Source organism: Larimichthys crocea, chromosome XIII, assembly GCF_000972845.2.
Source record: "Larimichthys crocea isolate SSNF chromosome XIII, L_crocea_2.0, whole genome shotgun sequence".
Classification (NCBI taxonomy): Eukaryota; Metazoa; Chordata; class Actinopteri; family Sciaenidae; genus Larimichthys; species Larimichthys crocea.
The window spans coordinates 2978077-3049228 of NC_040023.1; the positions used below are offsets into that span (position 1 = coordinate 2978077).

Below are 71152 nucleotides of genomic sequence, written 5' to 3' on the forward strand. Positions count from 1 at the left end.
ACATACACAGAGCGTGTGTGTGTGTACACACACTCTCCCCTCCCTAGACGTTCCCCTGGGCTGTAATTGAGAGCAGGGAGGCCCCCAACAGATAAACAAGACCTATTGATTCAGTGTAATTTGACTCAGTGGGTGCAATAATGACATTATAGGACAAGACCGGTGTGTGTGTGTGTGTGTGTGTGTGTGAAAGAGAGAGAGAGTGCGTGTGCAGCCACTTGCAATAGTGAGTGATGGCACATTCAGCTGTGCCAGGGGAATTTAGCTGATTGGAAAGTGATACGGGGTGAGAAAGATAGGGAGACCGAAAGAAAAAGAAAGAGAGAGAGAGAGAGAGAGAGAGAGAGAGAGAGAGGGGTGATGTGTGTGTTATAGACGAGGAGGTAGCAGCGAAAGGAAAAGTAAATTGCGCCGCTCTCGTGTGTGTTTTTCCACAGGCACACAGCCATAAATACTGTCTATCTGTGTAAAAGTCCCCAGCGATCAATGAGCCATCAGAATAACGTTTCACTCGCTAATCAAAAGGAGGAAAGGCGAGAGAGAGAAAAAAGGGGGGGGGGGAAAGACTGTTCAATGTGAGCAGATAAAGCTGAATTCCAATCATTCCCCATTTCATTCCAGAGTTTGACTACAGATTTGGAAATGTAAATCAGCCATCTGTTGATCGCCGACAGCAGATCAGGGCCGTTGCTTCACTTCTGGTGAATGCGTGTTTTCAAAAATAGATATTCATTTGGAAGGCAGAAGCATTTGTTTGGTTTCTCTTTGGCGCTTTCTAAGCATTTGAAGGAAGGCTGCAAAGACCTTCTGGCACAGATCTGAGCGGGCTCACACACAAAACCAAAACGCTGCTGGTGTTGATGCTGATAATGATTTTTCATGACCGTCGCTGAAACTGCCAATAGCAGATGTTTTGCGCTGATACTAAAACACTTGAATGTTGTCGCATCATTTCATGTGACACAAGTTTAATGAGACACAATTATTTTCATAATTAATTTGGTTTTTATTCTTGGCAGGAGGGAAAAGCTTCTGCAGCGGCATTAAGATAAATGCCGCTCTAAAGTCCAGCTTAACAATAGTAATAAAACATATTTATGGACGCTTGTTTGGAAACCAATTAAAATATTGCACTGTGCTCAGTTCAGGTTAAGACCTTTCCATAAGCAATCTGTAACCAACAATATATAAAATACCCAAAACCTCCATCAATTTTATCATATTGGATTATGTCAGAAATATTTAATAAACAGCTAACAGTATATTCTAACAGAGGCAGATGGGAATACATTTAGTTTTGCTTTTGCTTAGAAGCCAAAGTAGAGAGAGCCGCTGACGTCACATCAGGGCTAGCCTCCGTTCCACTAGCTCGTGTTACTCTCATTTAACATTACTGCGTTCCTGCAGCCCTCTCTCCTAGAAATAATGTTTATATACGATGAATCTGCAACAGCAAGTATATTTTGTGGGCTTTACTGACAGAATATGGCAGAAATTGATTAGAATATGGATCACTACGTTTTCATTTGTGTATAATCACCTGAAAATAAGAATTGTGCTGTTTTGGTCACCTTAGAATGAGTCTTTCATATTTACAGATGCCACAAGTCCTCTTCCATTGAGTCCACCATGTTGAACTGACAAACTACTGGCTTTACAAGGGGACTTTGTATTATTTGTGCATTTCATGGCCACCATAGTTACTTCTTCATTGGAGGGTGAGGTGCCATTAAATCTTAGGCACAGGTCCTTTAATTAACAATTTACCAGGCAAGCAACACTGAACAATATATTTGCTTTACACCAAGATGGCAATCTTGCAATACTATTATCTACTCGTAGTCACTGCAGCATTATTAAAGTTTTATGGTTATGTTATGCACTTAGATTTGCTTTATTAATCCCCAGTGGAGAATCATCTTAGAAATGTGTTAGGGAAATATCGTGGTGCGTTTTAACAAAGAAAGTCAGAGGTGACTTGCTCTCTCCCTATCCCTTGGCGAACGCTAACCAGAGACCAAACTCACTGTCCTTCACTTTGTACTCCTACCATCTGCGCCAACAACTACCATGGGATTCACCTACGTTACATAAATAGTGTTGCAGTCACTTAGTCTCTAACCATAATCTAGGCAGTGATTTCGCTTGTCCCCACATTTCTATGAGAAAGGTGATTTACTCGGACAGCAGCTTTGGAACTTCCATCTGTCAATATCTCGAACGTTCACAGACACTTTACTCTAAACTCATTTTTCGTCTAAAAGATGAAAAGACTGCACCGTTTGCTCCTCGTGTTGTTGATGTTATCACAGATGTGTCTGAATTAGCAGCAGACATCCCACTCACCAATGGACGTAATGATTCAGGGCTTAAGGGAAATGCTGTTTGTTAAAGTCTGCTAAAAACAGAAATATTAAATAAACAATATTAGATTTATTAAATTAGTGGCCTTAGCTACAACATAATGTTGAATTAGGCTCTATCCCAAGGCTGGGTTTTTTTGTTATTTGGAACAAAACCTTTAGCACTGTGTTGGACAAATTAAATTTTTAACCTGATGATGGTACTTAAAAGTCTGGGGATCACTTCAGTTTTCACAATCCAACCTAAGGGGCGCATGGATGTCTGTGCAGTTTTTTTGCTATCCATTCAGTAGTTTTCGAGACATTTCATTCAAAACCGTAAATATCAACCTCATGGTGGCACTAGAGAAAAAGTCAGGGGATCACTAAAGTTCATCAGTCATTCATATAAGTCATGTTGAGATGACAGCCATTCCTGTAGAGCCACATCACCAGTGTGGCTAAAAAGTCAGTAATGTTCTGGTGTATTGTATTGGTTTAGTGTCACACACACACACACTGAGAAACTCACGCTTCAAACGAGAGATGTGGATTCCTTCTAGTGTGTGAGCCCGTAACCCCACAGCGGAGGGTAAGGAGATGCTCTGCTGTCATTTTGACTTCCTCTGGCTTTTGCTGTCCTCCAGTTGACAGGCTGAGACCGGGGTAATTGGTGCCACGTATGATTCTGTCAACTTGGAGGACAGGTAACAAGAGACAGAGGAAGAAAAAAAAAGAGAAAAGAATAGAACGACAGATATTTATTTTATGGGGGTTTCTAAGGTGGTTTGAGTGAAAAATTTGTGTGTATTTCCCTTCCACTGTGACCCAAATATTTGATTCTCTCCTGTTTTGCTAATGTACCACAACACCACAGTGTTGTACAGAAAAAGAATCCCATTTTAACATTTTCTGTTATTCCCTGCTCCCTCCTTCGGTCCAGATTTCTCAGTATATTTCATTCTGCTCCTGGAATTCAAAGACGGAAAAACCCAAAATGCCCAATTTGTTCAACTAAATGCATGAATTTGTTGCCAGTTTCTCTCCTCACTCTTGTATTTTTTGCAGCACTGTCTCTCCTCCCACAACAGCAACATACACTCTTTTTTTTTTTTTTTACAATGTATAGCACCAACAATTCTGTCTATCACACGAGCAGCCATTTGCACAGAATTAGGTCAACACTTCTCCGCACAACACCCCTCCTTCTCCTCTTTTTCTGTCTTTGCTGATTATCAACTTATTTGCCTCGTCTAGCTTCCTGGTTATCAATCCTCTTTAGTGCAGTTTATATAATTACTACACACAAATTGCAAATTGTGCCCGAGGTAAAGATTTAATTCTAGATGTCTTTTAGGTGCCATTTCAAAAAAAAGGTGCACAATCTGCGTCAAGACTTCAAAGCATTAACAGTAAAAATGATCCACGAGGAGTCATTTTGAGATTTGGCCAATATGTGATGTGTGTTTCTTTGATATGATATTTTCAAAAGCACGGTCCGTGATTGCTTATGGCAAAGCTGCAGATGATCTGATCTCAGCAGATGAATTATTCCAGACGGCGCATCTAACGTTTAACAGACTGGCTCGCGTACAGTCTTTAATTTAGCGGGAGTGCGAGAGGCAGGCTGAGCTGCCGCAGCCATCTTGCCATCCCTGGATTGCTCTCTCTCTCTCTCTCTCTCTCTCTCTCTCTCTCTCTCTCTTTTTCAGTCTCATCCTTGGGCATGCAGCCTCCCTCCCCCCACCGCTCCATGTGCCAGCCTAGAGGGTGTGCTGGGAGGGCAAAGTCAATGTGTGTGTATGTGTGTGTATGTGTGTGTGAATGTGTTGATGCCAAGCGCAGCCTTGCTACTGTAGATTTTCAGGCTGCCAGTATGTCAGTGCCACTGCCCTTTTCTTACAGGTCGACATTTTCCCTCCAATGTTGCCTTTCTCCATCACTCATATTTGACCTCATTACCGTCACGCAGACCACATGCTAAACGAAATCGGCTCATACTGAGAATAAAACAGATTCTCCACATTCCTTGGAAATGATGTGACCTGCCGGCGGTCTTGAGAGCCCCATGTTGGGTTACGCTGGGGACAGTTGTGGTTTGATGTCTCGGGGTTTACATAGTGGATCTTTATTCCCCATAACCAGCTGACTGCCTCATCGTACACATGCAGCACTCTAGGCTAAAGCCTCGCACGGCCGACAGAGGACCTGTCTCACCTTCCTCCCTCTGTTTATTCACACCAAATGAGACGATGAAATGTTTTATGGAGCTAACAACTACGAGTACAAACAAAGACCCTGCATTCACTGAGTCCTCAACACTCTGTCTGGCCTAATTTTTTTTTTTTTTCAGAAAGGAGATGGCATCCCACTGGTGTGTGTTTTCGTTGTGTTAGGGCTCTAATGGTGATATTAAAGGGGCAGTGTCAGGCCACCCTGAAAGAGCGCACATCAAGCCAGCCTTCTCGCACCGACCTGTCACTAGCTCTCAGTCACATCACATCCTGATACTGTGCACTGTGTGTGTGTGTGTGTGTGTGTGTGTGTGTGTGTGTGTGTACGTGTGATTCTTATCCCTGGGGATATGTGTCATCATGGCTTTTTGGTGTGTGTTTGAGTAAAACAACATAATTTCAGAGCTCTATCAATCACTGGCAGCACTGATGTCCTTGGAAGGTGTTAGATCTTTATCCCCTTAACATCCACTCTCTCAGACTTGACTTAATTACTTCAATACAGACGGTATTTCTCAACAGTAAGGTCAAACTCACTGCGTGTGAATGAAGGTTCTTTTATAGTAATATTGTCAATAAATGTAGCTATTACATAAAATGTACAGTAAGTGCTCCAAGGCTTTTTAACCCCAATGATATATATTACATATTACACAGAGTTTCTTCCAAATTCTTTCCAAACAAAGAACATTAGTATTGATGTTAGAAGCACATACTTACAGGCCACTCGAAACAGGCAACAAACAATATAAAAATAAAGAAATAAAAACAATATATAACATGTTACGTTCTGATCTGTAGATATGCAAAGTGACAGTCTCCTGGCTATAGGTACATATTTATTGTACAGACATGACAAAACAAATCTCCCAAAATGTTGTACTATTCTTTTAAGAAGACAAGCAGGTTGCAAAGCACTTGGAATTGGTCTAACAACCGAAATTGAGCCTCTCCAGCTCTGCACACTGCTACAACACTATGCAGTTGGTTGCTTTTGATTCTCTACAGAGTGGGACCCATGGCAGTCCCTTAAGTGGCTAAAGAGGATGGGGGGAGGTAGTGAGTCTTCAGCTCCAAAAGTAAATCAAAGGATGAAAACAAGGACACTCGTGCTGCTTTACTTAAAAAAGGACATAAAAGGAAGAACAAACACCTGGAGCCTGAGCCTGTCCAAATGGACATGGAGGGGAAACACACAGGAACAGTGAGAGGAAGAGGAAGATGGCTCCATGGTAGGTCTGCTGTACTGTTGGAGTTAGAGAATCTAACTCATTAACTTTCATTTCATGCGTAACACAAGCAGTTTAGTGGTTTTATTTTGCTCTAGGCGATGACACAAAAGTCCTTTTACTTTATTTTACTCCTCACATGTTGATCATCCTCAGAAGACCTGACATGTTTGACACTTGACCTGAAGTCACCCACGCTGCCCATAAAAAGACTACACTGGAAATGTATTAAGTGATCTAACCTCAGAAATTCATTTGACAGATTTAGAAACCCAGTGGGGGCAAAAGTTATGAAACCTGCGAATGTTTCCTGTGCAGGCACTGCTTCCTCAATTTCATGACCTTTAAGAACTGACAGTGGGAGATATTAGCAGAAGTGTGCCAGCGTGTGGTTTCCGTGTTTAATTACCAAAAGTGTAACACTGGAAGTGCACATGATTCACAAGTACCCCTTGTTTTAAAATGTCCCAAAAAAAAAAATGTCCCCTTTGTCTGGAGTTATAAGTCCACTCAGAATGGCTTATTAATTTCTATGTGCGTGTATCACACTGAGTATGTGTGTCTTTTACCAGGCCAGGCAGAGCCACTGGCAATGCAGCTGCATTAGTGGGTCAGTGTGCCATCAACCCATTCATCAGCACTTCTCTCTGCCTCTATCTCCCCTCTGACTCACCACGCGTCCATCCATCCCCCTCTACCTACCTCTCACTCCCTCTCCTGCTCACTTAAGTTTGCAAAGTGTCCACCGCAGAATTTTTTGGTTCTGGATGAATTCTCTCACACTGATGACGCCAAATTATGTGTGTAAATGAAGTCGGCCAACAAGGTGCATCCACTACAATCAGGGCAAATGTTTTTTTTGACAGGAAATGTGCAGCTGGTGGCAAAGCTCAGCATCTAAAAATGATCTTGTTACCTATGACGTGAAGTTATGGGGTCTGACTACCTATGAAGATACGAGTTGCAGCTCAAGAGGACAATGCAAGTAATCTCAACTTTCATTTAGATGCTACAGTGCTGTTTTATATCAGCAGCGTTCCAGTATCAGCTGGGATCTGGATGATTTCAACTTTTTCTTAAAAATCAATAAGGTCAATTGAAGAATAAGCGTAGGAAACTTATTATGTAATTCAACTGTATAAAGTGGAAGTAGGTAGATAGGAGAGTAGTAGGTTGCAAATGTTTTTATGGTGCTGGCCTCTAATATCTTCCTTTTAAAGGGGAACTCCAACGATTTTACACATTAAAATGTGTTCACGAGTTTTGGGAAGTACCACTGCGTATGTAAAAAACACACTGCGTATGTAAAAAACGAGTTGTGTAAAGCTTTTTTGTGGATCCAGAGGGAGCTTTGTGAAGCCTGTCACTTGAATCAGCGTTGGTTGGGTCGGAAAATGAAGAAAATCTGTTGGTGTGGAGTTAGAAAGAGGTGAGCTCACCAGACCCTTTGTAGTCCACTCCTCACATCTGCATGAGGCTAGAGGCTCAAGTGCAATGCTAAATTGAAGTAGCCTCATGAAGAGATGATCAAAGGATGATACCATCAGTTTCATAACAAACAATGTTACATATTGATTCAGTCTAGTGTGTCTGCGATGTCTACAGGAGTCTTCTTGTAAGAGGGGTACTCGAGCAAATCAGTCATTTGTAAAGTTGGGAGACTCAAAACTTAATTATTAAAACAAAAACAGATACAATTGAAGCAGCAGAGACCAAAATATCCTTAATTTCAGTCCAATGTATGGGTCAAGCCTACATTACCCACAATACAACCTGATAATGTAATCTCATATTATGATGACATTATACAACAGTTTTCAATGAGTGAGTGGCACTTCTCGTGATGATCAAACTGAACTTCATGATTAAAATGGATGGAGCGCCGCGTCATTTTAAAATGAACTGAGCTGAGCTCCTTTACCGAGCACACAGCGTGGCTTTTTCACAAGTGCACTTGCCCCTTTTTACTATTTTATTCTTCCTTTCCTCGAAGCTGCCTGCGCTCCACGCATTCCTGACATAAAAGCAAAAAGGCAAGCCGAGTCTAAGTCTTTCATATGTTCGGTTAAAATAGCATGCAAAACCCTGATTTTCGTCTCTTTCCCAGTCCTCCCATTCCCCTACTTTACTCTGACATCCTCACTGTCTCTCCCTCTCTCGGAGGATGGATGGAGGAAAGCGAAGGAAAGAGGAGGAGGAGGCAGAAGAGGAAAAGGGAGGGGGTGGATGTGTTGTTCAGTTCTGCTGAATGCGCTCGCATGTATGAAAGAAGAAGCATTTATTTTAGGACTTGTGCGTGGGTGTACACAGATTTGAAACACACACACGCACACACACACACACTAAGGAAGTGAGAGCTCACAAGCCCAGAGATAGGTCTGACCTACCTTTATATCAATCTTGCTTTGAAAGCTGCTGGAAGGATGCTTTCCTTCCTTGCTCAAAGACTTTTCCATATACCCGAATTCTCAAAATGCATTACACATTATAACACACACACACACACACACACACACACACACACAGAGTTGAAAATCAGGGCAAATAAAGACAATAAGACATGAACCACAGGAGGCGAGGGGAAGAGAGAGCAAGAAAAAAAAGGAAAATAAAAAGCGAGCGGTTCACCTCTCAGCAACACATCGCACAATACGTGTCCGTGTTGTTGTGTCATATTGTGTCAGCATTGCCACAACGTTATTATCCTGTAGAAACTGTTGTCATGGTAATAAGGTCACTGGCATGCTCATATGTCAAAAGGGATTTATACTGGGCTGACACCATTTCCAGTGCTGCATGTGCCAGGCGTGTGTGTGTGTGTGTGTGTGTGTGTGTGTGTGTGTGTGTGTGTGTATACAGTACGTTAGACAAAGACAGACCGGGAGGCTGAGTCTGTTAATTTCATCGTTGGTGATTAACTGTGAGGCTGAAAGTCCACATTTATGACAAACTGTGCTTTATTTCCTGAAAATGTCGACCGATTTCAAAATCGACTTTCTCTAAAAAAAAAAAAAATCCTGTGAATTTTCATATTTCTTAACAAATACGCCTTCCCTCTATTTCAGCATTTTACTGTCATACACATAAACCCTTTCTTTATGAAAATCCCCTCAGGGATTCCCCCCCCTTTGACCAGAAATGACTGGGAGAAAGAAGTGGACAGAAACTGAAAGTAAAATCTTCCGTGTGTGCTCAGAAGGGTGATCCGTCACTCTAAATGGGTCAACAGTAGTATTTGAGTTGTAAATGGGAAGTCCCCAACACTTCTCTGAAACTGTTTATTGACTCGTACACTTGTTACACTTGTTCTCTCAATACTGAAACCATGAGAAAAATAAACTGTCGTACTGTGAAGTCAAACTGCTTTGTTTGTCACTCCAGACATGTTAATGTGACCTACTTAGTCGATATTTAACAGGACTGGTGTACTACAACAAACCACCTCCCCACTTCCTTGCATCATTATTGTTTACCCACCAACTCTTGACCCTGCAGGCCACTCCGTCAGCTCAAAGCTCAAAATCATGATTATTTTGCTTCTGCTCTCTATTTGTCCAGCGTGGACATCTGTCAGCTCAAACGCTAAGCCATATGCTATCTATTGTCTCTCCATGAGGTCCGGGAATCAGTGCGTGCACGACTGAGCGAGCACTTAAGAGATATTGACCGCAGCTAGGCTTTGATTAAAATGGCTGATTAGAATCCAGGGCAGGCACTGTATGGCTCTCAAAAAGTTTTATCTTTATCGCCTAAACATTAAATTGCTTGTTTGTTTATGTTGGCAACGTCCAGAAATAGCACTTTCGGCACACTCTCTTCAGTGATCAACTCGGTTTCACTTGATTTAATACCCATAATCCTCTGTCCCCTCAGTCTCTCTCCTTCGCCGTCTCTACATGCCCTGTGCTACCTCTTCTCTACCCCTCCAGTCGCGCTTATAATGCTCATCCATAGGGTGACGAAGCTCAGAACAATGGAGCCTTTGGGAGACCGAGCTCACCCACAGCCCAACATCCAGGAATACATAGACAAAGCTTCATTGACTGCAGCCAGACAAAAAGAGGGTGAGGGGGTAGGGTTTTGGGATCATACATAGCTTAAAAGAAGTAGCTATGTGGTGAGCTGACATGAAAATAAATTGCGATTGTCAGAAGATAAAACACACGGGGCAGGTAACATTAACCCAGAGATGAAGTCAGACTTCCTACGCCAATCAGAGCAAAAGCTGTATAACGAACTCCAGACAGCCACCAGTCATGCGATCAAAGGAGGGTGGAAGGCCGGGTCAAAGGGCGGGATGTCAAACTGGAGTATCCCCTGAGGCTGAACAGTAAAGCATGGGGCGATAACAAGCAATGGAGAAAGTTACAGGCAGTTTTGAGCAATTCGAGGTGATGATGGTGGTCAATGAGAAACTAATCTGACATCTGCTTTGAAAAATGCTGTGTCCAACTGAAAGCTTGTTAGAAATGCTGAATGATCTGTTTCATATTGATAGGTGGACATGACGTCATACTTTCTGTTTCCCAACCTTCTCGTTTACCAAGGCACTACTGCCTGTTTGGAAAGCACCTGAAAAACACACAGAGCCGGGTGAGACAGGTGATTTCTTAAGAGGAAAGGTGGGTCTGTGATTCATGCAGTGTTTTATAACACTGCACACACTGTACATGAGTTGTATTGTTTATTGTATAATGACAATAAAGCTGAACAGTGAACCCTGATCAGAAGCCAACGAAATGAAGTGAGCACGATAAGATTATTATTCTTGACCAGCTGCCAGTTGCATTAGCTGTCCTTAATTTAGGTTCACTAAAAATGGACATTTACACATGAGTACATTTCTGGTCCGCACAAACTATCTAGCAAACTGAACCGATTGACAAAGTAAACGTTTGAACGCTTATATACCTGTTCGGAGTCGAGAGTGGGTGAGGTAATGGGATATCGTCAACATATCTAACATAACAAGAATACATTTCGTGAAAAAAATAGCTGAAATGTTAAAATGTTAAGCCGAAGGATCAAATAATGTCAGTTACGTTACCATGATCAGATATTCCCTACTCACTTTAAACTAGATGAATACTATGATTCCGTTTAACACACACATTTCTCCATGTATACATCTTAAACAGTCCTACATTTAATTAAGTTTAGCCGTTAAATCTAAGATATATTTAGTAAATCGCTACTTTTAAGAACTTAAGAGCTCCATCCGTCATAATTATGACTTTTTCAATCATTCTTGTCCTCCTCCGCCCAATCCCAGAATCCCTCCCCTTCATGGAGGCTGGTATGTATGGTGGGGGGTTTAGCGGTTGTTTGATGACATGTTATTACATCTCCCGGCCACACCTGGCTGTCACTCAGCTATCAGCTATCAGCACGTCATTGCATTGCCAGTGACAGCCTTTACCTCTGGCAGTCTTTTCTCTCCCCCACCGTCTTTTTCTTTTCCTTCTAAGGCCTCGGCTCTATCATACAGATCAGAACCCCCCCCCCATCTCTCTCTATTTGTCCTCGTCTCTGCATTCCAACCCTCGGCACATTTATATGAACTCTGTCACAGCTGATGCCCCCCCATCCCCTCCTCACTTTGTGTGTGTGTGTGTGTGTGTGAGGGTGCATAATGTGTTTCTATGTGTGAAGGATCGCTTCTCTGTGCCTTTCACCCCCTGACGCTCACTGGTCCCATGACAATGCTTCCCTTATATGCACATAAAACACACAGATGCACATGTGCAAACACACACACACACACACACGGACACACATTACACAGAGCACAAAGTGTCAAGTGCAGTGATGAGGAGATGACGAGCATGCACCTCCGTCACTGCTCTCAAAACTGTCATCATTGCTACCATCACACGGCCACTGGGTTTTCATGGAAGAAGGAGAAAGGAACACTTGATGTGTAGTTCCGTCTGAAAAAGTTAAGCATGATGCCGTCTCTCTCTCTCTCTCTCTCTTTCTCGCCGCCGCCTCTCCCCCCTGGGCTGAGTTACCTCAGGCAGGCTGAAGAAGCCCATTGACAGGGAAAGATGGCTTGAGGAGACGGGAGGGCCTGCGTGCCAGGCATTCCACAGTACACACTGGACACATTATTATGACATTTACAAGGCCAGCTAGATAGATACAGCGTGATATGTGTGTGAGAAAAGGTTGTCCTCACAGTGTGACTGCTATGAAGCGAGCACAGGGAGGGAAAACCACAGAGCGAAGGAAACTAGGAAAAGTCTCCGGTGCATTGTGATGCATTCAAGATTGAACAATAGCAATAGTTTATGCGCAATGCCTATAAAAAAAATCCAAACCACTTACAACTTCTCATAAAAATCCTGCTCATACTGAAAAATTACAGACATTTGTGAATAATGCTTCCTAATTCGCTTTCTGTCTGTTTACTTTAAGGTTTTAATCAGCTGTTATGATACCATGATCCCATTAATATGCCCACACTTTGGTTTTCTGACACTAATAAAATAAAAAAAACCTTACTTGTGTTGACTCCTGCTTCCATTTTATGCTCTACCTCTCTCTAACCACCACGTGAGAACAATGCACGCCTTCAACATAATTCAAGAAATGCGACCGATTTACAGAATTTGGACAAAGGTATGTGGACACCGCTGCCCACATAAGGTTGGGTTCTTTTTAGTCTAGAGTCTGTTTTTTTGCAGGTTAGGCTATCAGCCCACTTAGCCCCAATTTGAGGGAAATAGTAATCACAATTCTACTTTAGATATAATTGCTTTCGACTTTGTGGCTAGAGTTAAGAGTAGGCCTTTTTAACCTGACAATACTCTTACTAAAAACATCCCTAAACAAATGCTTTTCTAAGTCTGACTTCCAGGAAAGTGGACGCTGTTGAAGGAATAGTTAGATATTTTGTTGAGTAACTCTCTTGCCAAGAGTTAATCAAGAGGACTGATACCACTCCCATGTTGTTAAATCTGTTAAACTACAGCCAGGACATAGGTAACAAAATTTGTTTTCTGGCAACTAGTAATGACTTCGTCAACCTTTGCCTGTGTCTTGTTTTATCTTATCGAGTGTTATCGTCACAGTGAGACTGCCTGGCAACCAGAATACACAAGGTTACAGCCCCTGGACAAAAAATAGTGCCATACAAACCCTCCTATAAAACAATAACTTGTAATAAAAGAGTCATGATGTGTTAATTTATAAGCTTTAGAGGCGCTGTTAGGTTGATCTTTTTAACAACCGAGTCAGGTTGGCGGTCTCCTCCTGCTTCCAGTCTTTATGCTAAGCTAAGGTAACCAGCTGTTACTGGTTCTTCACATTTAGTGTACAAACACGTCTCCTTTAACTCTCAGTAATAAAGGTATTTACAATTTGGTCTTTGCAACATTAATAAAATGTTTTCCATGGGCTCTAAAATGCTTGCCTAAATACTTACAATACATAAAAGTCTTATTTGCATTCTAAACACATTTTTATAATTATATAATGTGGCTATGCAAGAGTAACTTCTGTTTAAGTGCGATGATTTAGATTTAGAGTGGAGGGTTTGTGGATTTAGCATCAAGACGGGCTGCTGACACGCATTCCAATGTTCCCAAGTCTTGCAAAATCAATTAGGCTGATTGGTCTCAGTAAAGACCATTTGTGCCATTGAACACTCGAGTCTTTTCCTCACATAACCGAGTTTGCGTAGCTTTAACAGCTGTTGCGAGGAATGTGTGTGGGAGAAAATGATCAGGTGGAATGTGCATGATCATCAGATTGACATATTTTGCTCCTGGTATGTTGTTGACAAGTAGAAGTGAATAACAAATCAAGTCATCAGGCCATGAGGAGTCAGCGTGACATGCTATTAGTCCCAACGCAGACCCTGTTCTCCGGTCAAGATCACCAAAAAAATTGTGTCCACAATGAGAGCACAACACTGAACAATAGATTAAACCCTCATTCACCATTGTATGACAAAAAGTAGGTCCATTTTACTGTTCTGCTGCTCCAGCTGGTGGGGACAGCTAGACAGAGAGGGGAAGGATGTGCCTGGGGAAACTCATCAGTAACATATATCTAAAAACCCACATTTAGTCTCTTCCTTTCACCTGTAAATGTAGTCACAACTCAACTGGCTTGCTACAGCTAATAAAAAAATAGTTGTGGAGAATTGTAATAATTTTGGAATTTTCAACATTTCTTCTATATGAAAAGGATATATGTATCACAGCCATGGCATTGGATGACAACAGGATGAATCATGGCTGTACAGACATCTGATAAAAAATATGCTCCTGGTAACAGCTGTTGTAAGAGAGACTTTACTGAAACTGAATCACCGCGCTGTGCTGAATCAGACTCTGATTTTGAAACCTAAGTGATACTGAAACCAAAAAAGAATCACTCAGAGAAACTTCCCCTGATTTCTCAAGGAACAACTCAAAAGTGAAACTGTACGGTGGAGTGCATTACTTCATCACTCTGAGCAGTCTGTGCCAACTGTTTCAGGTGATTCACTGCAAGTTCATCTGTTTTTTGATTCTTCAGTTTTGTCATTTTAAAACCAAAACAGAAAGGTTTTATAGTAAAACTGAATATTTTGGGGAATGTTGCTTTGCTAAAACAAGCAGTTTGAATACATTAACTTGAGCTCTGAAAAATATGAACAGACATTTTCACAGTTTTTTTACATTTTATGGATGAAAAAAAATCAATGAATCGCTTCGATACCATCATTTAATCACATGGCATCAGTCACACATGATTCACTATAGTTCATAGACTAGGTTTAAAAACTTATCCATACCTAATACAGATTCAGATGTTTTGTACCAATTTATATGAGTATTAAAACTGATATATAACTCACATAGAGTGCAATGGAGAAACCCAGTTCCTTATCAACACACACTTAGATAACCACACTTGCAAATGTTGTAATAACTAAATAATAGTGACACCTCTTTCTTGCCTTAAACTTCTAGCAAGTCTGGACTGGAAGATATTCTTCATCTATGACTGAAAAAAAATACATTTTATGAATGTAAAATAATCAATTGATTGAGAAAACAATCCACATATTATTATGTCTGCCGATTATTCACATGGTGTCAGTCACACATGATTCACTAGAGCTCATAGACCCAAGATTTAAAACTCATTCATCACTATAACAGATTTAGATGCTTTACCAAGTACTAAAACTCATATTACTCACACATAGAGTCTAATGGGGAAACCCAGATGCTTGCCTACACTCACTTACATAACCACACATGCAAATGCTAATAACTATTAATTACGCCTCTTTATTGCCTTATAAAAGATATTCTTCAACTGAAGGATCCAAAGAACAGAAGTAAACGAACACACCATGTTCACCTGCTGTATTTATTGTTTTGTTTTTAAACTTAAAAACCTAAATTGGTTTCATTGCTGGGGGTCTTTTGGAGGGGGTGGGGACAATTAGGGAGTCATGGGTGATTGGCCAGAGCTGGCTAGACTTGCCCTTAGACTGCGCGGTGATTGGTCAGGCTTAAGCAGGTCCCGCCCACGGGTGGTGCCTTGAACCTGCTGTATGTTGAAGCGTTGCGTTCAACCAGTGTTGAGTTTAGAGGGTCTCTCTCCACCAGGGTGACAAGTCCGACTACAGGAGCAACCGAGAAGAGGGGACATAACTGCCTGTGTGAAGAAAAAGAAAAAAAAACTCAATACTGGATATTTAACTCACCCTGGGGTTTGGATTAACTTAAAAAAAAAAGAAGAAAAAAAAAGAAACACTCTTTTTTTAGTTTTTATTTTTAATTTGCTTTAGAAGACACAGTCAACTCGAAGACAATGGGATCCCAGGCATCTAAGGGTGATGTGGCCGCGGAGGGAAACGCCGCCGCCGCTGATGCTGCAGCTGTCAAAACCAACGGACAGGTAATTACACTCGCTCTCTTATATATATATGCATATATTTTATTAAATAAAACACAAGTAGGGATTGATTAAAGTGGAATTTCTCACATGAAAACAGCGCTGTGGCGATATTTAATCGACGTTGGGGTTGATGAAACTTGAACGTGAGGACATTTTGGGCAGGTCAGGTGGGGCTTTTTTTTTTTCCTTTTATTTTAAAGCATCGTTGTCTCCTGCTGAAGAAATTACAAAATGAGCTGATGTTTCTGATGATGTTTGTCGATGTAGGTTTAGAGAAAAGTGTGTGTGTGTTTTTTCTCTTTCTTTTATTTGTGACCCAAAATCAACGCGCAACGTGTGTGACGGTGCCAGGCTGAAAGGGGGAGGGGGGCATCTCGGGCGCACGTAGGCAGTCTACTACTCCTCCCTGCTTAAAATTCAAGCCTGGCTGTCGTCTAGTTACATATTTTACAACCAGGGACTTTCTAAAAAAAATGATATCAGAGAGGAGGGATCGCTTTCAGTTTGATGCTTGAGTCTATTATTGGGGTTATTATGCATGCAAATTGATATTATATGCTAATTACACCCATTAGGGGCTGAAAAAAAATAGTCCCTCTCCAGTAGACTTTGTGTTGATTTGACATTTTAAACTAGAAGTTAGTTATTTGGGTAAAAAAAACACACAAAAAAAACATAAGTGTTTCCATCCCTCCATCGATGAGCCCCAGTCTTGTCTTTGTTAAGCCGATGTCTGTCTGGTACCTCAGGCGGTGTGTGAGGAGCTACCGCCGCCTGTCGCCTGATTAGATTACTGCAAGGCGTCGGCTCTGAGCCCGGCGACACGGTGGTTAATTGATGAGCACGACGATGCTCTGGAAATGAATGAGTAATGAATGTTGAAAATAGGTCCTCTTTGTGTTCAGTGAGGTTTTTTAAGTGTAAATGTGATTTTCTGTGTCAGAAGGTGAAGCTTTGCAAACACTTATTTTGTCTCAACCCCCCCTTTTCAGGAGAATGGACATGTGAAAACCAATGGTGATGTCTCTACAAAGCCTGATGGAGACGCTGCCGCCACCAATGGCTCAGCCGAGGCGGCGAAGGAGCCTGAAGCCGGAGCAGGAGGCGACGCTATCGAGCCGGCGCCCGCTGCAGATGGCGAGGCGGCCAAACCCGAAGGCGAGGCTGCGGCTAAGGAGACCCCCAAAAAGAAGAAGAAGAAGTTCTCCCTGAAGAAGTCCTTCAACTTCAAGCTCAATCTGAAGAAGAGCAAGAAGAGCGAGGCCGTCAAGGAGGAGGCGCCCGCCGCTGCCGCCGCCACCCCGGCCGAGGAGAAGCCTGCTGAGAACGGAGCTGCCGCTCCTGCGGAGGAGGAGAAGAAAGAGGAGGTGAAGGAGGAAGCAGCAGTCGCCGCCGCCGCTCCGGCTGAGACCCCAAAGGCAGAGGAGGGGGCGGCTAAAGAGGAGGCCCCCAAAGAGGAGGCCAAGGAGGCAGCTGCTCCGGCCCCTGAGGCCACGAAACCAACAGAGGAGAGCAGCTCGACCCCCGCTCCCTCTGAAAAGAAAGAGTGATTGTACGTTTAGCTCACAATGAACTGGGTGAACTGTTTTTCAAGAGAGAGAGAGAGAAAATTTAAGAGTATATATATATATTTATATATATGTGTGTATATGTATACATATGTATATGGATATATGTATATGTAAATATATACACATGTATGTGAGAGACTCCTTTGACGTGCCACTTTTCGTCATGATAACAAGACGACAGACTAGATTCACTAGATCACTTCCCTGGTTACTGCTCGACATCTGGACCCGGACTGAGTTTTAGGCTGTGGGTTGGTCGCTGTGTGGAAGAAATGGATTTTAATGGCTAGTATGCGAGCAAAATGACACCATGAAGTATAGACGGATGAAGGATCGGACGGAGGAGAATGGAGTCAGAGCATCTTTTCCCTAAAAATCTGCAGATCAAGATGCCTCCCCGCTGAAGGAATGAAGCTAGATGAGATGCTAGGACACCACCACCACTTGAAATGACTGTTGAATAAATAATAAAAAATGAAAAAATGAAATCAGAAAATTAAAGAGACTCGCCAACTTTTTACATTCCTATATTTTAACCCAAATTTGAAGTATTTTGTGGTGTATTATAGAGAACCATCTTAAAGATTCAGAGAAGCTATTACTTGTTTGTTTAAAGAAAAAAAAAAATAGACAACTTTGATTTTTACCTTACTATGAAAAAAAAAAAAGAACACTTAAGCTTGCTATGTTCACTGTTGCGGTTTGATATGAAGCAGAGTTGTTTATCTGTCGTGTGTGAGCCTGAATCTGCTTTGTCTCTGTAAATACATTGGACTGATTTCTGTTCTTTATTTTGCTGAAATAATGTTGACAGATGTTACTGGTTTTATTGTAAAGTTGATAATGGTAAATAAATGTTGGTTACCTGCCCGTTTATGCGTCTTCGCTGTTATTCACACCCATTACATTTGTCACTACAAAAGTATTATGCTTTAATGAAAGGAGCCTGTTATATTCAAAGTGTAAATTTAAATGAAAGTAACTCATCCAATAAATGGAGTTGACATTTGACACTTTTGATGTCCGCACATATCGACAAATTAAGGTATAAAGAAAGAGAAACACTGGATCAGCTGCACCATTTCCCTCCATATGGTAGATCATTTTAACTAGATTTTTACAATGATATTGATTTAACATTATTGCAGTAGTCTTCTACTTGTCACACTTAATTTGACCATTTACCATCTCCTAATGTCCTATTGTCTCATAACTGTCACTTGTAGCTACAGTTAATCAGCCCAAGTCTCATAGTTTTGCTTTAATATGGCCGCCCTTCTTCAAGAGATGTAACATTAGCCAGACATTTAACCCCAGGTTACAGTGCATGGTTAGACACATTACAGTGGAAATAATAAGGTGTACTAGTGCTGTATATTAGCACTAATACAATACTATCGGTTGATATCTAAAATCTGAATAAGCCAAACTTTGACATCAATAAAGTTTTATTCCACTCACTCATGTAATTATTAGCCATTATATGATATGTACTCACTGTGACCCAGCTCCAAACAAATATAAAAAACAAACACAATGATCCACCGCTGATTATACAAGCGAAAGCTCAGTATTTTAAATCGATAAGATTTCTGTCACTCCCCTCCGCAAGTCACACAGGTCATTCTGTGATTCTCTGTGAAACACCCACGTTTGGAGCTGATTGGTTTGGAGGTAATTGAACACAATAACACTACCATGTTAGCTCCGATGACCCCCCTGGCCCTCTATTAGTCTTATGGGCCTGAGATCAGCACCATTACCTCCTTCCAACTCTCAACGCTGCACTTCTCTGTCACCCTTGCAATATTTCCTCTATTTGAAGGAACATGGCTAACTGAGCACAGCAGTCCTGCTGTGGGTGAACTGACCTAGTTCACATGGTGATATGATGAGTTGAGACCTGAGCTACATTTGGACGCAGTCTTCCAACAATTAGGATTTTCTTTTTTTTCTTTTTTCTTTTTTTAAATCAAAGCCGTAGCTCCACATTGATTGAGCCTCTTGAAGCTAGACAATGTGTTAACCTCAAACTGATTTATTTAATTGTAAGTGTCTTTAAATACCATAGTAAAATCACAAATTACATCATTCTTCCACATTTCTTTGCGCTGTAAGCTGGCAAGCAGGTACAGTAAGCTATAAATTATATGAATGGCTCCTCCACAAGGAGTTAACCTTTCCAGCGTATCTTTGCTCTATATATCATTGTTCTGTTTGCACAGCGTACTATACATAAGATTCTGTGAGTGATCAGTTCAGGGGTGCAGGATTTCTCATTCAGCGATGACAGGTCTGTGTGCAGAGATCTGGAAGTTACGAGCCCAACACGAAGTGATCTTACAACGACACCCGGTGGCCGTTATGTGGAAAGCCACAAAGCTGATCACCTATTGTCTGGTTGCTCAATCTGTTCCAGTACTTCTTAAGAGGCTGGAATGACTGCTAAGCCTGCATCAATATGCATAATCAGTCCCATTGTACACAAACAGGACAATGAGCGCTTACTTGACCTACTTTTACATCTTGTGCATTGTTCAAATTAAGTGTATAAACACACAGAAATGACCACGAACATGCATCTGTACATGTTTCTGTCTTATTAGTTGACATTTAGTAAATATAACTAGTTACAAATGTCTAGTTGCAACCAACTGAATACCGCTTGCCTCACCCTCTCCTTCCAAGTGTGAACCATGAAAAACTCATGAAAAATAGAAAAGTCCTATCTACAGCCGAGTTTTTTGTCCGTCCTTAGCTCATAGACACATTGCAGACTCCATTAAGAGGACCCACTTCCTCTGTTCATAAAAAAGGCACAATCTGAAGGTCATAAAAACATAAAGATTCTTATTTCTGGGTTAATATACACAAATTAAAACATAGCTATGCTTATTATATATCATTTATGCCAGTGGATCTCTTTAAATGTTACACACTGGAGCTTTAAATAAAACTGGGTCAAGAAAACATCAATAAATGGAGAGTAACTCCGTCTATACCTACTATATTAACTTTATAAGGCTGACATAAAGATTTAGGATGATTCAAGTCATGGCTGTTACTGATTTGAAATAATCAACAAATAAATAGAAATCATTGTAAAATTCTATAAAACAATGGTGTTGCTGTGTGGCTGCAGGATGGGAAGTCCTTTACTTTTATACCCACGTCCTCCGTGTGTCCTCTTGAGGACAAGTTTTGAGGGGCGGCAGAAGGGATTGGGTTTTGGAACCGGAGAGTAGCTGTTTCAAGTCCAGGATGGTACCGAAAGTACCCTTGAGCAAGGAAACAAAGCCGCTACGTGGCTGCACATCACTCCATTGTCTCTCTAAATTTGCATGTCTATGAGCCCTTTGCGTGCATCTATTATACTCACAGGGGTCAGAGGGGGTCAACACGAAATGAGTTCAACTTTAACTTCAACTTTATTTATTTATATAGTGCCTTTCATACAGAATTGTAGCCCAAAGTGCTTCACAGAGCAGAGTAAAAACAGAAATAGACAACAACTAACACTTCTTAAGGCAACAGAGCAGTTGCATGAAAAAAATAGAGATTAGAAGAAAAATTAAGACCTATAGGGTAAAAAAGCATAATTTACGAACAGTTGCAGTAAAAATAGATAAGACCTGTATAGTAAATAAGCACCAGAGATAAAAGATGGTGTAATCCTGGTCACATCACAACCAAAGAACAGCTCTGTAGCCCACCATACTATCTGCTGAGAGACATCCCACATGTCAGCATCGCTGCAAACCCAACATCTGCCTGCAGCAACATACACGCCCTCCTCCATTCACCTGTCTGTCCACTCCGCCCGTCTCACCACCATGGAGCACCAGAGCTTTCAGCCGCTCTGGCCCCAGCTCTGGAACTCTTTACCCCTTCCGTCATAAGAGACATCAACTCACTCTCACAATCAAGTCTGCACTTCAAACCCACCTGTTTATAATTGCCTTTTCCATCTGATTCAATTGCATTGCCCTATTTTAACCTGTTTTTAATTGTTGTATTCTTGTAATTTGGTATGCTTTTTGTTTGTTTCTGTTATTTGCTGTCTACTCTTATTTATTGTAAGGAGTCTTTGGGTGACAGAAAGGCGCCTATGAAATAAAATGTATTATTATTATTATTATTATTAAAAGTAACTTGGATTAGAGAGATGGCACTTGACATTGGCACTTCACTTGACTGTCCGGAGTGGACAGTCAAGTGAATGGAGGAGGGCGTGTGTGATGCTGCAGGCAGATGTTGGGTTTGCAGCGATGCTGACATGTGGGATCTCTCTCAGCAGATAGTATGGTGGGCTATGTTACATTAGAAAAGCTAACCTATGTAATCAGGGGTAAAGCACAGGAATTTGAAGAGGTGTGGGCACCCTTGATGGACTTTCTCAGGCAGTGGTAGATTATATCTATTTGTAGGGATATTGACATTTTTATTTTATTTGATTTATTATTATTATTTTAGGTGGGTATGTATGTTTGTGTGCGTGTTTATCTTTATTTGTATTTTTTTTTGTATGTATGTGAAGTTCGCCTGCATTTGCATTGTACAACTTGTGTGGTATGTGTCAATGTGTTTTGTAGTTTCTTATTAAAAATTAATTAAAAAAAACATTGTTCAAAAGTAACAGGGAGTGATCAGGCCATAGAAACCTCAGCAGTGAATGACCTTAGGTAAAAGCCAGGTTGTTTTTTAAGAGTGATCATCTGCTTGTTTGATTTGCTGACCATCAGTTGAATCAAACACTTGTGTGTGTGTGTGTGTGTGTGTGTGTGTGTGTGTGTGTGTGTGCTGCTGTGTCTAGACACCGTCTGTCTGGTTGCAGCTGCAACAACCTCGGCGGTCCTTCGGTTTGTAATACCGGCGCCTCCCAGCCGGGCGGTTAAACACCTGTGATTGGTCGACGAACAGCTCAACGCGAGTTCCCGCCCCCCTCCCCGGTGCAAGAGAGGAACCCGGTGGGCACGAAACAGTGGGACACAAACGGTGTAAAATGGCGCTGTCTCAAGGAACAAAGAAGAAAGTTTGCTATTATTATGACGGTAAGTATGCAGCACGTGCACCTCGGTTTGCGTACGGTAGAAGCGGAGGCGCGTGTGGATGTTTCCGCGTGCGTTTATACAAGTGTGCCTCGCGAGCTAGGTAGCTAGCCGGCGTAGCATGCTAAAGGCTAGCTCGCTAACTAGCCTGTGTTAGCTCGTTACGTGCTGTGCTTCAGGCAGCTGTCAGCTCCACCGAGATTTGTATCGTCTCTCAGCTTCACTGTGCGCTAACAAGGTGTTTTATTAAGATATTTAATTGTATGGTGATGTGTGCACGTAGTGACGGCTAACCGGCGCTAACACACACACACACACACACACTGCTGTTTCCCCAAACTTGATAACAACTTCCGAGTCTTAATTATTCAGCGAGAGGTTTTCATGCGATAACACTGCTGTTGAATAGCTGTTTTCTGTTATGCATAAACACTTTAAACAGCAGAAGCAGTAGCTGATGTTAAATGTGTTACTTTCACTTACTGGGACGTCAGGGTCACTGGTCCTGGATCAGCCTGTGTGGGTCAGGTAGCATGTGAATCATTAAAGCTACAGTCCACTCTTCATGTTTGGACTTTTCAGATTGGATGTGTTGCAGCTTTTGCAAGCAGTGAATGGAGTTTGGCGTGTAGTTCAGGGTTCCCACGGGTGCTTGAATTCCTTGAAAATGCTTGAATTTCAATTCAGTGTTTTCAAGGTTGGGAAAATGCTTGAAATTTGTGTGATGTCTATTTGTCACTGTTATTGCGCTATGGTAGTTACACAATACACCGCTCACAAGCTGAGAATACAAGCCAATTCACAATTAGTTAAAAATCAAAACAGTCAATCTACCACCATATGAAATAATGCTAATTAGACCCATATTATTATGCCATACAGTGGCACCGCTGCGCTTCCCATGACCATCATGGCAAACACAACTAGTAGGCTACCTATTTAAAGGTGCTGGAAAAATGGAAAAACTGGTGCTTGAAGGTGCTTGAAAAGTGCTTGAATTTGTTCATGAAAAAGGTGTGGGAACCCTGGTAGTTGTCTTCACGCTTCATCGTCATGGTTCTCAAACTGTCACATGAACTTGTCTTTTTTGTTTTCCCAGGCGATGTGGGGAACTACTACTATGGCCAGGGTCATCCCATGAAGCCCCACAGGATCCGCATGACCCACAACCTCCTCCTCAACTATGGCTTGTACAGGAAAATGGAGATCTACGTGAGTCGTTTGACTCCACACAAACCCCCCAACACATACATATATCGTGTCATTATTCCTCCGCGGTTACTTCGTAATCTCAAAAGCCACTTTTGACCGTGTTTACAGAGGCCACACAAAGCCAGCGGAGAGGAGATGACAAAATACCACAGCGACGACTACATCAAGTTCCTGAGGTCCATCCGACCAGACAACATGTCTGAGTATAGCAAACAGATGCAGAGATGTGAGTGTTTGCTTTTCCTCCAGCAGACTCTGAAGTATTCTCACCGTCCACACGCGTTCAAACTCTTTTGTCTTCTCGCCTCACAGTCAACGTCGGCGAGGACTGTCCGGTGTTTGACGGCCTGTTTGAGTTTTGCCAGCTCTCGACAGGCGGATCTGTCGGTATGTCATTCCAACCGCATTTCCCACAATACACGAGTGACAGTTAAGATACAAGGAGTGAAGCGTCGTATCATTAAAAAACAGTCATTGTTTATCAAAATAGTTAGTAGTTCTTAGATATTTGGCAATTAATTTTATAGCTGACGACTAATTAGGTAATTCTTGCAGCTATGCATGAATTTGGATTTCTTATTTTTTGATTATGCGGTCTCAGATTAAGTTAAATAGGATAATTAACTAAATAATTAACCACCATATGTGGTGGTCCTCACTGCAGAGAATGTGTGCTAAGAAAATCCGTATTCATATTATATCAAGGAGCAAAAACAAATAATTGTATGAACTTCATTAAATTATTGTAATGTCTCTCCAGCTGGGGCACTAAAGCTGAACAAGCAGCAGACAGACATCGCCATAAACTGGGCTGGCGGACTCCACCACGCCAAGAAGTCCGAGGCCTCAGGTTTCTGCTACGTCAACGACATCGTCCTGGCCATCCTCGAGCTGCTCAAGTAAGCCACTGCTTACTTTTTTTTCTTTCACCCATCTGTCAGGTTTTAGTTGCTTTTGGGCCACTGATGAAATCTGGCACGTACGTTCCAGGCGCGGATTAGCTGGATTACATCTACACCTGCCTGGAGCTTTATGTGTGATGCGCATTAAACAATTCCTCTCTCCATGCCAAACACTAGATCGCTGCCTACGTCATGTTCTCACAGTGTTTAAGCCTCTTTTAAGATGACTTTAAGTACCTTGTTGTGCTCACTTTTCTGTTTTCCAAACAAATTTGTCACGAGTTTTTTGGTTTGCGTGAGCGTTTATTTTGTTTTTTACTTTGATGTTAAGGGGCCAAATCATGTTTGGATTAGTGGATATTATATTAGGCCTCTTAAGATGTCTCGCCTCTCCTCTCTAGGTACCACCAGAGGGTCTTATACATAGACATCGACATCCACCACGGCGATGGAGTGGAGGAGGCCTTCTACACCACAGACAGAGTCATGACTGTCTCTTTCCACAAGTATGGTGAATACTTCCCTGGCACCGGAGACCTGAGGGTCAGTTTGTTTGTTCTAAAAGTTTCTACGGTCATCGACGTGTCTTGTGCTCATGTGGACAGCAATTCAATGATGTCTCCCATGTGTGCAGGACATCGGAGCTGGAAAAGGCAAGTACTATGCAGTGAACTACCCGCTAAGAGACGGTATTGATGACGAGTCCTATGAAGCCATCTTCAAACCTGTAAGTGCTTTTATTTGGGTACTGTGTGCTCATCAAAACCAGATGAGGGAGGTTGTTAATAAGTGTCTGTACATGCAGATCATGGCTAAAGTCATGGAGATGTACCAGCCGAGTGCCGTTGTACTCCAGTGTGGAGCTGATTCTCTCTCTGGCGACAGACTGGGCTGCTTCAATCTCACCATCAAAGGTATAAACACCCTTCACTCTCCCATGATGATCCTCAAAAGTGTTTTTCTACTTTCAAGATTTTAATGCGTGCGCTCTTCTAGGTCACGCCAAATGTGTGGAGTACATCAAAAGTTTCAACCTGCCCCTACTGATGCTGGGCGGTGGAGGCTACACCATCCGCAACGTGGCCCGTTGCTGGACCTATGAAACCGCCGTGGCCTTGGACTCCTCCATCCCCAACGAGCTGCCCTACAACGATTACTTTGAGTACTTCGGGCCCGACTTCAAGCTGCACATCAGCCCGTCCAACATGACCAACCAGAACACCAACGAATACCTGGAAAAGATCAAGCAGCGTCTGTTTGAAAACCTCCGCATGCTGCCTCACGCCCCCGGCGTGCAGATGCAGGCGATCCCGGAGGACGCCCCACACGCGGACAGCGGAGACGAAGATGAAGAGGACCCCGACAAACGCGTCTCTAGTAAGAGATTTAGACAGGATCTAAGGAAACAGTCACACGTACACATGGGTATGTTAATGTGTTGATGGTTTGTGTGCGTCCTGTTTCAGTCCGCGCCCACGACAAGAGGATAGCTTGCGAGGAGGAGTTTTCTGACTCCGAGGACGAGGCGGAGGGGCAGGGAGGAGGCCGCAGGAATGCAGCCAACCACAAGAAGGTGAAACGGGTGAAGAAGGAGGAAGAGAAAGAAGGAGAGGAAAAGAAAGGTAAGACTTGTCCCCCCTCTCCCTCTCTCTTGAATTTGGCGCTGTATCAACAAACATAATAACCACTTGTTTTGTTTTTTTGCCCCCTAGAAGTGAAGGAGGAGGAGAAGGAGGAAGAGAAGATGGACACGTCGGGGTAATTGTAGTTTTACATTAAAACTATTTTTAGAATATTTGAGTTAAATATTCTTTAACGTGATAATTTACCATCGTCAGCCACTACTAGTTGACGAATAGCTGATTGGCTCTTACCCTGTATTGTAAATCACACCTCGTTCTGCTGGATGAACTTTATGCATTGTACAGAGAAAATAACAAGTTTTCATATCGGCGCACGTTGGATAACACACGCAGATAGATCCTGTCAAACCCTCATGGTCGAAGCTGTTACATAGACTGACCTGAACTGTTTGTGTTCCAGACCAAAAGAAGAGGTGAAGACCACTTGAAGACTGTCACAGGGTGAAATGGTTGCTTCGTACTGTTGTCCTCAAGCCCCCACTGATTCCTATAACTCTCCTGCTGCGACGATAGGACCCTTTTTGTACCCCTGTTTTATTATGTGTTCTTAGAAGCAAACCTGGTTCACACTGTATTATTTGTTTCAAAGCTGAAGCACCTGTCGAGCGGGCTGCATATCCCAGCATCACTTTAGCATGGATTCCTGATGGAGGATTTGCCCCTTACTGTTCCGTGTGAACACCACCCAGCTGGACCTCAGCTGTCGTGTGAACCAGGTCTGCTTTAACGTGAAGAAAACCACCCGAGTTGTTACTGTTCCTGTCACGGCATTTCAGATTTTAAGCAGGTTTTGTGGGGCTTGCGCTGCAGAGACGCAGATGATTTCCAAGTCTAGCGTTCATATGTAAAAAGGCTTTTGTTAGTTTTTAAACATCTGTTTATGATACTGTTAGAATAACCAGCACCTCTGCAAACTGTTTGGCGTGCTGTTAATTTATCAGTGAATGCATGTTTGAAATGATCTCGCCTTCAGCATGTCGCTGATCTCAGCTCAGTAAGTTATTTTAAATCATGAACACACTGTCTGTCCCTTCAGCCCGCCTTCCTATGAATGTCTGGTTTTTGTTTTTTTAATATTCCTGTTATTTTTTCCTGCATTGTTTGTATGTTGAAGTAAGAATGTGTGTGAACCTCTCTGGAGGTTTATGTTGGGAAGTGACTGACTTATTTTAGATATTTTGTACCATTATACATAAATGTGGAGCGAGCTTGTGAACCGGCCCCTTTACATGTGGTTGTTCGGAGTTCTATCCTTGTGAAATGTTCATTATCATGACTTTGTTATAAAATAATAAAGAAAACAGATCAATGTTTTTCCTCTTGAGTTTCCAATTGGAAGAGAATGTGTTGGCAGTGTTCAATTTGCAAGACTATCTCTGAACTTGTAAAGAGTTCTCACAATGCTGATTGAGACATTTTGTTGCCTTGTACATAAACTGAAGTGGAAAGAATAATTTGCACCAAAGAAACTATAGCAACATGTAATTATCCTATCAGAACGCTGTGACTATGCTTTAGTTTAGAGGTTTTCTGGTAACTGTATTTATGTAGTCAGACTGAATCGTCAATTTTTGAATGATTGAGAATTGCGCAACTTGAATTCAGTAATTTTATTTGTGGTGACTCGTGGTGGAATGAATTACAACAGAAAATATATCAAGAAATCGTTAAATAAGCTTCAGGAATCCGGGAGTGTGGGTTTGAAAGTCCAGTCATGAATGCAGATCCAGGGTACAAAAATTGCTTCTTATGCCACCAAGACAATTTCCAAGCGATGTTAGAAAACAAAAACCCACCTTACTCTTTTGAGATGCAGTCACCTCTGCTCACTACTTTTCCTTTATTTGAAGTAATCAGAGAGAAGTATACAGGCTGAATTTAAATCAATGGCAGCTGAAATCAACTGTGGCCTGTGTGCCGACTTCAGATCAGTTCAGATGAAGGGAAGAAAGCGAGGCGGTCAAAATGCAGTCCTGTTATTCCTGTTTTCTGACCGGACAGAGCGCGACGTTAGTTGAAGCTGTGGGATCGAGGAGCCTGTCTGTTTACGCCTCCAGTTCAAAGTCAAAGTACTGTGAGTCAAAGTAATGAATCCTTGTGTATCCGTCTTCTCCTCCACTGCTGTAACTGTAAACGATAACCACAGTGCGAGAAACATGTTAGCAGTCATACACACTAAAACACTTTACATTTCTGCACTGCATGTTTCCAAGCGTGTTCGTCTCTTACCTCTTGCCATCGGGGTGGAATGCCACACAGTTGATGGGACCGAAGTGACCTTTGACCCTTCCAAACTCCTCTTCATAAGCAGCGTGGAAGAACCTGAGTGTTGAGAAGAAAGTCAGGTTACCTCATGTATATACACAACATGTATACAGGCCTCATTGTCTGGCACAGAGGAAGTGGGACTCCAGTACTAACTGAATATGGGGACATGGTTCTTTTCTGACACTTTTCCTCACCTGGCCTCAAACTTTCCGATCCTGGTGGAGGTAGTTGTGACCTCCATGGCCTCCTGACCACCTCCCATCACCACCTGAATCGCAGACACAACACACACAAGTGTCAAAATGAGGAGTCATAAGATAGGTTTTTGTACATGGTCAGAGGACAGAGGTCGCTGTGCAGGCCTCGGCTTACATGATCCATAATGGGGGAGATAGCAGCAGAGTTGACAGGCCTCTCTGTCTTGAAAGTCTTGATGTGGTCCAGAGAAGTGCAATCAAACAGCTGAGGGGAAACAGAAGACACTCAGTAACAAACAAGTAGTAGTCATTTGGTGACTGAAACATTCATAAGCTGTCTTGGTTATGTCCGTGTCAGAGGGCCTGGAGAGCAGACATGTCTTACCTTGGCACTGTTGTCCTTTGAGGCACTGATGAACATAGTGAGATCCACAGACGTCTGGATGTCATTGATCTGCTTGGTGTGCTCTTTGGCGCTCTTCAGGATATCTCCAGACTACCCATAAAACATTCAACAGATTCATCAGATTTGTTCACTAGTATCACGCCCTGCAGCCAGAGCTACATTAACACGGTTTATTTATATAATTGTACGGCCTACCTTGGCGCTGAACTGGTTCAACTCTCCGTTCTCATGGCCAGCGATGACAAACTCTCCCAAAGGTCCCCACACAGCGCTGGTAATCTTGTGGTCACTGCAAGGTATCGACAGGTAGGGCTGGTTGTCCTCTGCAGAGAGAGAGAGAGAGAGAGTCACTCATTACACCACTGAGAAAAGGTAAACGAACAATATGATGTCCTAATAATAGTATATTATTAAGTATTCATATGGTGACTTGTGTTGATAAAAAAAGTTTCCTGTATGGAAGAGGCGGCTGACTAAAAGAAGTCTGTGTGCATTGTGTGGTATGTACCAATCTGCTGTGGATCCCTCAGGTCAAAGAAGTTCAGGTAGCACTGGTAACCCATCTGCTTGTCTGTGGAGAACATGATGATGTTGCCGCTATAGTCGAAGCCGCACGTTCTGACAGCGGAGTTGGTTTGGAGCAGGGCCAGCTGTTTACCTGGAGGGGGTTAGTAAATGTAGTATAGACAACCTCAAAACTCCATGACATTGAAATGTGTACATACGAAAGCCTCATTACTAAATGACTGGGAAGTGCAACTTCATAATTTTACTCACCGGTCTCACAGTCCCACAGTCGACAGCTGTTGTCAGCAGATCCCGTTAATACGTTTTTAGTGTCCCCTGAGGAGTGGATACGTTAAGGAGCACACAACATGTACGACACCAACATACATGACAACTGTATCATGCGAGTACAAGATCAACCACAAAAAACATGTGCATCGATAAAAAGGATACAGTCACAGTCGACACACCACACCGCTCCTGTGTGTCCATTGTAGGTGCCGAGCCTCTCGCCATTGACAGAGTACCACACGTTTGCTACCTACAGTGGGAGACAGAAATATGAAGTAAGTATAATACCCGGCTGTTACGGCTGCCGCCGTTTCGCCCCACGCATGTGTGTGGGTAGTGTTTTTCCCGTAGGTAAATGCAGGTGTGCGGTTCCCGGTCCCTGGTTGGCCCCAACAGGAGGAGGCGGGGACAACACGTCCGTGGCTGTGCAGGGCCGGGATTGGAGCGGCATCATTTCCGCGCCGCCAATGAGAGAGCCCAGCACCGCAGCATCACGGGCATTTAAACTCGCTTCACTTGTTTGTGTGGTGTTTGTAAGCTTGCCTCCTTTGTTGGTATTCGTAACTGTGGAGGTTAGTGTATTGAATTGTTGGGACTGGGCAGGGATTAGTTTAGATATAGAGTTACTGATCACGCTAGAGTATATTTCTGTTTAGACCCATTAGTTTAGAGGTGCTGTTTTTGATGTGTGTTTTTTGTTATCTGCTAGTAGCTTAGTTAGTGAGGTTTTTCTTTTTCTTTTAGTTTTCTAGTTAGATAACATAGGCTCTGTTAGAGTTCTCCTTTTGTTATATTTGGTTGTTCGTTTAACAGCACTCGCTCGCCCTTAGTTCCCTTTTGCCCTCACCTCCTTTTGTTAAAACAATCTGAACTTTCATTTAATAAAATACTTTTGTTTATTAACCTTAAAATCTGTTTTTTGTTACTTCCTTTCACACCCCTTATATATGGTCCTAACACCGGCTAACTTGCATAAGGGATTTCAGTAAGGGATTTTCATCTTCAACCAATACTGTGCCTGACTAGGCATGACCCTGAAAGAGACAGACACAGACAGGAGGGATAACAGTGATATTATGCAGGGTTCCCACACCTTTTTCATGAACAAATTCAAGCACTTTTCAAGCACCTTCAATCACCAGTTTTTCCATTTTTCCAGCACCTTTAAATAGGTAGCCTACTAGTTGTGTTTGCCATGATGGTCATGGGAAGCGCAGCGGTGCCACTGTATGGCATAATAATATGGGTCTAATTAGCATTATTTCATATGGTGGTAGATTGACTGTTTTGATTTTTAACTAATTGTGAATTGGCTTGTATTCTCAGCTTGTGAGCGGTGTATTGTGTAACTACCATAGCGCAATAACAGTGACGAATAGACATCACACAAATTTCAAGCATTTTCACAACCTTGAAAACACTGAATTGAAATTCAAGCATTTTCAAGGAATTCAAGCACCCGTGGGAACCCTGGAGAGATTCAACCAATACTCTAGGCATAACCCTGAAAGAGACAGACACAGACAGGAGGGATACCAGTGATATTATGACAGAGATCAGGGCATATGTTGGTTCTGATCAGCTCACCGTGTCTTTAGCTACAGAGAACAGCAGGTCTCCTTCTCTGTTGTACTTGATCTGAGTGATGGACCTCTCATGGCCCTGGAGCAGGATGGGTTTCTGTGTGTTTAAACAGGCGAACACATGTCAGGCTTACTTATTTATCCTTATTTACATTAATGCTCGTCCAGCAGCTGTCAGCTGAATCATCTTGCGTCACCCACAAAATGCGGCTAACCGTTGCTAACCGTCGGTACCGACGGTTAGCAACGGTTAGCCGCGTTTTGTGGTTATGTAACCGTCGGAAGCTGAGCTACCGATAGCCACACCTGGAGCTAACACCGCAGACAGGTATACGAACCATTTTCCTCTGCTGGTGTCGCCTCTCGGGTCTCGGTTTGTTCACTGCAGCCTCACGCGAAGAGAGAAAAGATGAACACTCGTGCTTGAGGCGCCGGAGCCGCGGCGGAAAAGGAAGGTGACGAAGTTTCCGGTGTCGAACGGGCAACACGGCGCCACCTGTCGGTGATCCTCCACCGCAGCACGCAGTGAATAGAAGAAGAAGAGATACTTTATTAATTATTTTTTCCACTCAGTTTTTTTATTTACATGCATTTTTTTTAAAACCCCAAACACACATACAGTACAAAGTACAAAGGCTCATAGTCCATCACTTGGACAGCAAGCCAGAGCAGTTGCGGGTTCGGTGCCTTGCTCAAGGGCACCTCGGCAGTGCCCAGCAGCTACCAGTCCACCTTCCATATTTTTGGTCCATGCTGGACTTGAACCGGCAACCCTCTGGTTCCCAAGCCTCTATGGACTGTGCTACTGCCGCCCCAAATGAGCCCCCCCTGTGAAAGTTGGGAGTTTATCCAGGGGAGATCGGGACTTGAACTCTTATGTTTGAAAGTCTGGTATTCTTGAGCTGTCCAGGTTTTCAATATATATATATATATATATAATATATTATATATATATATATATATAATATAATATATAATAATATATATATATAGACAATAAAACATATAACATCCAAAATAAAGTATCTAATAGTAATTTCACATGAATAATTATATAATTAAGGTGTTTTAATGGGATATAATTCTGTGGAGTTCACACTACACTCACAAATACATCTATAAACAAAGAACCAAAAAATTTGTATTTTTTTTGGACTAGAATTACTAGAACTGGGTTAAAAAATAAATCAATGATCGCTTCTATCGATCTTCATGTTAATCGTGGATATCAATTAATCATCAATTTGTTTGCAGTTGTTGCACATTATAACTGTAAATTTGATCTTTTATATAGCTTTTATATATATATATATATATATATATTTTATTTTTTTTATTTTATTTTTTTTGTTCTTTATAGATTGTTCTGGAGTATGTAACAAAAATATTCCCCCTGGGAAATATTTCGATTTATATTACAAATAAATAAATATTTCTATTTCTGATTCTGATAAAATCCAGAGATCAATCATTTAATAAATGCCTATATGTTAATTTTGTATTGCCAACTGCAATATCCCTGACCGAATCAGCACTGAATCGAATTGCCTTCAAAGCCATTGAAGCTGTGTTTCTCAATCTTTTTACATTGCATAACCACCTTTACAAAATATTTCACCATTATGACTGACATTAAAATACAGCAGTGTAGGCTGACAATTTACCCAGGAGGCAGGTTTATTACAAACAGACTGTTGAATCCTGAATGAAACCGGTTCAAGAACCAGAGCTAATTTGTTGGAAAGTGGTACTCCTGATCCACATCATTCTATTCCTGATTTGGAGACACGATTGCAGAGCTTCTGAACCACTTATTTCAGCTCCGCTTACTTGTCTTTTTGTCACATTTGAGCTCATGTATGCGTGCAACAGGTAAGAACGTGACTACGTAGCAGGATATTGAAACTAATATTGAAATGCAAAACTTATTTTATTTTACATTCCCCTAGTTTATTATCCTTTGAAACTAGTATTTTGATAGAATACGTTTCTAAATTAATCTGTTTGGACTGACAGTGGATTAAAGGGTTCTGTTGTCCAATGTGCACAAATCTGAGAATCTCTGACAGATTAGAAACTGGAGTAGAAAGAACAGGGCTGCAAGTACATGTATTTTTTTTTTTTTACCATTTCAAATCAAATCATGCTTTTCATGTGTTCTTTCTAAATAGACCAACAAGGTCATTCAATCAGAAACTCAAATATACACTGTTACATCTTTTATTTAACAAGAAACAAAATATACAGGGCCAGATAAAAGTACTGCAAAAGACAAAATAAAGGAAACATCTTTGGTTCCTTCTCATGGTCAATGAACCTCCACATCCAACACTGGACCAGAGGAACAATGAATCTGTTAATGGAAGAAATCAGGTCTGTCATTTCTGTTTAAAGTTGAAAATGACTTGGTTCTATAATTGTTACCAATGCTACATATCAGGTATTACATAAGAATGTGTGAGGAGAAATAACATGTTTGGGAGTGAAAGCACATTTCAGAAGTTTCAATAACATTTTCTCTAATTTTCCCTCCTTAGTCCTACTCGGCTCAGTCACTGCTCCTTTTAAAAGCACTGGGGCAATGCATGGCGTTACGTTCAATGTCAAACAAAAAGAGGCAATTAACAAACCAAACCAAAAAATAGAGTTCTGCTGAGATATGTTTGTCTGTTAATACAATACATCCATGCAGGACAGTGGATATAATGAATATACATTCTTAGCTAAGTGCTTGTCAGTTCAGACTGCCACAGAATTCAACCAAGAGGCAAGCGTTGCATAGAGGTCCTTGAACATTCTCTAGTTAAAACCTGATTAGGAGCTACTGCAACGACCAGGGAGGAGACAATCATAGCCACGTAAGCCGCACACACATGCGCACGCACACCATACGTACCAATACACAAAGATGGAGCTGAACAAGTTTAAAGTGGTCGTCATTACGAGGTTATAAAGCAGACTGAGACACAAGTAAAAACAAAGCAACGCAACTGATCTCAGAAAGGTTAGGAATTAAATGTTGGTCATAAAAGTAACAGATTTTAAACTTTACCAAACAAGTAAAAAATAAACCGATTTATTTTTTTTATAGTGGTGCTCTGTAAGATACATATATTTCAATATCAGAGATTATGTTTCAAACAATAAATACACACCACAAAAATCAAACAAGCGTGATGCAAACGAAGAAGAAAACATTTGGTCTACGAGGAAGATGGAAACTGGTGAAACATAGAAAGTGTTCTGAACATTTGAGCAGTGTAGAAAGTGTCTGTTATTGAGAATTGTCTAATTTTGCTAAAACAAACAAAAAAAAATCTCTCTGTTAAGACCTCGCCTGAAAGAAAAAAGTTACTATAAGTGACCTCCAGTATACTGCACGCTATGAATCAAACCCTTCAAACCACAATGACTAAAGATGCACACGAGTAGCTACACGCACACACACAAATCATTCAACCTCTGGTGGCCCCTCTTTGCCTTGTGTCATCCCGTGCAGCACCCAAGCGGTTCTGTGTTTTACTGCCGGGCAAACAAAGGGAATGTGTTTTAAAGCAGCGGTTTACATGCACACTGAGAAAAGACATTACTACAGGTCGTCTTGTTCAAGTTAAGGTTTAAGTTGGAGCAGGCGTAGCGGAGCTGGATTTGGATTCAGTGCGTGTGCTAGAGAGGTTTTCTGTTTCTGTACACAAACAGCAGCATGTGTGGCGCGTGTCACTAAAAAGGGCTAATTTAAAGACTAATAAATTAATCTGAAAAAACTTCCTCCTCTGCTTTGTGGCAACAATCAGATGTTTCCTGTAGGCTGCCTCTGAAAATTACGCTGACTAATAAATCAATTTATTGGGGGAAATGAACTGTGAACCGTTTAATCAAACTATTAACTACTAATCAGGTTATTCACAGTAACTTAGTTGCGGTGTGCATGTAAATCTACTGACAGATGAGGCACAGATCTTCCCATCGCCTTTTAAAGACAGCAGAGCATGCTGGGAGGACACAAGTTAACCTTGCTAGCAGTGTTTAACATCAGCTTCATCCAGCAGAGGAGTAGTGGCTTGTGGGCTTGGTGGCTTTTTTGTTTTGTGGCTTGATGCTGGGAGGAGAGAGAGAGAGAGAGACGGTGAGCAGCGTTGCTTCATTCCTGTGCGGCGATGGGCTGAGCCTGTGCCCCTTCTAGCAGCGCGTCTGTGTCCAGTTCTGGGTCACAGTGGCAAGACTGGGAGCAGTGAGGGGCAGTGTCCGGGATGGGGTTGCTGCTGGGCTCGCTGCTGGGCTCCAGCAAAGTGTCTGTGGGTGGCGGAGAGGGGGAGTCGGTCCCTGGGTCGGAGGTGGGGGCTCCTGCGGTGCCGCTGTGCGGATCGCTGAGATTCTGAACCTTCTTGTTGAGCTCGTTGCGTTCGACTTTTAGTGCCCGCCGCAGCTTCTCCAGCCGCTGGACTTTACCCTGAAGTGCCTCGAAGTCACGGTCCCGCACAGATTTCTGTAGACAAGACACACATGTAAATGTCTTTGTGTGCTTTTTTTTATTACATAAAACAAAATGCTATATAAAATATACTACACTGGTTTTATTCAGTGGAAAGATTTTTTACTTTACCTCCTCTGCCATCTCCAGAAGAGCCTTGTTGCTGCTCTCCCACCTGGACCGATACATGGCCGTCTCTTTCTCCAGCTTTTTGATCTTTTTAGTCATCTGTAATGCAAATGAAACAAGACGGTCACATCCAGCAGAAGGTAAACACAATTCCTCCACTTCCTCCTCTTCTCTGTCGTACACCCTCGCAGTAACCTAGACACCTCACCTTCTCCATCTCCTGTTTGAAGGTGGTGAAGACCTCGTTGCTCTTGGACAGAGTGGTCTGAAACTCTTCAAACTTCTCTGTGTACAGCGACAGCTGGAAAGCAACACAACGCAGGTTTAGTTATACAAAAAGACGCTTGTTGCGACAGTGTTTTTACGGTGAAGTCACAATCGAGTTATAAAAAGTGAAGATGATGGAGAACCTGCTGCTTGAGGTGAACTTCCTGCTGCTTCATCAGCTCACACATCCTTTGAGACTCCACCGCTTCTTTCAGCAACTGAGGAGACGAGAAATACACAGATAATTGTAGCATACATGTAAGACATAAACACACACTTATACTTTGAAGTTTGGAGTGCCTGTTAAATGTATAATTACAAATTCTTTCTCTCTGTCGTGGCGTTCCTCGGACTCCTTCAGCAGCTCCTGAGCCTGGTGCAGCTTGGCATCCACCAGCTGTTGCTGCAGATCTTTGTGCTTCACCACTTTGTCTATGTGCTGGTGGGGGGTTTCACAAGGTCAGAGAAATACAAATGCCTGTTACACATCCTGTAAAAATGTTGTAAATTGACACGATTGTGAGTGACGACCCTCCACTAGCAGTGAAATCAAACTAAAACACAATACAATACGACTGGCTGTGTACCTCTTCTCGTAGTTTGTACTGTTCATAGAGCTTCTTCAGTTTCTCAGCCAGCTCTGTGTTCTCTTGTCGGAGACTGGCGTTCCTCTCGTTGTGCTGCTCCATCTGAGCCTGGATGTCGTTCAGTGTCACCTGGAAGTGGGACGTCACTTCCTTCCTTTTCTCCTCCTCCAGACGTGTTCTTTGCATCCCTTCTTCCTGCGGTGGTAAAGAAGAGAAACGTGTTAATCTAACATATGGCAAAGGGACATTCACGTCGCGTCGCTTGCTTCAAAGCAACGCAGCAGTTAGGACTCTGTATTCATGATACCGGCGCCTGTTCTGTACCTTGAGCGTGCGGTTGTGTCTCTGCAGCTCCCTGCAGAGGCTCTCCAGCTTGCTGCGAGCCAGGATGGCCTTGCTGTGTTCGTTTCTCAGGTTGTCTTTCTCCTGGACCAGCTGGTTCTGCTTCTTCTGCAGCACTCGCATCTGCTTCTGGGTGTTACGATGCTCTTCCAGCTGCCACAAACACACAGCTACATTTTGAGGCTGTCAAACTAAGATTACATTTATATATATCGGTGGCTGATAATGAAATGCATGTATAGAGGTAGAAATATATTGACTTTTATATACTATTATATGTAACAAACTGCTTTGTTTTCTAATAATCTGTTGATGAAATGTAGTGTGTGATTATAGGATAGTTCAGCTGCTGTGTAAATAATAGTCTAGACCTCACCGCAGACCAATCTTCCCCCATCGGCTCTGACAGGCTGCCAAATCACACGTCTGAACAAATAGTCTGTCTTGTCTCGCACGCAGCAGAACATCGGAGATCATCACTACTGCGGTAAAATGCAACACAACACCCTGGCATGTACCGAGGTCACAGGACGGAGTTCTGCATTGCACCAGTCTGTGTCTGATCGCTGCATCACCTTCAGGTAAAATCTTTTGTTTGTCCACTGACCGGCTCTGTGTCCTAACTCAGAACTCTGTGATACGTCTGGAGAAGAATTTCTTAGACTTTTAACCTGAATTTGACATTTTTGGGTCGGTGCGCACACCAGACACATTCATTTACATATCAGAGGCACTGAGCACATTTAGGTCACCCATATTACTCATATTTAGAATATTTACAAGTAGAGAATGCACATTGAATAAAACAGCATCCGGTGTATAAAGATATTGAACCATACAGTAATTATGTTCGTGATTCAGGGGTCATTTATGCATCCTTCAAACATTTGGCAGCATTGAATAAATGTTCTTGGGGTTGTTTTTCTGGTTTCATTCTGACCCTGGCCTTCGCAGCGTAAGTCACCTTCATCAGAGGCACCAGGAAACTGTTACCTTCTCGACTTCCTGATAAAACATGTCAGCTCATATGTAAAGTCTGAGGTGCTCCTGGTGTGACTGTGACGGCTTGCCAAGCTGAGTGAATGAAATAAGAGAACCACAGTGATGTCTGTAACAGCTGAATTAGAGCAGAGGGCAAAGAGACCACTCTATAACCACATTAGAAATATTGAGTTTAGTCAATTTAAGAGGGATCAAGTGTAGTGGCAGATAGGGCTGGGCGATATATCAATATATTTTCAAACGCGATATAGCACAAGACCATATCATTTATATTGACATAGTTTATTTTGCATTACAATGACTATACATCTCTTCCCTTGAGCTGCAAGTTTACTTTTATTTCTCCTCTCTCTCTGTTCAGGTCTCCCACTGCTTGTTGAGGTCATCACGTCAGAGTCTCCAATATTTCAAAATAACTAAAAAAAGTCGCTAGATTTGTCACTAGTCGCTTTTTGGGAAAAAAAAAAAGAAATTGCTAGAGGGTCTGAAAAGTCGCAAATATAGCGACAAAGTCGCTAAGTTTCAACACTGGACCACTGATTAGTGTGTAAACAACCAAAGCAGCGGGGGTTAGAGGTGGTGCACAGGTCTTGACCCGTGTGTCAGCTGTTGCAGTGCATTGTGGGATCTGTAGTATGTGTGGCGGGAGTGCGATTTAGCGGCGGGCCATTAATAATACACATATGAAATTAGTATCGCCATTCAGCTAAAAAAATATCGAGATATGACTTTTGGTCCATTTCCCACGGCCCTAGTATAGGCGTTAGAATACATGAAGATAGTTTCACATTTGTGGGAAACACTTACCAGCTCAGCATACTTCTTACAGAGGCCTGCGAGCTTTTCCTCTGGTGTGCTCAGTGTGTTCAGAGTCTGCATGAGGAGAGTGATCTCTTTGCCTGCATAAAAAAGGAACAGAGACAGGACACAATCAGAGTCAAAGTAAAACTAAACCTAACCTAACTAAAACTTGTGTTCCTTTTTGTTTAAAGCAGCATCTACAACTCCACAGTGTGATCGTGTCATCAAACAGTAAATGACTCTTTACCCAGGCCCTTTACTTTCTTCTTGTCCTGACTCTTCTTCTGCTCCTTCTCCACCCCGATGTTTGCTCCGTTGACTTTGCCCTCATCTGGCTTGTCGTCCTCCCTGGTCAGGCCGTTGAGCTCCAGGCTGTGTGACTGGCCATTGGGGAGGGTGCTGGCATCGTCTGAGATGCTTTCCCGACAGTAAGTGCTGAGGATGTCTTCCAGCTGCCGGCTCAGTTCCTCTGCCATGTCACACTGAGACAGCGCTGCCTCTGCGACTAGACACAGTGAAAGGAAAACATGATTAAAAAGAAGGCAGGTTTTCATGAAGTCTTTGATACCATCTTTGATGTAGAAGGAGGACTGGATATAGGGCTCTGTTCATTCTTATAGAAGCTGCTCAGTGGCGCATGAAGCAAAAAAGGTTTAATTACCGGGCATGAAATTATCCGGATCTTCTGCAGATGTTTCCGCTTTGTGTGGCACATAGGTAAAGTACACTAGACTACAGTCATTTTGCAGGGGGTTGTGATGCACAAAACGTATCCACCATTTCACAGCCGCTTCTTTCTCAATGTTAATTTATGGGGGAAAAGTCTGGAGCCAGTGAGCATCATGCACCAAACTACTTTTTGGCTACCATGTCAATTTGGCTTCACAGTCTGGTGCTCGATCTACCCGACTCGACGATGTCAGTCTTTGTCAATATTTGACCTCAGATTTGTCTGGGACATTAAATTCTTCCAGAACACGTGGACCAGCGCCAAAGAAAACACCCTGTGCCAGACCCTAGCACAGACCGACCTGGACTGGTTTGGACCAGAATCTTTATTGAGCTGTAAGTTTGAGAATAAGATGGATGAATGGATAAAAACTTTACCGTCACTTCCTGCCTCATCACTTTGCGGAGGCGTGTCTGTCTGTGGTGTCTGCGGCTCAGACTCTTTGGGGCTGTTGCTGTCCAAGCTGTCTTTCGCAGCTGCGGGCGACTCCATCTCTCCTGCTGCAGGTGGAGTATCCTCAATGGCCTGTGTGACAGACTCTTCGGTGTCTTGTTTTTTCATCTCCGGTATCTGTTACGAGCAGAAAAAACCTGTAATACTCGTTTACTGGCAGATTTTAAAATAGTAGCAGTATTTGTTTACACTTGTTGGTTTGGCACTTTTTAACCCAAATAAAGACCATAAACATGTTTTTTTTTTCTGTAAGGAGACAGCCCCATGACAGACAACATCTCAAACACCAAACCGACCTTTGTTTGACTCTTTAAATCAACGCTACATATACTGCTTAACTGTCCTAGAGACAAGACCTAGTGAATGAAGGTGTTGTTGCTGATTTCATGGCTTGTATTGTACCTTTATAGCATTTTTAGACTACTATGTGTTATGGAATTTTCTATCCTTAGGTTACACAAGGTCATGTGTGGGCCTTGAGGTCCTCGGCAGTATTAGTTGTCTGGTTTTGGTTGAGAACAGTAGGTGCAGACACTGTGGTGCCCAGGGTCAAAGGGACCTATTGCTGCCTTCCTAGACATAATAGATAGCTGGCTGTTGATGTTCCAGTCTGTGTAAACAGACATCTGTGTCTCCAGACTACAATATGCTGACAATAACACCTCCATGAGTTTCCTCCTAATTCTGGGCATGTAGTATTTGTGGTGTTATCTTGGGGTTTAAAGTCTATCCACAAGCACGAGTTGGGCAAAACATCAGGCACTTCTGATGAACTTTGAGAGTGTCTCTAATTCTCCTTGGCCAAGCGTCAATAAATAATACAGCATAAGACATCAGAGGCTCTTGAACACTTTCTTCCTTTCTGACCTTACCGTTGACCTTTGACTTCAGCAATTTCTCCACAACAATATTGTCTGTTTTGGTTTGACCTGTTCTTAGTTTGTGACGCTGTCTGTCTGTCTTGGCCAGGACTCCCTTGGACCTTTCAAGTTCAAGTTCAAGTCAACTTTATTGTCAATGCTGCTATATGTACAGGACATACAGAGTATTGAAATTTCCCTCTTATCCTGTGCAAACAGCATAAACATGACATGTAAAATATAAGATGTAAAAAATAATAAATATACGAACCTAAAGATCTAAAAGCTAAAGACACCTGTGTGGCAATGTAATAGCATGTAAGTTATATAGAATTATAAGTACAAATATAAATATAATATGTATGGCAGTATGGACAGTATTTACAGTATACACAGTGAGGTATATCAAGAAAAGAAATATGTACCAAGTTCCTGGTGAAATAAAAGGTTTAATAAATCGGTATAAGCCAGTTTTGACGAACTGAAATGTTGGAGCTGGAGATAAATGTCTAAGTTTGGTATAAATCTGGAGGTTAAACATTTTAAACCGTGTGTGTTTGATGTGTAAATAAACTTTTAACCGCCGGAGCTCTGCCGTTAGAGCAGTTAGTTAACCGTTGACGGTTAGCCCCACATACACACACATTAAAGCTCGACACGTAGATCACACCTGCATCACTCCTCAGGTGCACTCTGTGCTCGGTAACTTTCGTTTTTACCTCCTCGCTGTCACATTATTACGTTAGCTCGCACATGCTAACCAGCTAAACTAGCCTGCACGACTGTCAGTTAGCCGGCGTTAGCTCGCGTATGAAGATGACACACACACACCTGAAATAACAAACACAGACAGAACCACACACACACACACACGCGTGTGTGCTTGTTTCTGAATGATATCTCGGATATTAGGGAGTTGTTTACCTTCAGGGCTCACTGAGGAAATATCTGGTGTGACTGTAGACTGCAGCTTCTCTCAACAGCGTGAGAGAAAAAACCACTTCCGGTCATAACTTTGGATGCTGCTTCTTCTTCGTCGGTTTGCGTCACAGCTTGAAGCTTTGCCGCCACCCACAGGATTCAAACACGGGGTCCGTGACCCACTAGGGGGTCCGCAGAGGTACTGCAGGGGGGTCCGCCAATGTTTGTCTGAATAATTGACACCATAACGAATTGGTTGAGAATAAAACGAAGAATAAGAATGAATAAGCAAATAATAATAATAAGAATAATATCACTAATATCATAACTTATAACCAAAATTATAGTAAGTAAACTGCAAGCATTAATATGCAACAATAAGCTACTTTTGACAAAAAAACGATCTACAAAATAAATTATTCCATTGTGCATGAACTTTTTATCATCAACATCATATAGGCTATCATAAACACATATATGCTAGTAACGCAGTATATAACTAGGTTAATAAGGTGAAATAAAAGTAAATAAAGTAAATATAAACGTTATTTTTGGCCAGGCTTAAAATGTGACACGCACACAAATATTAGATCTGTATCGACACTTACCTGTCAATCAAACCATTTACACTCTTAATTATGCATAAGTTCAAGCCTTAATATCATTTGAACAGGTGAAATCTATAAAAAAAAATGTACCCTCAGTACGGTTGTCATGAATGGTGAAATTAGCTGTAGAGACCAAAACTATTTTATTGTATTATATGTATTCTGGATAGATAGATAGATAGATAGATAGATAGATAGATAGATAGATAGATAGATAGATAGATAGATAGATAGATAGATAGATAGATAAAGTCATCACCTATCTATTTGAATACAATAAAAACACAATAGAATAAAATACTAACTACAACCAGTGTTTTCAGAAAATCTCAGTATAATAAATAAAAAATGCATTTTTAATGTCAACATAAACTTAAAGCTTAAAATATACAAAAAACACGATTTTAGATGGAATTAATTAAGAAATTAAAAGATAAGACCTTTCAAGTATATGAATACAACAGTATATATAATTAACTGCTGTTGCAGAGGGGCTCAAAAATATATGTTATATATGATGTTCCACCGGGTACTAACTTAACTATGCAGCTTATAGCTCAACAAATACACTGGCTTCCTCCCTTAACAGGTTAATTGGTAAATCAAAATTGCTTGTAGGTGTGGGTGGCTGTTTGTCTCTGTGATGAGCTGGTGACTTGTCCAATGTGTTTCCTTCCTCTTGTCCTAAGTCAGCTGGGATAAGCTTCAGCCCCACCGTGACTCTGATGAGGAGAAGTTGTTACAGATAATGGATGGATGATGTTCTATTTACTGCTGAAAGGAGTTAAATAGGTTGGAATTAAACATTTGGAAAAGACACACAAGGCAGATTGCTTTTGGAAATGTCCAACTTCAGGGCAGAAATAAACATGTTTACAGCCTGTTTTTGGTTTTTGGTCTCAAAGCAAATTTCTCCATTTATGACAAGTGTACTGAGTGTGATTTTTTATTTTTTTTAACTCATGTTCAAATTATATTAAGGCGTGGCCACTTTGACAGGTAGGTACCGGTACAGATGGTTTATTTGAGCACCCCGGGAGCTTAGGGTGACTGGTTCCCACCCTGACATATAGACAATGACATTATACACTGCAGTGATGAAAGAAGAGACATTTCCATTAAAGGGTTGCAACATAACTTTATTTGTTTTGTACAGTATTTCCACTGAACAATTTTAAATTCAATATATTTTCTTTACATTTTTAATATCGTTGCTGTATGTATTTTTTGTTTTTCATGTTCATGTTTGTGTGTCATGTTCAGTTGAAGTGTATTAGTTTCTCGTCACTCATTCATACCGTCGGTAAAGTCAAGTCAAGTCACAGTTTAAAGATGGGTAATTTTTTTTTTTGAGCAAATGAAAAATTATAAACAAGAATAGAGAAAATAAATACATGTAAAAGAAATGAGAGGACCAGAGCAGAGAATACATCAGGACTGGTCAGTGATGGCATATGAAAAGTATTTTACAAACATGTAGCATTGTAAACATTTGTAGCGTAGACATTACTTGACCAAGCCAAGCATGGCTTTAGATTTTGATACAGACATGAACAGCTTCTAGGACGGAAGACAAGTCAGATTTGAGATATTTAGTGACGTCTGTTCATTCCCCTATAGATAATAAGGTTCCTGATCATGCAGCCTGACTAGGACAAACTTTTACTCTAAACACAACTATCCAAAAATATAGCCCAGAATATCCTGATCAGGAAAAAGATCAAGAAAAGCAGAAAAGGCTTGTATCCTCATCTCCTGTTTTATTGTCTTTTTTTTTTTAGTATTTCATTTCTCCTGTGACGTGTTCTAATGAGGCTTTTTCTCCACTTCTCAGAAGTGATTAGAATTGCATCTGAATCCCTGTCAATGTATCAGAACATACATATAGTTTAACTTATAATACTTTTTAATGTAAATCACTGCGCAATTTCTGAATCCCAGATTTTTTTAATCTTAGAAAAAAAAAAAAAAAAAAAAGTGTCAGGTAGTTGCCTCTGTTAGCTCCACCCAGTGGAAGGAGTGTCACCTGTGAGAGCAGTTTGTAGGTGGATCTTTGCCTCTGGGGTGCCTGATTTTTGGACAATATTTATTGCAGTCTTCTGGATTCATTTGCAGATTTTTCTAACTCACTAAACAGTACGTGAATTTGAGGAAGAAAATGAGAAGAGAGGAACTGAGCTATTGCAGCTTCTAATGAAAAGAAGCAAGTTTTTTTTAAATGGCCTGGAGCGATCTCTCAGTCGTACTGACTGGGTTATAACACGAGCCAATTACATTAAACTACTGAAAACAAGTGGTACAGATTTTCAACCAGTGTTCAGGGTGAGAAAACTTTGGTAAACTATGACAATAAGGTTAGTACCTGCAATTGTCTGCTATGATAGTCGCTTACATTTCCTTAACTTGCATCATGTGCCACATCTACTTCAATTTTTATAATCAGCGCAGTTTCTTTTTTTTCCACGCAGAGAAGTGGCTACAGGCTGCGAACTCAAGAATATGCTAAATATTTCTCTCTACTGTATTCGCCACGTGAAATCATTTTTTGCAGCTTAGCTACACACAGTGAAAACCATTAGAAGACTGCAATAGTGGGGACCATCACATCAATGGACAACAGGTAGCTGGAAAAGACCAGTTCTATGCAATTAAATCAAGTAATTTCACCCCCTACCCGCCCGCCCGCCGGCCCAGACAATTACACTGCCTTAATTCAATTCCTTATTTAGGTGCCCACAGTAAAGAATGCCACTTTTCCAAAGAAACAATGGCAAATAATGTAACTTTAAAGATAAGGAAAATAGAGCAGCAATGTTCTGCACAAAACGTGTGCACATTCAAGTAAATAAAAAGATATAAAGAAAAAATAATCTGTAAGTCAAAGACAGATACATAAGAACCTCCAGTCTTTGTTGGTCGGATTGGCACTTTTGTGAATAGGAGTGCATTTTCATTTTTCAGAAATATAAATATTTTTCCTGGTTGATGCACTGATTCTTCCATGTCTTCTTTTTTCTTTTCTTTTCTTTTTTAAACATTGCAATTCTGGCATTATTCGTAGGCCAAGCACAGAATTGGCCGTAAAATCGAAGACTTCAGTTGTAAATGCTGCTCTACACATCTGTCATGTAGAGGTTAGTTCTTGATGCTCAATTATTCATGATTTCAACTCTTTATGTCTGTCAGGAGCACACCGTGTTCTGTGGATGACGACTCAAACCCCCATGAGGCAAAAATGAAAAGCTATATGGAGATATTTTCAATTAAGATTATGTCATAATATTCTGCACAGACAAATCAGGTTAAATGTTTAAAGGATGTCTTCATATGAAAAGAAAAAAATATTTGATCAAAGTGTATATCCCAGTATAAACAGTATTTAACAAACTCATCCAGAGTAAAATAATTATGATTACATGATCTCATGTCAGGGCTGCTTCAGTCATCCACAGAACAGTGGCTCCCAGACTCTGATGGGGACATAGTCATAGAGTCAATCAACCTCTTCCTCACACAGTGCCCGTCAGTCAAAACATCACACGATCACAGTTCTGCTCCATCCACAAAGCCTAAACCCTGACCCGAGATCAGCTCCTGTCGCGGGCAGAGCTGATCCGAGGTCATGGTTTACAGGGCTCATTTTAAACCATCATAAGTCATGTGGCTAGAAACAACCAAAAAAAACAAAAACAAAAAGTTTCCATGAGCCTTTAACGTGTGCTCCGAATCACTTCCGGCAACACCTATTTTCATTGTCTCACTTAAAACTAAAAATCTTCATTAAAACTGAACTAAGGTCAACATTTTCATAAAGAAAGAAAATGTACGAAGTGCTCGGGAACCAAAAAAACAAAACAAAACAAAAAAAGCCCAAAATGGCAATTTCCACACTTGGAGAAAAGCTCAAATTAAAAAATAAAACAAAAGACTAATTACTATTTTTCATCCCAAAGCCCATGGAAACATTTTTACTTGCTGCTAGCCACTCATCTGTGTGAGGTGTGTGTACAGTGTCTGCTGGTGTTGTATGCAAGTGTGCATGAAGTGTGCGGAAATATATATTTATATATATTTATATATAATGCAAATACATCAAAATCCAAATATATTTATACTTGAATTTTTTGTTGCAGTTAGGCTTGTCACTAGTCTTGAGATATATCCCTAGCCAAACTTTTTTTCTTTTCGCCTCCGCGAGGAGGACGTAGAAGCGGCGTGGACTTTTCCCAGCCTGGCAGAGGATAGGCTATTTACACTGATACCTATACATATCACAATGGACCCATGCAAAATCATTAACAGTTGTCATTCCCATTCCTCAAAAATATCGTGATATAGAATGCCATAGGTTATATATCAACTCTACCACTATACAGAACACCACCACCACTACACTATCACTGTTAACATCACCAAACCAAGTAGCCGTGGTCCGCTTTCTGATTTTTAACTCCGACGCCGAGCAGCGTGCAGCAGTGTCTCCATTTTGTCTTCACACTGTTTGTTCTCTATCTCTCTCCGTGTTTGGCCAGGGATACTCCGTGACTGTAGGCAGGGTAATATAACACCATGCAAAATCCCTACTACATACATCTGGGAAAGAGGGGGGAGCGCAGCGCCGAGCTAACCAGCAGCAACACGTTTTTTTTTTTACACAAACCGGGCTTCAATGAAATCAGCTAGCAATGTTGCGTTCCCGTGACGTGTCTCTACCGCACAGTGGTATGTCACCCTACTTTAAAACATCTGCAATCCCATTAATTCATTTCAATATAAAAATAAGTTTGGTTTGCTGCTGCTGCCGCCGCCGGCTCTTTCCCCCCCAAACTCCCCCCCACAGCTATGCCTCGTTTAATAGTTAGATCACTTCATAATTCAAATGTATTGTTATTAATAACACAGCACACGACGAACATTGGATCTCTAACTATACCACCCTCGAAACCTGGATTTTTTTTTTCCTAGTTTTTTTTTTTTTTTATGCATTTTTATCCTCTGAAAGAAAAAACCCAATCCCTTTTCCAATATCTCACTCACGCCTTTCCTAAGGTCAGGTAGTTTTCTTCTTCTTCTTTTTTTTTTTTTTAACACTTCTTCTGAACCTCAAGCCTCCCCTGAAATTTTTTGCACTTTAAAAAATTTTTTTTGATGAAAAAAAAGAAAATCAAACACTTCTTAGTCTGCGCATCAGACTCAGGGCAGCAGAAAGCCCTTAACTTTGGGTGAACATTTTTGCCCCTAAACCTCCTCCTGCACAGCAGACCGGCCCTAAGCCAATCATGAAAAAGAAAAAAAAATCACAAATTTAAAAAGAAAAGAAAAAGGAGCCAATAAATAAGGTTTTGGGGGGAACTGGAAAACAAAAAGGGGACTTGTGTTACAAGTTTTTTTTCTCTCTTTGAATTGCACGAAGTCAAACTGACATCAAGAGCTAGGCGTATTTCACCTCATGCACCCCAGTCTGTGGACTCTGCATGGGTAATCCTGAAAATAGGAATGTCCCATTTGGAAAAGAAATGTATAAAGATATTGACCGACAAACCGCCGTTACTGCCAGTGAGAGAATCTAAGAGCTATCAAATGGCAGGAAGATGTCTGTGTGTGTGCGTTTTAAGCTGGGGCAGACTCACACTTTGAGCCGTGAGATCACTTCCTCTTCTACAGCGTAAAAGGAGTTTGTGTGGCGCGCTCTGCTTAGCCGGGTTAACACGCGAGTCTGCCCTGTAAGAAGTCAGTCCCACTGGTTGAGGAGAAAGAAAAGGTGGTCGGAGGGGGGGAGGCAGTTTTTTTTAGGCTGGAGAGCAGGACAGTTTTAGCTTTCCTCCACAGAGTGGGTGTGTGTTTGGTTAGGTTGGGGGTGGTGGGGGGGTAGTGGCGAGTAAAAGGTATGACTCAGGCATCTAGCGGCCCTCCATGAGATGTGGAGGTATGGAGGGGGGTAAATGGTGTATTTTAGAGGGGAGCGGTGCTGACTTATAGTTGGAAACCCTCCATGGGGGCCTCCTGCTGCGGGAAAAGGAACTGCTGGTTGGCCTGGTCCACCTGAGGGGCTAGACTGTTGTCCTCGTCCTCCACCCCGAAGTAGTGCTCGATTAGGTCGAAGGCCTTTTGGTAGATCTCCTGGTTGTCGTGGCTCTGGAGAAACTCTATCTTGTCGAGACCTGAAAAAACAAGAAGAGTCAGATCGTCAAAATTAATTAATAAATATAATTATTTCAGGTGTCAGACCTCAGAATTTCATGAATATGGACTGAAATGTGTGTGGTTTAGTTATTTTAATATACTTGTAGTTTAATCTAAATCAGGAAAAAACACCTGAGACATGAGAATAAAAGACTGTTTTCACTGATCTGAGTGTCAATAGCGCCTGAACAAAAGATTCATTTTCCCAATAACGATCTATGATATATAGCATATCATACAAAACACATATGGATTTTCTGACATTGTGTACAGTACCATAAGCTTCTTCAATGAGGCTGCAGTAAGGGTTAACTCCAGTGCCGTTGTTCTCCTGCTTGGCCTCCTGCTCGCCCAGCCTCAGGATGTTCTCCAGCCCGTTCAGAGCAACCTGGACGATCTTAGAGTCCATCACCGTCAGCAGGTCGCACAGGGGTTTAATACAGCCCAGGTTCACCAGATATCTACATGCAAACAGACACACCACACATTTTCATTTACTAAATCAAATGAACAAATGTTTAAATATACAAAAAAAACCTCCACAACTGACTTGAGAATCTTCTTTTCAGGTTTTCTTCAGTATGTGTACATGACAAACATGCTCCAGTTGTAACCAAAACATACATAACTGTTTCCATTTCATGTTTACAACCCCATTCTATGAATTCATTTCAATCTTGTCATTAGCTGAAGGGGACACTCTTCTGTTTGTTTCCTGGAGCTCTGACCTGATCTGTTCTGGTGTTCCTCCAGAGGTGGCGTTAGTGATGGCCCAGGCCGCCTCTTTCCTGGTCCTGAACTCTGCTTTCTGGAGAATGTCGATCAGAACTGGGAAGATGTTGGCATCAATTACCGTCTGCGAAGCAGGAGAAGATATATATTAAATAAAAAATTAAAATCAGAGGCAGGAGAAGATATATATTAAATAAAAAATTAAAATCAGAGGCAGCTTCAACTTCACATTTGGCACAAAGCCCACACCTGGTGATCAGGGATGTGGAAAAGAAAAAGTCAATCTTCTCTCAGTTACTGTATCGTGGATTCATGAGGACAGTGATGAAGTCTCTGTGTGTTTATTGCAGTTATCAAATCAAACTCCATGTGGTCTTTATAACAATAACTGTTAAGAAAATAAACAAACTAAACTGACTCCATCTATTCTTAAAACATTACTGATGTAAATTGCATTAAAAACATGAATAATTTAAATATAGCTGTTATGAGTACTCCATGTTCCATCAAGCATCTTGAAAGCTGTAGCAGTTTGTACTGAGTCATTGTGGCAGATGAGATTGTGCCATTGAAAAACATTTAGGGGCAGTATTTGGTAATGAATATCCTCCCAATGCAGCAGAGACTCGGGTTAAACGATTAAAAGATGAAAAACATTTGTGCTCTTCTCAAAGAGAAAATGATTAAACGGCTATTCATCTGACATTCAGGTCGTTATTACAAAACAATAAAGCACCTAAGTAAAGATTTAGTCGGGGAGAATTACTGGAGGAAAATGTCAGATAGTGGGGTCTCATGAATAATAATGACCTTATTACTCACAGTGTACTACAGACACACAAATGCGGTAATATAGCAGTGCTTTTCTACAGATACGAACATTTGAAAATGGACAAAGGGCCAAAAAATATTCATCTCTGATATAGCGAATCACCATGAATGATGTATAGTGATGATAGTAAAATGTCATTATGTCAGGCCAGCTTATTAACTGTTCTACTAAATCGACTAACAGAAAGTCGATAATAATCTTTCACTGCAAAGGAAAACTATGTCTATGTGTACGCACAACTACAGGAGTTATGTCTGAACCAGGAAGAAGCAGCTGTTTCAGACATAACTCCTGTAGTTATGTCTGAAGCAGCTGTTTCATGAATACAGAATAAAGAAAATATGAAGTTGTTTTAAGTACCCTCAGTATCGGGGGGAAATGGATTCACTTCTCATGCTTAAACTGTGTATTCTGTACTGCTTCTTGTGTGTGTGCAGGTCACCTGTATTTGTGCTCGGTTTCCTGCTGTGATGTTTGAGATGGTCCAGCATGCCTCCTTGCGAATGGACTCTTTAGCGCTGCTGAGAAGGTGCAGCAAGCAGGGCAGGGCGGAGCAGTTCAACACCACCTACCAAGCAACAGAGCAGATACAAACCATTGAAAAAAAAAGAAGATATTTTTTATTTAAAAAAAACAAACATAAATCTAACATCATAGAACCAGCTACCGTCCTACAGTCATGGAACTAAAGTTGGCAGTTTATTAGACACACCTAGGTAAAACTAATGATGCCTAATTGAGCAGTCCTGCCACTAATCCTCCCTTCATGAAGGTTATAGTGTTTTTGTTCAAACTGTTTAAGAGAAGTGTTGATCCAACTTTATGATCAATCTGGAGGCTGCAGACTGTGCTGCTTTTGGACTGGTCCATCCCATTTATATCAAGTGGTGTATCCAAAAGGTGGCAGTGGTAAGGCTCTTTCATGCGACCATCCAAAGGCTGGATGTGCTCTCACCTGTGTTTGGATGTCATCTCCAGTGACGATGTTTCCTACAGCTCTCAAAGCAGGGGACGCCACCTTATACTCCGTGTGCCTGCAAAAGTTTGAAGAGAGAGAATTTTAAGAATTCACTCGTCATGCTTACTGCGTCAAAGTCAACACGACAGTGCGGCTGGATTTACATGAGTAGCTCTACGAGGCGCCTGCAGACTCCGGAGTCGATGACAGCCTGGATCTTGTCATTGGGGCCATCTGAGAGGTAGGACAGGGCCCAGCAGGCGTCTGCCAGCAAGTCTGGGTCACTGCTAAATAAAAGCCTGGATAGCACGGGCAAACAGGGTGACACCTGCAAAAGGACAAACATAACGCATATTAAAAAGATGAGAAACGAAATGAATAAGAAACGAGCAGAAATATCTAGTCAAACTTTTCAGCAGATTAACAATTTGGGGGGCATGTTGGTCCAAGCACAGAAATACTGCTCAGGAATTTAAACAGTGCTGGTTGAGAGATTGTACGATTTAAAAGAAATCCTTCACATACTGCAGCTGCGACCTGGGATCAAGCAGCATTTACTGTTAAGCAACCCAACTGTGCTATGTGGCCCTCTTCTAAAGCTCAGAGACTGTTTAACCTGCAGACTGCAGAGTGTTATTAAATTACGTTGTCATAAGGTGACCAGGTTAAGAAAAGAAATCCTATAAAGTTACAGCACGTTTCCTGCCGTCATTCGATCTCCAGTGTACATATTGTCACATCCGCTTCGCTTAGGTGAAAGTCGATAATCATGTTTTGCAAATATATCTACATCTACGGTTTAGTGATGAGAACTATCAGCTGTAGACTTTGGCATGAATGGCAGCGAGGATTCGTGTGTGTCTCAGCTGTGTTGACAGCCACACGTTGATAATTTGAGATCAGGCCATCTGCTTTTTTTAATTTTAAAGTGTTGACTTCATGAGGTGAGGCGATACCTTTTCGAAAGCAGGTGGAGGGTTTTTTCCTCTACAGAGATTAGACAGAGCCCACACTGCGTTCCTTGTCATGGTCAATCTAGTGGATTTGGTCAGAAGCCTGAAACAAGCAAAAAGTCGACATGTTATTATAGAGATGAATGAGTGTTCCTGCTGCACAGACAAAAAGGATGGGCTTACATTAATAGTGGTGGAAGGATGTTACAGTTCAGCACGTAGTCCCTGCACACTGCGCTATCCCCTGCGATATTTCCCAAGGCCCACACAGCCTGCAGAAAACACAACAACATAACAAACCTTAGTTACCTACAACGTGTAACAAGGAGAGAAACAAACAAACACACACACACACACACACACACACACACAAACTCTTGTGTTACCTGTTCTTGAACGTCCTCAAAGTCGGAGTTAAGTAGTTCTATGAAGATTGGCACAGCTCCAGCCTCGATCACCGTCTTCGTCTGCATTGATGTGCCTGATGCTATGTTGGTCAGTGCCCAAGCTGCTTCAAACTGCAGGACGCCAAATGTGAAAGGATCATTTTAAACATTACCAGCCAGTGTGGCGGATCCCGTTTTTTCCATAAGATACAAAATGTATCACTTGACAGATAGATTAAAAACACACCTCAGTGTACATATTGTGCAGAGTCGGCATCCTGAACTTTTATAAACTGACCTGTAGTGTGCAGTTGACACTCTTCTTCAAGAACTCCACAAACCTCTCCACTACTCCAGGTGTGTGTATAACTTCATCAATTGGTGGGTTGGGTTCTGAAATGGGAAAAAAAAGGGTAAAGCTGGATGTATATACTTGCGTTTGGTCCGTGACGGCCTCGTGGCTGGTACCGCAGATATGTTGAATGACTTGAAGTAAATAGCAGATACCTTTGGAAAGTAGTTTTCTGAACTTTTGTGTTGTGGCAAGCTGAAGCTCGGGGTCCTCTGAGAAAAGCATCTCAACCATGTCTCTGGTAATGACTCCTTCCTGCAACAATACATACACAAGCGCTCTGAGCACTCAAGTGGAGAGTCCACTCTTCGCAAACCAGCAGGCCGGAAAACAAGCTGGACAACAATAGCTACCAAAACACAGGAATGTGAATTAAAATAACCCTCCAGTGGGTCCTGCGAGTGACTTCAGCAAAACAGACACTCACTGTTACTGGGGAGCTGAGGTAGGAGTCCACCAGAGGACTCTCAAACATGGCTTCCTCTTCATTGAGAATGTCCACGTTCCTCCTCTTGAAAAGCTGTGATTAAAAAAAACACAAAAAAAACACAGTCAGCACACACAGAGAGACACGAGCCAGACGGAGGCATGAAGGGTGTGAGAGAGGTGGACAGGTTTGGTTTAATACCTGTTGTTCTCGTTTCTGTTTCCTGAGTTGGATGCCCTCCTCCTCTCTCCTGCGCCTCATCTCCTCTGGGTTCAGTGCTTTGTTCTTGTAGCGGTTCATCCTGTAGTTATCTTTGGCCGGACTGGCTGACGGCTCTGATGGGCACACAGAGACACATCCACATCATGATTAAGACCGTAGGGAACAACAAGTTTTCTTCATCCGAGCTGAACTTGGTGAGCACGCCACGTGTAGGAAAGAGTGAACATGTGACAGACATTTGCTTTTGTTTCCGCATGACATCCCTAATAATAGGTCGTGATGATAAACCCCATGTAGATTTGTCTATATAAAAAATGTCCTGTATAAACAAGCTCATAAACACTGTACAACACAGCCTAAAAATACACACACACACACACACACAAACAGACACTCAGCTAAGCTCAACATCAGCCAGTCAGCTGGCGGGCAGAACAAACGTATTTATTCAGTGGGGTTAAAAATCGCAGTGTTAGCATAAACCGGTGCCCACACAGGACAAACTGCCCGTTCTCAGCATTTGTGCAGTCATGCCACCACAGCAGGGGCTGTGCCACCACCTGGGGGCTACAAGGGGGAGAGAAAGAGAGGTGGGGACAACATCGAAATCTGCCACCAACGAAAGACGGTGCCAACTTTGTGTGCCAGAAGCCCCCCACCCCCCTCCCCTGTCGTATCAGCGAGGGAATCTGAGGTTAAATATCGGAACAAGTGTCGCAGATTGAGGTCACGTTATGGTTTGAAGGCATTAGCAGAAGCGGCCTCATAAAATGCTTAGGCATGTGTGTAATCCGCCCAGATGGTAAAAACCACAGGTGTGGACGACACACAAAGCACAGGTTGCGGCTGGATGCTCTTTTTTCTGCGCTGTGTTGTGTTAGGTGTTGGATTAGCTGCTGTATGCGGATTGCACTGACTTGTTTGCTGTTTGGGCAGGATGGCACAGAAATAGCCCTGCTGAGAGCACATGTCTCCATCGGCATTTCAGAGGAGACCCCTACCTACCAGCAAGGAGTCTCTAGAGGAGAGGTGGTAGGCGTTTGTTGACCTAAATCAGGAAAAAAAAAGTGCGTTCCCACCTACACCTTGTGGTACTTAGCCACAGTGCTGATAGATTCTGCTTTATTTGCCTGGGTTTTAGGTTAGCCACCTTAAAACAAAAACGGGCGTGGGCTGGAAATCCTGCTTTTTGTAGAGCGGTGGCAGAAACCTCAGCCTAAAGATACATCGCAAAAACCTCTGCGAATAAATCTGAAAACGGTCTGCGCAGATACAGATGTGAAGAACAACAACCTGCTCCGGTGACAGATCCACTAACCACTAACAAGTATAATGACAAGAGGTCCAAGTGGTCCAGCTTTAGATTAGATTAACTTAATTCATCCCACCACGGGAAAATGTACTTGTTACAGCAGCAGATGAAAGTGAAGCATACACTAGAGAATAAAAAAAAACAAACAAACACAATAAACAGACAGAAATATCTATAACCTACACAACAAACATGAAAAACAATCAACCTTCAAAACAGACAAGTACTGAGGATCAAAGTGGCATGATGTATAGGGCTAAACAGAAGCTTAGAGGGGATAGAGCCTTTTCCGCTGCTGGTCCTATATTGTGGAATGACCTCCGTTTACGCATTAGACAAGCCCATTCACTGTCCATTTTTAAAAACACGTCTTAAGACCCTTTTTTTCCCTCCTTGGCTTTTAACCCAGCATAAGACTCTGTTTCTGTTTTCGCTTTATTATTATTTTAACATTGTTTATTATTGTTTTTATATTGTTCTTTCTTTTATATGTCTTATTTCATGTACAGCACTTTGTGTCAGCTGTGGCTGTCTTTAAAAGGGGTTTATAAATAAAGTTGAGATATATAAAAAGCAGTATTGTAATGTAAAGTGACCATATTGTAAGAAATATTGCAAAGAATATATATTTATATGCTGGTTTGACACATGTATGGACAGATACATGTTTTAGATATACATATATTTGGATAACAATAGTGTGGACGCACACTGGGCATCCACACTATCTGGGCATCCACACTAATAACAGCACACTCATCTACGGGAATAGTCTGGAAAACATGGGAAGTCACATGCACACGCCGGTTTATGAGTATGCAGTCAGGTATGCACAACACAATAATGCCTCACAGATGTTTTTTTTTTAATCATTTCACATATAAACCACCACCTCGCTGATTTCCACTGACTCCCTTCTCAAAGAAAATGAATTTATTAAAAACACAACAGTGTAATTTGACGCGTTTGGAGCTAACGTAGCTAGAGCTAACGTTAGCGCTTAGCCGCTTGCGCGCAAACAAATCCGTGTGCCTTCGTAAATGTGACTTATTAAAACTGTGTCACCTTATATGTGCTGACTTATAAACTTTTTTACGAGCCTGCTGGAAGTCTATAGCCAAGCTACAGTCGACATAACCCCCGAGAAATAAGCACGAAACAGCGACATAAGCTACTGGGTGTAGCATTAGCACCTCGGTAGCTCGCTAACGTCACCTTTGCGTTGTTAAAGACACACAGGGGTCTTACACATCGGCGAATATTACTCATACTAATATATTGACACTATAACATTGAGATTACACTGATAATAACTTTAAAACTAAAGCTAAACGTGTCTCTTCCCCACCCAAGAAAGGAGCGCGGCGCTAGCTGTTAGCTGTAGCTATAAAAGCCGAGTTTCGTTAAGTTGCCTGACAATTAGTTGTTTTTTTTCGGGTTTGAATGACGTTAATACACCTTGTAAGACATCTGATAATGCAATAAACATTGTCTTTAGTCTGTATAATGTACTGACAGTTTAATATATAAACTAGCGCTAGCACGTAGCTCCGTTAAGAAGCTAATGACGGTGATTTCATAACAGTTCCTCCCGATGACACGGCTCAATCTCGGGCCACCTGCTGTGAGCCCTCGGTGTGTCCAACAGCTTACCCATCGTGTCCTGTGTTGTGTAGTCTGAGTTGTATCAAGACGGGAAGATTATAAATCAGTTTGTTGTTTTTCTTTATAAAAAAAAAATAAATCCTTTCTCTCTTGTAGCTTTAGAGATTTGCTCCTGTAAGCAATATGTCCGACCGCCGGAGACGGAAACGTCAAAATATAACGGAGACAGAGACTTCCTCCTGCCGCCAGAGGACGCCTCAGCCTCACAAAAACACTTTGTCCTCCTCTCCTCCTTCAAGTTCAGTGCAGGACAGACTTCTTTTAAAGAGGGCCAGATTTGACAATGTGATGAAAAAAAGTTATGTTATAAAAATTAGGGTTACACTGCTGTTTAGATGTTTTTAACTTACACAATGTTTGTTCCTATTTATTACATGTCTTGAGGACACTTCCCTTTGTTGCTGTTTTACTGAGACTGGCAGGGTAATGAATGAATGTATGAATAGAAGGATTGCAGAATAGAATAAGGGCCAGGGACAGGTCAGAGAGGTGATATCTACATTGGGGACATACTGGCTACTCATTAAGGGATATGTTAAAGAAAACGGTTTAGATCAGTGGTTCTTAACCTGGGTTCGATCGAACCCTAGGGGTTCGGTGAGTCGGTCTCAGGGGTTCGGTGGAGCCTCCGCCCTGGAATTTTTTATACCATTTGTTACAACATATCTTTGTGAGCAATCGTTTTCGAGGATGCTGGACATAAAAACTAAGAAAAGGAACAGACTTTGCTGTGAAAATGACATGAGACAAGGTGAAGCCACGCATATCTGAACTGGTCTCTCAAAGGCATCAGCAGAAGTCACACTGAGGTAAGTTGTTGTGAGTTCATGCACTGTGTTGGTTTTGTTATTTGAACAAGGTGATGTTAATGTACGGTTCATTTTGTGCACCAGTAAAAAAATCATATTTTTTTTTTACTTAAGAAGGGTTCGGTGAATGAGCATATGAAACTGGTGGGGTTCGGTACCTCCAACAAGGTTAAGAACCACTGATTTAGATGCTATATATGCAAATTGTCTTAACAATTTACAGGGGTTGAGACAGCCCATCTTTAAGAAAATGTATAAGAACCAACTGTCAGAGCTCCTCAGTGAGCCTTTTCTCTGTAACCCCTTTAGTGTGTTACAAGAACAATAAATTAAACTTAAACTTTGATGTTTTGAATCCGATCCTCCTTATTTAAGGGTTTCCCGTAACAAGTTACACACAAATGCACAAAGTTTGCATGAAGTTGATGTCATGTTCATTTTTAAACATGACTTACTATGATGAAAGCAAAGTCTGTTAACATTTAGGTTTAAAACATATCACTCCTGCTCATTCAGAAAGTAATATTTTATGTTGCATCTATAGGTATATAACACCAGCAGTTATGTCCTTCACGTTTGGTGCATTCAAATGCTTCGTTATGTCAACAAAAAAAAGCCAATGCCAATGTCTATCTACAATTTGATGCAGAAAGACCTGACAAGGCTCACATGTCCCAGGAATGGGTGGACCAAAGAACAAGTTCCCAGCTCCATTATTTTTTTTAGGGTCCCCCATGGTACCTTTTTTTTTTTACTTTATGTGATATTGTATATTGGGAAATTAAATAAGTGTACTACAATTTGGCATACAGTGTTGTATTTTTACATAAATTGATGAAAACTCTATTTTATCCGGGATACTATATCAGGTAAAATATACCCGACGTTAGTGATGGTGTTACTAATTTTAATGTTAGTGTTCTAGGGTTAAAAGACACCCCTGTCCTACACTGAACTGAACTGTCCATAGATAGATAGATAGATAGATAGATAGATAGATAGATAGATAGATAATACATACATCATACATACATACATACATACATACATACAGGCACATGCTATACACAGGCATGAGGTAAAAATCTGGCAGCCATACAGTATCTGATAATCCTAGCAGGCCATAAATTATAACAATGAAGCTGCGGGATGCATGAAATCTGACCGTGACAATATTTAGTGTATTTAACTCTAAAATGGATACATTGGTCTCCGCTTAAGTCTTAAATCTATACTGTGGGGATGGCAGAAGGTCAGTCTGTATGTATTTGATTAATTGATTGATCGATGGACATTATAACGGATGCATAACTGCACTCTCCCCATTTAAGTTTTTCACAATGCACATTAGCACAAGTTATTGCACAAGAGTCAGTATGTATATTTCTCTTATGTATATTTTTGGTATTTATGGTAGAACCATATGTTCTTCCTCCTTAGAGTTTATTCTATTTATACTGTTGTCACAGATTTTTACCTTATGCCTGTGTATAAGCGTGTGCCTGTATCTATCTATCTATCTATCTATCTATCTATCTATCTATCTATCTATCTATCTATCTATCTATCTATCTATCTATCTATAATAGTTTTGGTCTTTACAGCTAATTTCACTATTCATGACAACCGTACTGAGGGTACATTTTTTATAGATTTCACCTGTTCAAATGATATTAAGGCTTGAACTTATGCATAATTAAGAGTGTAAATGGTTTGATTGACAGGTAAGTGTCGATACAGATGGTTTGTTTGAGCACCCAGACGCCATTCGGCCCGCCTCAGGTCTTTACTGATTATATCGATTAGCCAGAAAGAGGAAGAAGCAGTACAGCCAACATGGTATATCTGTCCATTGTTTATACTGTCAGTGGTATGGATTTGGATCGGGAACCGGAGGATGGTTGGTTCAAATCCAGCATGGACCAAAAATAGAGAAAAGTGAAGAGATGGGCACCTCCTGGGCACTGCAGAGGTGCTGTTGAGCAAGATACCGAACCCCTAACTGCTCCCAGGGTGCAGCTATGTGGCTGCCCATCTCTCAATATTTGCACGTCTATGAGCCCTTTGTGTGTGTGGTTGTATTTCGAGTAAAACGCACGTAGAAAGGGAATCACTCATCCATCAATAAATTACAATGGACCAGTTAGTAGTGGAGGGCAAAGGGGACATTTGATTTTACATTGCAGTCTTCTTTCAAAGTCAGTTTCTCAGTCCAGTTCCACGTACCCTCTGCCATGGTTCAGATATCCCACTGTCTGATTTGCATACTCCCTCTGGTTTTGCTGTATGTGTCTGTGTGTGTGTGTGTGTGTATGTGAACAGTCATGGTTCCCCAGTGTTTTTCTCAAAGTGAATGTGACAGAGTAATACAGGTGAGGTGCATCCGTGGTCAATTTTCTGGGAGCAGGTAGTGGTAAATTACTGCACTACATTGCGATGCAGTATTGTCCTCTGACACAGGCTCCCGAGGGGGGGATGGGTCCTACGGAGATGCACCAGAAAAAAACTTTAGGGGGCAATGTTGTGCAAATAAAATGGAAGTAATGGAGCATTCACTGCTGTCACGCTGGCTCTGTCCTCTATTAGAAAGGGTGTGGGTGGTCAATTCAACTGTTGCATCAGTGAGATACTTTCCCATGATTACAATTTCTGAGCAGACAAGAACAAATAATGTTTGTAGACCCTCACTCTCTCGCAGAGTAGCCATGGGCTCTAGTCTGGACTGAGCTTCAGTCAGTTGAGCCGGGAGGGCTGAGATTTCTCAGCTTTCAGTAGGTGTGCTGGTGCAGAGATGAATCAAGAGACACCGCTTGCTCGATAGCACCACCGGTATCGAATAACACAAACATACAGGACCAATTTGTGGCAATGCTTGCATATCCAGTCTGCAGGGCTGTAACCGGGGCTCATCGAGTCTGATTTCACACGGCCTTCCTTTTGTGAGTTCTTTACCTTTCTCATTTCTAGGCCTGCTGAAGCACATCATACAGCAGCCCACACTTTGCAGAGCAGCAAAGGCTATCCATTAGTCAATGCCACAGAGCAAAGACTGCTTCTGTAATGGAATCATAAGAGCCAAGAAAGGCTTATAAGTGAAGGGTTTTAAAACCAAAGTAGACAGGGCTCGGTCACTTCTGCTGTAGTCTTCCACTCACCATCAGCTGCTAATGTAGATGTAATAAACACCACAATCAATACTCTCTTTCCTTTTCATCCAAATTCAAACTACTGTAAATTAAAAAAGGAAACAAAAAAAAAATTAACAAACAGTAAGACCTCTCCTGCCGACCTCATTAGTGGCCACTGGCCGTCCAGACTGAGTCAGCAATATCGAAAAAAAAAACACACTGCATTTTCAACGAGCAAATTAACAATGCTGCTACAGCACGACAAGAGCAACAACTAGACGTTGATTAAGTGCAATTTCATCAGAATGAGTTTTTAGTTGTCACCAAAAAGACAATACAGCGGCGGTTAATTATATTTCTTCGGCTCAAGCTTTTTTTCTGCCACCTTTTGTCCAGATTGTGCTGTATTTACAAGACTTTTAGTCACAGACCTCATTGCATGCTGGATGCTTTTGCTTTTTTTTTTTTTTTAGCGTGCTAAATCCTTTTCTTTTGTAGTTTTTTTTCCGACAGTGAGATTTCAAAGCAAACGTATGCTCCGTTTTGCATCATGCTCCCGGCAGTCCGTCCATGATAAAACCTCAAGCAGGACTCAGATCTCTGCAGGTGGATACCAAAACATGTTAAAAAACAAATCCGCTTTGCACATTTAGACTTCCCGGACAAAAAAATAAAATGTACCACATAAAAAGGCTAACTACATCAAGGAGCATGCTTGCGCGGTAAAAAGTCAATTACGAAGCGTCGAAAGCAGTTTAGTTTTGATTGTGCTTATTTGATTTGTGCAAATATACCCAGTTTAAACTGCTCCTTAATTCAATTACACCAAATATGATAATAAGGCTAGTTTGCTGAAATGTGAGAATGTGGTTGGGCCGCCTGTGGGAGAGAGAACATCTGCAAGGCTCTGTGCTGAACGCTTTGTGTGAGAGTAATAAAGGGTGAGAGCGATAACGCCATGGGGAGGATAGTGTGTGTAGAGAGCAGTGTGTCAGTGCATGTGGGGAGTGAATGGAAAAGAGGAGATATGTCTTCATAATATAGTGTTGAAAATCCATCCAGCGTTGTCCATTCCTTATTTATCTGACGACTTCCCTTTCTCACTCTCTCTCTCTCTCTCTCTCTCTCTCTCTTTCTCTCTCTCTCTCTCCGTCTCTCTGTCTCCCTCTGGCTTCCTGACACCTACCAGGTGGTGGGGCCGATAAGTAAGTTGCTGAGTAGGTGATTTTAGAATATTCTCGCGGATCATTCGATCATTCCTTGTGTGTGAGAGGGAGATTTGTGAGAACCATTTGAATACTAATGTATAACTTTCACCGCGCAGGAAAAAAGAGTCAGAAAGACAAATCTGTAGCCGCGGATTGAAAGCAGGGACTAAAAATGACATTGTCTCTGAGCAAACATGGCAACCAATTTTTATTTGAGAAGAGTAGAGCTGTGTGGGATTTGACTCTAATAAGTGGGTTGTCATGGTGTCCTAATCTTTCTTAAACTACAATCCAATCAGACCTTTCAGATGTCTTATTGTGACTTCCTAAAGGGGTGTGTAGGCTATGCTTCAATCAAAGTGCTTGTCAAATCGTCAAAAGTATGTGTGTAAATGTGTGTGGCGGTTGCACATGAAAAGGCCACCTCACAGAGGGATTGGCGATGTGTGTGGAGTAAACACAAATCCTTGCATCAGTGCAACTCTGCAAAGAGCTTTAAAGGTCCACTGTGTAGGATTTAGTGGCACCTAAGCTGCAGATTGCAACCAACTGAATACTCTCCCTATGCCTCAGCCGCTCCTTCCACGCAACTAAGAAGAAACTCACATAAAAAGCAAAAGGCCATATCTAGATCTGCTTTTGGTTTGTCTGTTCAGGGCTACTGGAAGTTCAATATGGTGGACTCTCATTTTAAGACAGCGAGAACACAACGATTCTTATTTTCAGGTTCAGATTATACACTAATCAAAACATACATACAAATATTGTATTCCATCCCTGCCAATAAATACTCCTTTAAGACCTTTAAGGAGAGACTGTCCAAAAGTGTGTGTGTATACATATTACCATTTGTGCGAATCACCATGACTTTTCTTGCCCCACCTTTGAGCATAGCAGTTAGAAAACTAAAAATACGTTTGTCCCTTTGACCGGACGGCACTTGAATCATTTACTGTACCATGAGACAAAGGGTTGGTGTGGGTTTAATCTTGCTATTTTCTCTCTTCGCATTCCAAAGTAAACTCATTTTCTTTTGTCAGTCTTATGATGTGTGCATGTGGGTGTGTGTTTGTGTCTTTGGCTTAGCACGGGGCTTTTGGAGTTTGGCTGTTTTTCTTTTCTCTTCTCTTTGTCGCTGTTGTCTCTTACTCCGAAGCTGATTTATTGTACTCTTCTGTACATGTTACTTGTTGTTTTATGCATTTAAATGTGAAGAATGTTGTCTGTAATTAAACACGCTATATAAATAATTACTCAGCTCAACTGCACTCCAGAGAGAAAAACTGTACTTTTCACTCATACTTAACCTCACATTAATTAAACTTAGTAGGGCAACTACAACTTACAAAGCATCAGTAATAATATAATAATATAATGTATAATCATATAGCATTCACACAAAGGTTTATTATAGCTTTATATAAACTTTTTTTTTCATAATACTTGTTTCTACTTAAGTAGAAGCCAACTTTTTTTTTTTTTTCACATTTCAATACCTCAACTCAGGACTGAAAGTGTCGATGGATACCAAGTACCAGTTATTTTCCTGAATTTAAATCTGTGTACCAGAGTGCGTCAAACTCATTGAAATCATTCCCAATACAGACCCCAAGCAATATTCTTCATTGGCCCCAAATTCCTACCTACACCCATCCCACTGTATATCCCAGTCCTTATGCAGCGCCTGGCTGCTGGATGTCTCATCAACCGAAACAAATTATAGTGTGAAATGGCACAGCAATGTCATTGCCTGGGCTGAGTAATTCACCAGTCTGATGCCAAAGAGAGAGCGAGAAGGAGAAAGGTATAGACACAAGGGGGTAGAGGGGGATCTTGCATCAGAAAACACTTAGGGATCCTAGCAGGGTAGATGAAGCAAAGAGATCAATATGGCACAATTATTGTGCGCACACTGTAATTGATGAACATGTGACTTCCTCTCGACTAAACCGTACAAGCCAATTTCAGCCAAATTGAACCAGTTCAATAAGGCCTGTTAACACAAAGTGCTTTTATTTACCTGCGAAAGGCCTTGTCATTGGTATTGGAGGATGTTTGTATCTTTATTCTTAGAGTCTCTAAGAATAAAGATAGAAGTAACACACATGTGGGAAGTGCTCTAACGTCCTTGACCATCAAGGGAGAGTCCACCATGTCTGTTCCTGCTGCCTTGTATAATCCCTAAAATACCAACTCTCTCTCTCAACTCAGCCCCCTTCTCATGCTTCCTCTGCAGAAAATGTGACAGAAATAAAAATAGTCCCTCAAATTATTCAGCTTTGACTCGGGCTGGGATACTTTAATTAAAGCCGTTTGATGTTTGCTCTCAAGCATTTTGAGTCCCACTATGATGTAAGAATAGGACAGGAGTGACCATAAAGGTGATGTGTATGACTGTGGATGTGTTCGAGCACCTAACTGCCTCACTATAGGGCTTTCACAGCCTCCCTGCGGCGGCCATAAATCCCACCCTGTGATTGCAGAGAGGAGGTAATGAGGGGCCTGGTGTACTATGCAGCCACACACACACACATACACTCTCAGACATCCAGACGCACACACGCTTCTCCGTAAATAACACCGCCACTGACCCTGACAGCGGTCTGATCATCTTGGTCTGCCACAATCACCTTCCTCCAGTAAATCTATCTAATTAACTCCGCAGATGAAACCGAAGAGTCTCTCCTCCAGTCAATCAGAGGTCTCTGCGGTGTAACAGTTTCTGACAGGACACAAAATTAACTGAATAAAATTAAAAAGCCATTTCGCTTGTTTTTTGTGCTTTTCTCTACAGCATTAATTGTTGTTTTCAAAAAGTGCTGGACGTGTAGAATTGATGGCAGCAGAAAACGATTTAGCTCAAAGGCGGACAAATGGCTTTCAAGTTCACCCCTAAAAAACAAGGCCTGACAGCATGTCACTTAACTGGATGCATTCCTGTACCGCGCCTAACAACGCGCCGTCTTTGCTTGTTTTTCAAGCGCTCCGTTATTGATGTAACAGGCAGATTGAGTGGAAAATGGGAAAAACACCACAGCGTGATGATAAGTGGTTTAGCAAATTGCATCGTGCCCTTTCGCAGTTGTGAAAAGTGTCTTTCTTGTTCGTTCTTTTTGACTCGTACCAAACCGAGCTCGACCTTTGCTGACCTTTTGCATGTGGCATCTGAGTAATTGAATGAAAACCTGGATAAAGTTAATTGGCTGTTTCCATATACTCTGAAAGCTGCTGATAATTAATCAGAGAGAACAAAAGCCACTACATCACCACCTAATTATGGGTGAGCAGCACTTGGCAGGCTCGACACACAGGATGCTCATCGGTGTGTTTCTTCTTTTATCCGCGGCATGTTTGTGTGTGTGCGTCTGTTTTTGTGTCTGTCATGCGAGCATTTGTTACCTGCGGTTCTGCCTCATTACGTTCTCGACAACGAGTTTTGATTACAGCAAGCAAAAGATTTTTGCAACATGCGTCAGATATTTGGAATCACTTATCATCTAATTACTAATAATTATGGAGAGTCAGTGAAAAGGGTGAGCAGGCTTTTCACAGATTAAAATCTCAATCTCCCTGACTTGTCAGTTATAAGTTACTAGGAAATTAGTTAAAGGACAAGAAGGCCAATGAATATATCCTAAGATGAGCCTTTCATTTTGAGACCAAACAAGTCTATTATATGTATATTATATATACAGTAATTATAACCAGGACACGTTTGATTTGGTTGTGTTGGTTACTGTTTGCAAATTGCCCATTGGGGAAAATAAAAGACTGTTCTGTCCAATCTAGAGTTAACCACACCTGGTTACAGGTCCAACAGACCACACCCAACAACAATAGCAATGCTGGCTATGTTAAGTTATTCTTTAATAAAAATGAAACTAATTGGATGAAAATGTGAGGTTTTCTATGATGACCACATCGATAGTGTGTTTTAAAGGCATTCATAGTAAATTCTAATATCATAACATAATGCTTTATGACTACACTCATAAACACACATAATGCTTTCCGATGCACTATATCAGCAGTCATTATAGATATGACTTGCAATGATTTATAACTTGAAGTAACTTGTGGATGCTTTATTCCGAAAGCAGACACATTTTTATCTCACTTTACCTCTTTGCCTTTTGGCTTCTTACATAATCAGTTCTATAACGCAGTATAGATGTTTGAAAATAACACCTCCCTCAGGTTTATTCCCTAAAATGTAACATCTTTGCAACGTTCCTGTAATTTTCCAGCTAAGTCTCTCTGCATACACAAAGTGAAACATAAAGACAAGCCATTTGAAAAAAAAAATGTATCAAACTCCTGTGACTCTAGCTGTCTGCACACAGAAGTGGTTTGTGTTCCTCTGAAAAATCAAATGACTCATCCACAGATGAAAACACTTTGCCTTCTATGCGCCTGCACCCTGGTTTGAAATAATGGTTAATGTCAGTGCACAACAAAGACATCACCACTTGGTCCAAAGTTTGCAAGTAGACGTCGGCACTTTTTCATTTGCAGGGTTACTGAATTCATTATCTCACCCTCTCTGTCCTTGTTTTGATTCTGAAGATAAAAATCATCTCTTAGATGCCCCTGGGCGAATAAATACCGCCATTTCTTTTTTTTTTATTAGAAACTCTCTTTCTTATCTCTGAACCAGTTTATTCCGCAATCAATTAATTAATCACTTTACCATCAGAGACTTCATTTCATTGTCTGATGTTGTCGTCAGCCGATGTTTAATTATTTTATTAGGCAGGTCTTTTCTATCTTCCAGATGATAGCAGACAAAGTCATCTTAAAAGTGAAGAATGTTTCTAGTCTCCTCGTCTGTTTCCTCTTTCCATTTTTTTCTGCCCAGCCCCTCTGCGCCTGTGGCATCAGCCTTTTATTAAGGGATGTAATATCCACCATACCATAGGACCAATATTCCTCAGGGCTTCTCTTTCCACCCCTCCCTCCCTCGATTCCCCTTTTTTTTGCACACATACATACCCACTCACACACCCAGCCACACACACACACACCCACACACACTCACACACGGCATGGCAGGAGCTCCATCTTAAAGAAATGAGGGGAGCTGGGGAGCAATTAGATTCAGCTGGAGACTTTTTTAATGTGAATTCCTCACCAATGCAGCGCTGCTTCCCTCTGGAGAAATCACAAAGTCAAATATAGGATCTTTGATCATTTGCAGCCATATGGCATGGCGAGGCATGAACTAACATGATGTGTGTGTGTGTGTGTATGAGAGAGCCTAAGCTCCGATGATGTCTGCAAGGTCAGACAATGCTAAACTAATTCAAATAGCATGCTTCCCTAGGTAGAGATTCAACCCAAAAAGTCAGCGCTGAGGTCTTACTCCAAGGTTGTTTCCGAAAATATTTGCAAAAATGAATTTAGCTGGAAATTAGTGGAGTTTTTTTATACTGAGAAGGTCGATGCTGATGTGACCTTTGAGATAAAGTCAGTGAGTACTAAAGTTGGTCTGGACCACAGAGATCCCATCTTCCTGTTAAGGATACAGTCTGAAATCAAGCCCTGAAGAAGTAAGTTTTTAAAAGTTATGTTTATGCACCTGAATGCATCTGTTTTCGATGGGCTGCTGAAGGAGAAAGGCAGAGAAGTTGCAGAGAACAGACACAAGTCCTCTGACACTGGTTATTTTGCCCTTGCAAAATAGTGCTGGAAGATAGCAGAAGTGGTTAGTAGTTAGTTATGCTTACAACCACAGCCTGCATCCGGTGAGTAAGACAGTGATATACAAAACACACACTCGCGGAATGTAACTATAATAATACTGTAATATGCATGTTTCTGAGAAATCATGTTTCACGTGTTATTTTGGCACGGCACAAACTACTTACAATACCCGTGAGCTTCAGCTGCCGTATCTATGCATAAAAAGACAGTGATAAGAGCAAATCCGAGCTGTAGCAAATTCAAAAGGTTTTATCGGTGCACTTGTTCACAAAACATGGTCGTATATATCTGCAGTTTTCTCAGCACTGTAATCTTTTTTCTTTTTAAGATTATTTTTTGGGCTTTTTCAAGCTTTATTTTTTGACAGAGACAGCTGAAGAGTGATAGGAAATATGGGGAGAGAGAGATGGGGAATGAAAGAGCCACAGGTCGGATTCAAACCCTCGGCTTCCACAGCAAGGACTGAGCCTTCGCACATGGGGCGGCTGCTCTACCAACTGAGCTAAAGACCGCCCCAGCACTGTAATCTTTTTAGTTCAAGTCTTGCATTGCAGTGCATGCGTGCATTGGAAATAAGTGGAAATATTTCTGCCATGTTTCCAGCTCATACCAGTGTAAAGAAGACTCAGTGGAAAAAGATAAAATTACAGTGATATATAAATAAACATATAATAAATGAAGCCTTGACAATTAAAATAAACGTAAGAACAGCTTGAAAATAACGAGACAGACTTAAAATATGCATCCTTTAGAATTCATTTTCAAACACTCCTTTGAAAAAGACTTTTTACCTGTCAAAACAACTCTCTCAACAGATCCCGACTTCATGTTGTATATTTTTCATGACGTTTGGTGAGATGACATCAACATAGTAATATATTTCTTTTCATCTTTTTCGAAGGGGGAAACCACAAAACAATTATATATTTCACTGTCAGCAAAGACAAAAGTGATAAATAGGAATTACTGTCATTCTAAGCTAGTATTGTTTTTGTTCGTTTGTCAAAAGAGGCAAATAAGTATATATTTCCCAAAATGTTGAATTACTGCATTATGTGTCCTGTTAACTCAATTACTACATTTTGAAATACAGCCATCACAGGGTAAACCTGAGCTATCTATGTGGACTCCTTAGAGAAGATGGAGAATGATAAATTACATGTCGATCAAATCAAATGTGGATAAAAATCTGTTGTCAATCAAGATGGACAGATCTGATGCACGGAGTAGAAGAAGATTAATGTGGAGACATGACAAAGTCACAAAGTGTTCCAGACAGTTTGAGTTACATTGTTAAGATCACATGGTACAATGTGTCCTCTTCAAACAAACTGAACTCAAATGTTCCCAGCGTATCATTTTAACTCTTCCTCCTGAAGCTTCAAAGATAGATAAAACATTTTCTCCTCTTTGCACCATGTATTTTATGTCTGCTTGTTCCTGAGCTCCATTGAAGGCATGTATGCTTCAAAATGGATACAGCGTTTCTTTTGTTCACTTCAGATATAGGAGATTTTATGTCTTGTGCTCCATTTTATAGCCTTGAATTAGGCCAGTACCTTCTTGAATATGATTATAATTTGAAATACATTTGTGTGGGTTTGAACAAAGCGTGGCCACATAATACACACGTGTAATGCATAGCTCACAAGCGGTTCTCTGGGATTTTGTAGCTAGAAGCAGATTTTAAATCATGTTGTATGTATTTTGTAGTAAAGTTAAAGCAATACATGGTGATATCATTTATTGTGGCAGATGCCTGCCCACCAATGAGCTGGGCTCTGTGCAAGGTTTCTGTATGTTAAAAAAAAAAGTTTTCCCCTCGCCACCGTCACCAAGTGCTTGTTCACGGCAGGAATTGAAATCTTGCATTGAGTATGATCTAAACCTGCTTTATTTGTAAAGTATCATGAGATAACTTCTATTATGATTTGGTGTTATATAAATAAACTTGAATTGCATTGCATTCTGTTTCTTACTGGCACACCAGTTTTTTTTGGCACTTTTGGACACAACAGTTATGGCTAAAGACTCTCTCAGGGGTTCTCAGACTTGTTTTGAGTGTAATTATTTGCCAAAAAACATAAAGATGACACAATTTTGACATTTTTCTGTAAATATCTTTGTTTATTATTGTGAATCCTTCTGCCGCTCAATAATCATGACAGCCCTGCTTGTGCAGGATGTTGCATTACTAGGGGAAACCTCTTCTTTCTTTATGAATACCCAAGGTCTGTGTTTATCCCTTGACACTGAAGTGTTCTCATTCCAGCAAAGTGTCGTTAAGGCCTGCCCTCATTTATGAAATTGCTGACTTGGTAAGTTTTTGAGCACACAGTGAGGTGGCAAGGTATTAGAAAAATACTCTGTCTCTTCGCTCCACAGAGACTTAAACTAAATTTGCTATCTGCCGTGCCTGCCTCAGAGCCATGCTGCTCCCCCTCTGAGAGAGAAGAAGAAGAAGTGAGAAAAGCAAAGATGAGAGACAGTACCACCCTAATCCTTGAAACAAGGCAGGTTGAGATAAACTTTTTTTTTTTATACCGTGACTGCTTTTGTTTATGTGTGTGCGATCTGCTCCTCTGTCCTCACCGTCTCCGGCAGTGCTGTGGCAGCATTAGTGAGGCTGTCAGACCCAGGCTGCATGGCTGTGACCTGGATAAACCAGCACAGGAAGAAATCTCACCTCTAGTTAGTCTCAGCAGGACGGAGTCTAGCAGTTAGGTGACAGAGAACAACTGCTGCTGCTGTTGCTGCCTCCCAGTCAGTGCAAGGATACAATCGCTCAGCGTGTCGTTGTTTCTAGTCCACGTACAGACCAAGTGGGGCGCCATGCACACTTCCAATGGTGGAAAGTACTTCAGTACAATTCTGAGGTGCTTTTACTTTAATTATTTCCATGTATTTAGCTCCACTTTTGATCATATTTTACTGGACCCCAGCAGTAGCTCTTTAGGTTAGTACTAAAGTACTAATAATCGCACCTACACAATGTACGTTTTTATGCAGACGATACTATTTTATATGCCAACAAGTCTTCCCTTAGAAATAATCTTGTTGACTGTGAACACTGTATCCCTGATTCATCTAATCCACCACATTTCACAGCCAAATGTTGTTCCTTTAGTCCACTGTCTATTTGATAACTTAAGTTACAAGCTCCTCTGCAGATTCAGATAACAATTACAAGATATTATAAACAAATAAATTGGGATTTAGTATTTTAGATTATGATAAAACTTTATTGATCCGTGACAAATTATCCTGCAGAAAAAAATATAAAAACTGAACTAGCTCTTCCTTTACTAGCTCCAGTGGTAAAGTCATGTACACACTGATGCACCAATAATTCCAAACCAGTACTGTGACATATTTAGGGTACATATACATAATTTTGAAATGGGGCATGCATAAAAAGTCACCTACTTTTACTTGAGGTATTTTAAGTATATTTTGATTAAGAGCTGCTTTATTGTGCCTTCTTTAAACCTACATTCAGGAAGCTTGTAATTTAGTCTGAAGTGACTGCTACCTCTCATGTATTACTGTAACATTTAAGTCACAACCCTGGCTGGTGCCTTTCTGTGTCTCACATTAAGGTATATAGGTTGATTGGTGACTCTAAATTGCCCGTAGGTGTGAGTGTCAGTGTGAATTATTGTTTGTGTGTGTCAGTCCTGTGATGACCTGGCAACTTGTCCAGGGTGTACCTGCTGCCTCTTGCAGTCAGCCGGGATTGGCTCCGGTCCTCCACAACCCTGATGAGGATAAGAGG

At 41.4% G+C, this 71152-nt stretch overlaps 5 protein-coding genes across 5 annotated transcripts; 2 read left to right on the forward strand and 3 right to left on the reverse strand.

The window, feature by feature from the left end:
* The first annotated feature begins 15365 nt into the window (after window positions 1-15365).
* Window positions 15366-18153, forward strand: marcksl1b (MARCKS-like 1b). The gene is made up of 2 exons (XM_019259770.2): window positions 15366-15708; window positions 16701-18153. The coding sequence occupies exons 1-2, from the start codon at window positions 15622-15624 to the stop codon at window positions 17256-17258; spliced, it is 645 nt and encodes a 214-aa protein (XP_019115315.2). The 5' UTR covers window positions 15366-15621; the 3' UTR covers window positions 17259-18153.
* Window positions 18154-22177: 4024 nt separating this feature from the next.
* Window positions 22178-27398, forward strand: hdac1 (histone deacetylase 1). Its single transcript, XM_010733143.3, has 12 exons — window positions 22178-22330; window positions 23427-23539; window positions 23648-23765; window positions 23852-23926; window positions 24300-24438; window positions 24843-24984; window positions 25076-25168; window positions 25247-25355; window positions 25438-25818; window positions 25908-26063; window positions 26154-26199; window positions 26485-27398. The coding sequence occupies exons 1-12, from the start codon at window positions 22282-22284 to the stop codon at window positions 26510-26512; spliced, it is 1449 nt and encodes a 482-aa protein (XP_010731445.1). The 5' UTR covers window positions 22178-22281; the 3' UTR covers window positions 26513-27398.
* Window positions 27399-27679: 281 nt separating this feature from the next.
* eif3i (eukaryotic translation initiation factor 3, subunit I) lies at window positions 27680-31873 on the reverse strand. The gene is made up of 11 exons (XM_019259777.2): window positions 31675-31873; window positions 31341-31433; window positions 29916-30003; window positions 29733-29798; window positions 29464-29613; window positions 29151-29278; window positions 28935-29045; window positions 28725-28814; window positions 28547-28620; window positions 28314-28406; window positions 27680-28211 (listed from the first exon to the last, which is right to left on the reverse strand). The coding sequence occupies exons 1-11, from the start codon at window positions 31675-31677 to the stop codon at window positions 28130-28132; spliced, it is 978 nt and encodes a 325-aa protein (XP_019115322.1). The 5' UTR covers window positions 31678-31873; the 3' UTR covers window positions 27680-28129.
* Window positions 31874-33540: 1667 nt separating this feature from the next.
* Window positions 33541-42078, reverse strand: txlna (taxilin alpha). Its single transcript, XM_010733144.3, has 11 exons — window positions 41903-42078; window positions 40043-40235; window positions 39183-39440; window positions 38942-39033; window positions 37115-37285; window positions 36791-36985; window positions 36523-36642; window positions 36347-36421; window positions 36145-36237; window positions 35940-36035; window positions 33541-35822 (listed from the first exon to the last, which is right to left on the reverse strand). The coding sequence occupies exons 2-11, from the start codon at window positions 40224-40226 to the stop codon at window positions 35478-35480; spliced, it is 1629 nt and encodes a 542-aa protein (XP_010731446.2). The 5' UTR covers window positions 40227-40235; window positions 41903-42078; the 3' UTR covers window positions 33541-35477.
* Window positions 42079-44275: 2197 nt separating this feature from the next.
* On the reverse strand, window positions 44276-56741 carry kpna6 (karyopherin alpha 6 (importin alpha 7)). Its single transcript, XM_010733145.3, has 14 exons — window positions 56518-56741; window positions 53532-53665; window positions 53331-53423; window positions 53059-53158; window positions 52850-52944; window positions 52552-52683; window positions 52349-52437; window positions 52169-52268; window positions 51377-51540; window positions 51210-51288; window positions 50697-50822; window positions 49419-49546; window positions 48967-49151; window positions 44276-48668 (listed from the first exon to the last, which is right to left on the reverse strand). The coding sequence occupies exons 1-14, from the start codon at window positions 56519-56521 to the stop codon at window positions 48481-48483; spliced, it is 1617 nt and encodes a 538-aa protein (XP_010731447.1). The 5' UTR covers window positions 56522-56741; the 3' UTR covers window positions 44276-48480.
* Between the last annotated feature and the right edge of the window lie 14411 nt (window positions 56742-71152).

Coding starts and splice junctions, on each gene's coding strand:
- eif3i (XM_019259777.2), bottom strand. Junction 29,799..29,915: donor GTGGTGTGTCGACTGTGACT/GTATCCTTTTTA, acceptor TCCACTCCTCAG/GGGACACTAAAAACGTATTA. Junction 28,815..28,934: donor CAAAGGACAACAGTGCCAAG/GTAAGACATGTC, acceptor GTTTCCCCTCAG/CTGTTTGATTGCACTTCTCT.
- txlna (XM_010733144.3), bottom strand. CDS start 40,226: ATGAAAAAACAAGACACCGAAGAGTCTGTCACACAGGCCATTGAGGAT. Junction 36,643..36,790: donor AGTACAAACTACGAGAAGAG/GTACACAGCCAG, acceptor ACCCCCCACCAG/CACATAGACAAAGTGGTGAA. Junction 36,238..36,346: donor AAGTTCACCTCAAGCAGCAG/GTTCTCCATCAT, acceptor GTTGCTTTCCAG/CTGTCGCTGTACACAGAGAA.
- marcksl1b (XM_019259770.2), top strand. CDS start 15,622: ATGGGATCCCAGGCATCTAAGGGTGATGTGGCCGCGGAGGGAAACGCC. Junction 15,709..16,700: donor CTGTCAAAACCAACGGACAG/GTAATTACACTC, acceptor CCCCCTTTTCAG/GAGAATGGACATGTGAAAAC.
- kpna6 (XM_010733145.3), bottom strand. Junction 52,438..52,551: donor TTGAGGACGTTCAAGAACAG/GTAACACAAGAG, acceptor TGTTTTCTGCAG/GCTGTGTGGGCCTTGGGAAA. Junction 51,289..51,376: donor CGCCTCGTAGAGCTACTCAT/GTAAATCCAGCC, acceptor AAACTTTTGCAG/GCACACGGAGTATAAGGTGG.
- hdac1 (XM_010733143.3), top strand. CDS start 22,282: ATGGCGCTGTCTCAAGGAACAAAGAAGAAAGTTTGCTATTATTATGAC. Junction 23,927..24,299: donor CTCGACAGGCGGATCTGTCG/GTATGTCATTCC, acceptor ATGTCTCTCCAG/CTGGGGCACTAAAGCTGAAC. Junction 25,169..25,246: donor ATGAAGCCATCTTCAAACCT/GTAAGTGCTTTT, acceptor CTGTACATGCAG/ATCATGGCTAAAGTCATGGA.